This window comes from Stegostoma tigrinum, chromosome 23 (assembly GCF_030684315.1).
Source record: "Stegostoma tigrinum isolate sSteTig4 chromosome 23, sSteTig4.hap1, whole genome shotgun sequence".
NCBI classification, from domain to species: Eukaryota; Metazoa; Chordata; class Chondrichthyes; order Orectolobiformes; family Stegostomatidae; genus Stegostoma; species Stegostoma tigrinum.
This window is the reverse complement of record NC_081376.1, coordinates 24,325,308-24,397,396: the sequence shown is the minus strand read 5'-3', so window position 1 is coordinate 24,397,396 and position 72,089 is coordinate 24,325,308. Positions and strand designations below refer to the sequence as shown.

The following is a 72,089-nucleotide window of genomic DNA, read 5'->3' as shown; positions in this document are numbered from 1 at the left end:
ATACAACATTCACTTTGAAACTCATTTCTCCCGTGTAGGTGAAGAAATCACTTTAAATAAGTTGATGCTGGGAAGTGATACAAACGGCCCTTTTGAGTCTAGGCAGAAGTTCTTGGGAACTTGGAGTTCCCCTGCGTGCAGAACTCTTGTATGCTGAGTGCAGTAAACATGGGATAGATAGATACACATAACGCTCACCATATCTCCAATGTCTAAAAGCTGAATTGTGGGAATGAAAGTTTTGTCACCATTTTATAATTATTTGTATTGCCAACTTTAAAAAATATTTTAAAAGTTTTGAGTTGCGTTGGTAGTTATGGAAAGAGAATTTTCTTTATGAAAGCTATAGTTTGTAGGAGGAATAGAAAATGAGGGAGGTGAGTTGTTGCACAGTTGTGAGGTCACAGGAAAAAATGAGCTAAATAGAGACAGAGTCATGAGTCAGTTCCAACTCAGTGAGGATACAGTGAGGGGAACACGTATAGGTACAAGGGAGGAGACATTTGAAAGGTAGTGACCATATAAATAAAGTAGAAAAAGACAATTGTTGGAGCTGCAACAGTGCCTGAGGAACGGTAGGCTGTATGCAATTGCAGATAGTGACACAAATGTATTTGTGTAATTATTAAACAATGGCTCTGATATAATTGCGCTTTCCACAGTCTAAGTAACGTACTCAGTTGCTGACCGGTTTGTGTTGCAATGCAGCATGCAATTATCAAGCCATGCAAAAGCAGGGGATTTCCATTTGCACCAGGCAAGCAATTTCAAACCCTGGGGACTGTGTCGTTGTTGATAATTAAACCCCAGTTCTGGCTCTGCGTAAAAGAGAACCATTTTTTGGAAGATTCTTGGAACAGGTCAAGGAAAATCCCCATTCAATAGAGGTTGTACCAGCAGAGGAAGTGCTGACCCTATCAAAATGAAGCCAGTTAATTTAAATATCGGTGATGGGTGTGATTTGCTGGAGAAGTGGAGGTTTGGTAAGAAAATGGGAAATATGACATCCCAAAAACTTACCTAAAATCCACCAGAAAGCGCATTTCATGCCCCTTTATCAGTTGACCCTCAAGTTTAAACTCCTCTTAGCTTGCTTTTATATTGAGGAATTTGAAACTGAGCACCAAGGGCTAATTAGTCTGAGGGCTAATTATAGCCCAGGGTCTCCACACCAGCCATCAGAACCCCACTGTTCTTTCTGCTCTCAATGATATTCTCAGAGCCACATGTATAATTTTAAAGAGGACCCTGCTAGCTTAGGGCAAGTAATGGCATAAGTGGTTCCCTGCTCCATTTTAACAAATGGACAAGAAACTCCACCTTAGTTTTAGCCAACTGGGGCGAAGTAAGTTTGAGCATTCTGATGAAATCACTTTGTCTGCATGCATTTATCTTTCAATCTGTGTTGACTGAAGATGGCTCATTCTCTCTCACTCTCTGAATGACTGTTTCTTTGTCCCTGTGTTTCTCCATATGACTTCCTTAATATATTGATTTAGATATGACTGTATGCCTCCAAAATTATTATTCTTTCCATGTCGGTGTGTCTCTGACCCTGATCCATTGGGCTGTATTTGCATTTTGCTGTGAGAGACACTCTAATGGCTGTAGCTGCTATTATACCCAGCTTCTATCCTGTGCTAAGTGACATGGCTCACTGGCTAGGTCAGCATTTATTGCCCATCCCTAATTGCTCCGAGGGCAGTTGCTGTGGGTCTGGAGTCACATGCAGGCTAGACCAAGTAGGGATGGTAGATTTCCTTCCCTAGTGAACCAGATGGGGTTTTATGATGTCAACAATGGTTTAATAGTCATTGTTAGACCTCTAATACCAGATTCTTTATTGAAAACTCTTTACTGAGTTTATAGAATGCACTGAAGCCTCCTCTACATTGTGCTATCAAATACTCTCACCGACAAACCATAGACCTTATAAATCTCTTGCTTCTAATCAGACTGCAATGATTTTAGGGGTGATGCCTGAGGTTATTAAAGATCGTGACTTTGAAGTCAAAGGAAATAAAAATGAGGAGGTGTAAAACAGGCTGCCAACACTCTGCTGCCATTTTTACACTATTGCACAAAGCCAAAACATCTTGATATAAATCCTCAATATCTACTCCTTAATTTGAATCTGAGTGAAACAATTGAAACATAAGTTGCTATTTTGCTTTGCAAGATTGGTAACAAAGTAGAAGAATGATTTGGTGATCTTTGCTTTATTTACCTTACTGGCTGCATGAGAATGAAGTTTTTTTTGGAAATTTGGAGAATTTTAAGTGATGAACAGAAATAGAAGTGATTCCCCCTTGTGGTGGAATGAAAGTCTTTGTCATTGTTTTTAGTCTGCATGTGATCTGTGTTCTACTGTTTTCGCAGTGTGTCACACGGCAGTGTAAAGACAGGTGCAATTTTCATAATATTATGGGGCTCACAGCATTACAGAAAGTTATACCCAAATTTATTAAGTAGTTGATAAGTGTTTTGGATTATAATTTAACAAGCATTTAGCAGCATTTACAAATTTTAAATCTGTTTGCACATGAGCAGGGGAAAGGTCAATTGATCACTCTTCATTGAGTTCCAAAGCCTTTGTACCCACAATAATGTGCACTTCCACAGCAGTCCATCCAATCTTGGGCAAATTATTGAAAAAAATTCTGAGACGTGGTATGATTTGTCATTTAGAGAGGCATGATTTAATCAAGGTGAATCAAGGCAGATTTGTTAAGGGAAGTTTGTATCTGTAGTGACTGGAATGGAGTGGAGCTAGTTGACTATGAGATCCTTGATTGGGGTTGTTAACCTGGGCCATGGCTGACCAATATAAACAGGGGATTTAGCACGTCCTCAGTTCAGGGACTGAGTCCATCGTGGCTGGCCACAGGTAGCATACTGTGCACAAATAAATAAAGGGTGCTTGGTGACAGGATGCCAGCCTCTGTGCAGTTATTTCAGTGTCTGATGAACATTTTTGAAGAAGAAGCAAGGGGAGTCAATGAGGGTTGTATGTTTGATTCTGTTATTGTCCTAGCTGATGTTAGTATTAGTTAAATCATCATAAAATTTGGCTTGTAGATCATATTTTGTTTTGAAAATAAAACAAAGATATGGAGATGCTGGAAATCAGAAATGAAAACAGAAATTGTTGGAAAAACTCAGCAGGTCTAGTAGCATCTCTAGAGAGGAACCAGAGTTAACATTTTGGGTCCAGTGACTGTTCTTCAGAACAATTTTGTATTGATCAGGTTTTAATGAGACAGAACCATCCAATGTTGCAGATATTGTTCAAAAAACAAATTTATTGAGCAAGCAATGAGATAAAATAGAATAAACCAATCTATTCACTAATTACATAAATTCAAAGAACTTTAAATATATGATAAATGTATAAACCTATTAATCACAAAACACTCCTTTAATCAATTGAAAAGATCCCAAAGGTAGCCTTTATACAATACGAGAGTCTATTTCTTTAAAGCTTCAATATATTTAAGGTAACTGTGACTTTAACTCCTAGATTGGAACCTCTGATAGCTTATTCCTAGAGATATCATACAACTGAGTTTGTAAAAACTCAACTTAAGGTCCTCCTCAGTGCCTTTTCCCATGACTCCTGGCCAGGACTATCACTAACTCGTTTCCTTCAAGTAATGTCGTTTTCTATATTCTCATACTCTCAGGAGCACTACTCTGTACAGGCATTTCTAAACAAGGACTTCACAGCACTATCCAAAACAAAGTTAACTTAACCAAAAATTTCTCCTTCCAAGCCAAGTGTGTTTCCCTTAAGTTTATAAAAGCTTAAATTACTTTAAAAAATCTCCTTAAGTCTAGAAATTTCTAACAGACCTCAAAGCACAATGGTTCACACTGCTATGTCACAAAATCCTAAACACAAATCCATTAGATGGCAAATGTAGCCCTTAACAACGTTTTTAAATAAATCACTATGGTGTTGTAAAGACTGACAAGTTAATGACTAACGTCAGACACAGAACATCCCTATGTAGCCAACCAATTATTCAAAACCCATTGTTTGTCATTTATGTAAATAATTTTCATGAGAATAAAGGAGGTAGGGTGAGTAAGGTTGCGGATGGCACCAAAATTAGAGGTACAGTCGACATTGAAGAAAGTTATCTAAGATTACAGAGATCTTGATAAATTGGATCATAGAGTCACACAGCATGGAAACAGACCCTTTGTTCAACCAGTCCGTGCCAACCATAACCCCAAACTAAATTAGTCCCATCTGCCTGCACTCGGCCCATATGCCTCCAAATATTTCGTATTCACGTACTTCTCTAAACGTCTTTTAAATATTATAACTGATCCTGCATCCACCACTTCCTCGGGAAGTTCAGTTCACACACGAACGACTCCGTTTAAAAAAAATTGTCTGTCATGTCTTTTTAAATTTTTTCTCCTCCCACCTTAAAACTATGCCCCCAGTCTTGAAATCCCCACTCTAGAGAAAAGACACCTGCTATTCACCTTATCTATACCCCTCATGATTTTATAAACCTCTGTAAGGTCAGCTCTCAACTCCTACTCTTCAGTGGAAAAAGCCTCGCCTATCCAGCCTCTCCTTATAACTCAAACCCTTCGTTCCCGGCAACATCCTGGTAAATCTCTTCTGATACCTTTCCAGCTTTCAGTGTCTAATGAACTTCCTATAACAGGGAGACCAGAACTGTTCGCAGTACTCCAGAGAGGTCTCACCAATGCCCTGTACAACCTCAATATGATGTCCCAACTCCTATATTCAAAGGTTTGAGCAATGAAGGCAAGCACGTTAAATGCCTTCTTAACCTCTCCGCCTATATATGATGCAAACTTCAAAGCATTATGTACCTGAGCCCCAAAGTCTTTCAATTCTACAACACTACCCATGGCCCTGCTTTTAATTGTATAAGTCTTGCCTTTGTTTTACCAAATTGTAATACCTCACAATCATCCATTGGGCCAATGGACTGAAGAGTGGCAGATGGAGTTTAATTTGGATAAGTACATGAAAAGGAAAGGTTTGGTGAGATATGGGTCAAATGCAGGCAAATGGGATTAGTTCGGTTTGGGAACATGGTCAGCATGGACGAGTTAGACCAAAGGGTCTGTTTCCATATTGTATGACGCTATGATATTAATAGCGTTTATACCACAATACAGTCTACATGGATTTTATTAATAAGTTTGACAAGGTCCCACACAATAGACTGATCAGAAATTCAAAGCTCATGGAGCCGGGAAAAGTGGCAAGTTGGGCCCAAAGTTGACTGACTGGCAGGAAACAAAGGGTGAAGATTGATAGACAGAATGAGGAATCAAAGGGAGAAAAGTATTGGAATGACAGTTGTTTAATTGGATGATTTGGTGGTAATTTTACAAAAAAAGGAGCTGTAGCCTCACTGTGAGGTCTGGATTATTATTCACCCTCCCAATAGCACTTTGATTTAGCTCCCTTCCTTGTTTCCCCACATTAATGACTTCTATTATTGTCATACTGCCACCAGTGGGCAGTGTTTATAATTTGAGTGTTTTTGTTAAGTTGACAGTGGGTTCTTAAAACAAAGAGGAGGACTTTTGTTTGTAACTGTTATTTGTAAATGTGATGGTGGGTTTATTATATAATAGAAAAGAGCTGGGTTCTTCCCCAGTGGAGACCTGGCTTCTGGACAGGGAAAGGATCCAAATTGGAAGGACTGAAGCTGGTGCTTTGTGCTAAACTATAAATTTACAATAAAACACTTGTCATCTCTGAGAGTCTTTTGCTGCCTAATTCAATGTATAAATATATATTAGGATTATGGATAACTCAAGATGGAGATATTTTCAGTGTTGGAGCTGATTTCCTCCAATTTGAGGAACAGTAATTACTGTTTATAAGCTGTTGCATTGTTTTGGAACTTTTGCAGAGAAAAGATCAAAACAATGGCACTTTGAAAAGAAAGAAGATAGACAAAGGGCAGTAACCAGTGGGCAGTAATTCAAGCGGAGAAAGAAACCTATAGGCCTGTGTGACCAGGCTACTGCCCCTGCTGTTGATTTGAAGTACCTCTGGTCATTGGAGTTTGTCTAAAAAAAATTAACAATCAGTGAAATTCATAGCTGACCCTGGAGAAGCCTATGTGGGAGAGCTCACAGACGAGAGCAGCTAAGTGAATTTTTGAAGCGTAACAATACTGATTATTTTGTAAAGCTACAACAGTGGGTAGAGCGGGTTCTTTTTTAATCATATGTTTTATTGAGATCCGTCTGTTGATTAAACTTTAAAAATAAGAAACATGGGTACTAAGTTAGCTTGGACCACTGTTTTTAGAGCAGTGAGAGTATGCTATTTACCAAGTCTGTAGATAATTAAGGTGCAAAAATGGCTTTTGGTGGAATGATGTGCTCTCTTCCTATCAGATGTGGGAGATTAGGGAGCATTTCCATGCCACTGATGAATATATCTGCAGGATTATATCCGATTATATCAATCGCAGGGATCGATTGGAGCAGCAGTTGGAGGCAATGATGGATTTACTAAAGAATTTACTGAAACTAGGGGTTGTGATGGATGGCAACTGTAGGAAGAGAGAAAAACCATAAATACAGTCAGGTAGATGGCTTACCGCGAAGAAAGGTAGGAGAGAGAGGCACATCGTGCAAAGTCTCTTGTGGCTCTCCCCATCTCAAACAAGCATGCTGTTTTAGAAAATGTAGCGGTTGATGGACTCTCAGGGGAATGCAGCACTGACAGCCAGGTTTCTGGTACCAGGACTGGCTCTAATGTAACAAGGGGTATGCCAGGTTCCAAGCAATCAATCATGCAAGGGGACCCTCCAGTCAAAGGCACAGACAGATCTTTCTGCAGATGACAGCGAGACATCAGAATGGTGTGTTGCCTCCCTGGTGCCAGGATCAAGGATATCTCAGAGATGGGGTGCAGAATGTTCTCAAAGGCGAGAGGGACCAGAGGAGGCCATTGTATACATTGGAACTCATAGGAAGAGAAAAGGATGGGATTCTGAGGAAAGAATGTAGAAATTTAGGCAGGAATTTTAGAAGGAGGTCCCTGAGGGCAATAATATCTGATACTCCACTTACCACAACCTAGTGAGGGTAGGAATGCATGGCTGAGGAGCAGGTGCAAGGGAGAAGGATTCATGTTTTTGAATCATTGGAATCTCTTCTGGGGTAGAGGCGACGTGTATAAGGAGGAAAGATTGCACCTGAATTGGAAGGAAACTAATGTACGGCAGGGAGATTTGTGAGAGCTGCTTGGAAGGATTTAAACTAGTAGTGGGGTGGTGGGGGAATGTTGTAGGTGGCAGGATGGGACCCAGGGAGATAGTGAGGAAAGAGATCAGTCTGAAATTGGTACAGTTGGGGATAGGAGATAACCAGTCAGGGCAGGCAGAGACAAAGCGGAGAATGATGTAGGGCTGATAAATTAAACTGCATTTATTTCAATGCAAGATGCCTAACAGGTAGGGCAGATGAACTCAGGGAAAGGTCGGGAACATGCAACTGGAATATCATAGCAATTACTAAGAAATGGCTCAGGGATGGACAAAACTGGCAGCTTAATGTTCCAGGTTTTAGATGCCATAGGAAGGATAGAAAGGGGGTAAGGAGAGGAGAGGGAAATGGCGTTCTTGATTATGGATAACATTATGGCCATGCTTAGTGAGGATATTCCTGGGAATATGTCCAAGAAAGTTTATTTGGGTGGAATGAGAAATAAGAAAGGGATGATCACCTTGTTAGGATTGTACTATAGACCCCCCAACAGTCATTGGGAAACTCAGAAACAAATTTGTACGGAGATCTCAATTATCTGTGAGAATAATAGAATTGTTATTGCAGTGCATTTTAACTTTCCAAACATAGGCTGGGACTGCCATAGAATTAAAGACTTGGAAGGGGAGGAATTTAAGTGTTTACAAGAAAAATTTTCTGATTCAGTATGTGAATATGCAAAACTTGACCTACAGTTGGGAAATAAGGCAGGGCAGGTGACTGAGGTGTCAGTGGGGGAGCACTTTGGGTCCATCGGCCATAATTCTATCAGTTGTAAAATAGTGAAGAAAAAGGATAGGCTGGATCTATAAGTTAAAATTTCTTAACAGGAGGAAGGTCAATTTTGATAGTATTAGGCTAGAACTTCCAAACGTTGATTGGGGTGGATGTTAACAGGTAACGAGGCAGCTGGAAAATGGGAAGCCTTGAAAAATCGGATAGTGAGAGTTCAGAGACAGTATTTTCCTGTTAGGGTGAAGGGCAAGGCTGGTAGGTGTAGGACTGGATGACTAGAGAAACTGAAGTTTTGGTCAAGAATAAGAAGGAAGCATACATCAGGTACAGACAGCAGGGATCGAACAAATCCTTACAGGAGTTCAAAGGCAGCAGAAGTTTATTTAAGAGGGAAATCAGGAGGGTGAAAAGGGGACATGAGATAGTTTCGGCAGATAGGGTTAAGGAAAATCCAAAGGGATTCTACAAATACATTAAGGACAAAAGAGTAACTTGGGAGACAATAGGGCTAGTTAAAGACCAGCACGGCTTCCCATGTGTAGAACTGCAGGAGATGGGAAAGATACTAAATGAGTATTTTGCATCATGCTCACTGGGGAGGAGGATCTGGGAAATACAGAATGTGGTGAAATAAATAGTTACATCTTGATATTACAGAGGTGGAGGTGCTGGAAGTCTTAAAATACACGAGGGCGGATAAATTCCTGGGATCAGGTGTACCCTAGAACTCTGTGGGATGCTAGGGAAGTAATTACTGAGCCCCTTGTGGAGATACTTGTATCATTGATAGCCACAGATGAGGTACGGAAAGACTGAAAGTTGGTTAACATGGTGGCCCTATTTAAGAAGGATGGTAAGAAAAAGCTAGAGAACTACGGACTGGTGAACCTGACATGGATGGTCAGCAAATTGTTGGAGGGAATCCTGAGGGACAGGATTTACATGTATTCAGAAAGGCAAGGACTGTTTAGGGATGGTCAACATGGCTTTGTGCATGGGAAGCTGTGTCTGAGTAACTTGATTGACTTTTTTGAAGAAGTAATGAAAATGATTAATGAGGACATAGCGGTGGACATTATCTATATGGACTTCAGTGAGGCACTTGACAAGGTTCCTCATGGTTGACTAGATGGCAAAGTTAGATCACGTGGAATACAGGGAGAACTAGCCATTTGGATACAGAATTGGCTCAAAGGTACAAGACAGAGAGTGAAGGTGGAGGGTTGCTATTCAGACTGGAGGCTTGTGACCAGAGGTATGTCACAAAGGTGTGTGCCAGGTCCACTGCTTTTCTTCAATTATTTAAATGATTTGGATGCGAACGTAGGAGGCATGGCTAGTAAGTTTTCAGGACACAGTGAAGAAGGTTACCTTAGAGCACAACGGGACCTTGTTCGGATGGGCCAATGGGCCAAAGAGTGGCAGGTGGAGTTTAACTTAGATAAATGTGAGGTGCTGCATTTTGGAAAGACAAGTCAGGGCAGGACTCATACACTTTAATGGTAAGGTTCTGAGGAGTGTTGCTGAACAAAGAGACCTTGGAGTGCAGGTTCATATTTTCTTGAAAGTGGAGTCACAGGTAGATAGGACAGTGAAGAAGGCATTTGGTACGCTTGCCTTTGTTGGTCAGTGCATTGAGTACAGGAGTTGGGAGTCATGTTGCGGCTTTACAGGACATTGGTTACGCCACTTTTAGAATATTATATGCAATCCTGCTCTCCCTGCTATAGGAAGAATGTTGTTAAACTTGAAAGGGTTCAGAAAAGATTTACAAGAATGTTGCCAGGGTTGGAGGGTTTGAGCTATAGGCAGAGACTGAATAGGCTGGGGCTATTTTCCCTGGAGCATCAAAGGCTAAGGAAGGGCACACAGGTTTATAAAGTCATGAGGGGCATGGATAGGGCAAATAGACAAGGTCTTTTCCCCGGGGTGGGGGAGTCCAAAATGAGAGGGCATAGGTTTAAGGTGAGGGGGGTAAGATTTAAAAGGGACCTAAGAGGCAACTTTTTCACAGAGGGTGGTGCCTAAATAGAATGAGCTGGCAGAAGAAGTGGTGGAGGCTGGTACGATTACAACATTTAAAAGGCATCTGGATGGGTATATGAATAGAAAGGTTGAGAGGGATATGGACAAAATGCTGCCAATTGGGACTAGATTGATGTAGGATGTCTGATCAGCATTGTCGAGTTGAATCGATGGGTCTGTTTCCGTGCTATATATCTCTCTGACTCTATGCCTCTATATCAGACAGTTAAACATGGTCATGGAGGTTTAACTATGATCTGTTCAGATGAGAAGAAAGCTGGAGGAAATTCCTGTTTTGACCAGAAGCACAGATCACAGTTGGTTTTTAAAGTGAAGTGGTTGACTCATCCAGCAGGATCACAAATTATGATCACCCACCTGTGTTTTGGAATTGATGACATAGAAACAATGGAAGAACAAGGTAGAGATGTGGACTTGGCTCACTTCTCTAACCAAGAAGAAATAAAGTATAGTTTTAGCTTTACCTTTACCAAGAAAGAGTAAGATTAGAAATAAAGTATTTTGGGACAGGACGTAACAAACCTGGATAACAAAGAGGGATTGAAGATTCTAAAATAAAATAGAGAACTGTGGACGCTGGCGGTCTGAAACAAGAATAGAAATTGCTGTAGAAACTCAGCAAGTCTGGAGCCTCTGTGGAGGGAGAGTAGATTTTACATTTCAGGTCCAGTGACTTCTTCAGAACTGATGGTAGTTCGGAAAATGTAATATAGATGCTGAAGATAAAGGAGTAAGGTGGTGATGGAGCCCACAGGGAGAGAAACACAATTAGGTGGACAAAGGAAAGGATAATGGTAAGCCAGGGAGAAAGATGAGCTGATAATAGTGACCATTATTAAGTCAACATGGATTGATGTGCTGTAAGCAGCCCATGTGATGACAAGCCTGTGGTGTGAAGTTAGTAAAGGATGTGGAAGAAGGTGTTCAGCTCTAAAATTATTGAATTCGATATGGAACCCGAAAGGCCGCAAGATCCCCAAGCAGAAGTTGAGATGCTGTTCCAGCTTATGCTGAGTTTCAATGGAGCACTCCAGCAGGCCCAAGAGAGCAATGGTAACCAGGGCACACGGTGGTGTGTTGAAGTGGTAGGCAACTGGAAACTTGGGGTTATTTTTACAGATAGAACAAGGGAGTTCTGCAAAGTGGTTTCCAGTCTGCGTTTTGTCTCCCCAGTGTAGATGAGTCCACATTGTGAGCAGTAAATACAGTAATCTAGCTTGAGTGAATTGCAGGTAAATTGCTGCTTTTACTTCACCTGGAAGGTGTGTCTGGGCCCTTGAATAGTGAGAAAGGAGGAGTTACACAGGCAGATGTGGCACCTTTTACAATTGCAGGCAGAGGCCTGAACCAGGGTGTCCTGAAGGGAAAGATCCCCCTAAAATGCTGACAGAGAAAGGGCAGGGAATATATGTGTGGTGGTGGCATTCCATTGTAGGTGGTGGAAGTGGCAGTTTATGATCCTATAAATGCAGATGCTGGTGGAGTGGAAAGTGAGGACAAAAGGGACACTTTCAGTGTTGTGGGCAGGAAGGAAAGGTGTGAAAATGCATTTAGATATGGAGAATGATACACATTTATACTCTGTAAAGTGATAAACTTGCAATTTGCAGGATATTATTGTATTCTGTTGAGGGATGTGGGACTTTCTCATCAAGAGGTCCAAGAAGTATTATTGACCCTTGCAGGTAGGAGTCTGATTAAAAAGAAAATTAAATAGAAATTGCTGAACACCTGTGTAAAAACTTAAAGCTACTTTTAAAGTTTGCTGGTGTCATGGATAAAGAATATGAACCCCTTGTCATTGCATCATAGAGTTCTACAGCATGCAAACAGGTCCTTTCGCCCAATTTGTACGTGCTGTCCAGTTTTCACAATCAATCCAGTCCCATTTGCCTGCATTTGGTACATACCCCTCCATACCTACCCCATCTATGTACCTGTCTAAATGTTTCCTTAAAAAAATTGTAATTGCTTCCACCACTACCTCTGGCAGCCTATTCCAGACACCACCCTTTGTGTGAGAAAATTGTCTCTCCAGATCCTTTTATATTTCTCCCTTCTCACCTTAAACCTATGCTCTGTAGTTTTAGACTCCCCTACCATGGGTAAAAGCTGTTGTCTATCTACCTTATCAATGCCCCTCGTGATTTTACAAACCTCTATAAGGTCACCCCTCAGTCTTCCACATTCCAAGGAGAAAAGTCCCAGCCCACCCAGCCTCTTCCTATAACTCAAACCTAGAAGAGATCACATCAAAATATGATGTGTATGTGAAACATTGTAAGGCACCGCCATGCCCAGTTGTAAGTGTTCCTTTAGCTCAGGAATTTAACAAAGTAGTAATCATGAATCTGAAGATATGGAAGAAATTGGAATACCTACCTACTCCATTTTGTAGATATGGTAACCAGGTTTAGCAGATTCAGGCCAATAAATGATAAGGAAAGACAGACTATAGTATCCCAAGCCACGTAAAAGTGGGTCTGCACAGGGCTTGGATTGCCAGCAAAATTGTTAACTGATAGTAAAAGTGAATTTGCAAACAACTAAGTTCAGGACATAATCCATTCAGCAATGGTTCTGTGAAAGAAACCTTGCAATAATTCATCAGATGTTGCACAAAACATTAGCAGATCAGCCAAACTGTAAGTTATAATGGGCACCAGCATGGGTAGTACATGCTAAAAGTTTATCAATGTTTAGGGAAATGAACTGTACCATTTAGCACACAGTCAGAACCCAAAATTGCTTTTGATCCTGCATGATGGTCCTCCTGCATTAGAAGGAGCAATGATCAGTTTGGATTTCTGCATGCGTCAAAATGCCTTACATGCCAGTAGAAAAATGCCCATTAAAGTTGAAGATTTTAAAAAAAATTACGAGCATTGAGAAATGAAATTTGACCATATGAGGCAAAGTTCAAAGCTGGGGTGAGACAAAAATGACACAGAGAACAGAAGGGATTAGAAAATGTTATCTTTTGGAAACAGAGGGATGGAATTTAAGATCTCAGGAAATACACACCAAAACACAGACTGATCATGAAAAGCACACACACAGGAAAGTAGTAGATGGTGAGGAGGATATCTTTAGATTGATGATCAGTGGCAAATGGAATTTAATCCAGCTGAGTGCAAGGTAATGCACTTGGTCACTACAAACAAGGTGAGGAAATATATGACGGACCGAGGACGTTAGTGTACATGCACGCTTGTTCTCAAGGTGGCAGGATGGGTATTTATAGTGGTTAAGAGAGCATATGGGATACTTGCTTTTATTAACTGAAGAAGGGCAAGGAGGTTATGCTTAAATTGTATCAAAAGTTGGTCACTTAGAGTGCTGTGAGCAGTTCTGGAATCCGCATTATAGGAGGGATGTGAATCCATGGAGAGATTCCAGTGTAGATTTACCAGAATGTTGACTAGGCTAGAGGGTTTTAGTTATGAAGAGAGATTGAATAGACTGAAGTTGTTTTCTTTGGAGCAGAGGAGACTTGAAGGAGGAGCATGATTGAGATGTTTAAAAACATGAAGGGCAAAGACAGAGTTAACAGGAAAGAATGTTTCCCCTTGATGGTGGGAATCACTGTTTCAAAGTAAAGGGTAGAGGATGTGAGGAAACAATGTTCACTCAAAGTGTGGTGGAAATCTTGAACTCAATGCCTGTAAGATGCAGAAACCCTCATAACATTTAAAACAATTTAGATGTGCACTTGTGATATCAGGGCATAGAAAGCGTTGAACCAAGTGCTGGAAAATGGGATTAGAATAGTTAGGTGGTTGATTTTGACAGGCAGGGACTCAATAAGGCAAAGCCTTTTTTGTGTTATAGACTATTATGACCCTATGACCCGATGTAAATTTTGATGTGCGTTTAAGAGTCAGCCACACTGCCGTGGGTCTGGAGTTATACGTAGGCCAGACCAGGTAAGGATGGGAATTTCTTTCCCCAAAGGACATTAGTGAACCAATTAGGTTTATCTGAAAATTGACTCATGGTCATCATTAGACTCTTACTCCAGATTTTTAAATTGAATTCAAATTACACCATTACTGGGGCGGAATTTGAACTCGGGTCCCCAGAACGTTACCTGGGTCCCTGGATTATCAATCCAGCAATAAGACCTCTAGGCCATTGCCTACATTTAAATAAACTTGACAGTTAATTGTCAGTCACTATCTGACAAATGTATTCTGCATGGCATGCCTGTACTAATCAGAGTCCACTTGGCCAGTGTGAGTGAACATTATCATGACATACTGTATAATGTATAATTGTAGATCCCCTTTGTTCTTGTGAATGACGTGATGAGTACAAGATGAAATGCTTTGACAAAATGTATCATTTTTCAGTGACATGAAAGAGACCAATTTCAGGTGGCCACTTCACAAAGTGTTTGTGAGCATGCCTGATGCTGGAATGTAGGCAGTTTTATTTGGTATCAAATATTTGTCACTTTCTCAAAGAACAAGAAACATTGGCATCAGCTGTGGAATTTCTTTCTGTAAGAGGTGGTAAATTTGTTACCAACCACTTCTAAAATTTCCTATCACAACCTATCAGATGGTGGAGAGTGATGGACTGCCAATTAAAATATGCTGCTTAAAGGTACACACCCATCACAACATTCTGTTGGAGGTGGCAGCCTAACCTTATTGGTCACAGGTGCAACACTGCTACTTGTCTTTCTTGACTGGCCTCCCTATATTTCAAACATTAGTAATCTTACCAACTATACCTTTCCACTGGCCCATTTGACATCTGAAAGTATGGGGACAATGCAATGTGGTTCACAGTCCACTTTGCATGTCTTGGAAGAGTGTTTTGCTGTACTGTGGACTGTTATCTGACGTGATCTCTATGCAACCAAAAAGACTGAAGATTACCCTTACCATTTTTCAAGTTCATTTACGGACGTGGGCATTGCTGGCTAGGTCAGCATTTATTGCCATCCTTAATGGCCCAGAGGGCAGTTACGAGTCAACTACATTTCTGTGGATCTGGAGTCACATACAAACCACAGCAGGTAAGGGATGGCAGTTTTCACGCCTAAAAGGCATTAGTGAACCAGATGGTTTTTTCCTCCTGACAATCAACAATGATTTTATGGTCATCATTAGACTCTTAATTCCGGGGTTTTTTAAAAATTGGTTTCAAATTCCACCATCTGTCATGGGAGGACTTGTGCCAGAGTAACCAGAACATTAGCTGGGTGTCTAGATTGATAGTCCAAGAATAATATCGCTAGGCTATTGCTTCCTGTTTATACCATCGTTGCAATTTATGTATCCCTTAGTTGTAGTGTTGTAGATGCAGGCAGCATGGAAAGAGGCCCTTTGACCCACCATGTCCCTGCTGACCAGGTTTCCTAAACTGAACTAGCCCCATTTTCCTGCATTTGGCTCATGTCCTTCTGAACCATTCCTATCCATGTAACAGTCCAAATGTCTTTTAAATGTGTTGTGTGAGTGATAGGAAATTTTGGAAGTAGGCAGTAAAATGTCTCTTATGATCATAAGAAATCGCATATTTATTCTTGACCACACATAGTAACAAAACATCATGAGCATGGAAAGGCTTTTTGTGTTGACTCAGCTGAGCTTCATTATGGATCCCTGGGCAGTACTGTCTTTCATGTAAGTTGCCTTGTTCTTTCAATCCCCATGTTACCTCATTGTAACTGGGAAGGATATTTTGACAAAGTCCCATGATTCTGTAGATGGAACACAACAGTTGCCTTACAGGTGTCATGTCTGATATGGATTTTGATCCAGCAGGGTATTTTACCTGAAATGGTAATGCTTATATTAGCTCCTGTAACAAAAGAAACATTCGTGGATATTGTAGTATTGAAGAATCCAACAGATGTTTATTTAAGCTAGCCAATATATAAAGAAATATTACATATTCAAGGAACATCAGTTCCTGGGCTAATACTAAACTATTAAATTGCAGGTGAGGAAAATGTTCCTAGTAGTGTGTCATGTTTCAAGTGATCGAAGTTAAGTGGGGAGTCTGAGATCTTTATACCCTCAAGTCACATGCTCTGATGCAGGAATGATGTGATGAGTATAATTCTTAAAGGCATACTGACATTCCAACCAGAAGACAGAACACAACAGTGACCACCAAGCCTGTCCATCACATGGATGGTATGTCAGTAGATTGCTTGTGAAACTCTCTGTGTAATTTGTATGATTTAAGTTAAAATAAAGCAGAAGCACAGCTTTCATTTAAAGTTTAAAGATAAGCTTATTAAAATAAGTTATGACTGAAAGTTCCTTGTGGATAAAGAAATAAAGGAATTGAAGATAAACTGCAGATACTAAGGTTGAAACAGACAAGCTCCATTAAGACTCATTGCTTGAATTCTTTATTGCTGAACTGAAGAGGTTAACATTATAAATTAGAATGTGGAGACCCGTTGGCTTCAATAATTCAATTGGTGGTACTTTTTCAAACAAGTCGGTTTCTCATAATAGCAGATTTTGGTTGGGGGAGAGAAGACAAGAGAAGTTTCCTCATTCTTCACCAACTTGTGGTTTTGACACTTTCTGGTTTACTTCCCTTCCCTGACTTGGATTTCTGTAAATCCTTTAGCTTTGTTCTCTCTTTTTGGTCAGAGCTGCCTCCTCTGGTGGTGTTTCCCTCAGAGCCTTCTTCTTGAAGTTCCAAACCGTAAGAAAGCTACGCAGGTCTCATTCAAACTGATGAATGAGTGTAAAGAGTAGATATGTCCACAGCTTAGGACTGAACTCATACATTGCCTGTTGGCAGAGGCAAGCAGCTTTGCAAATGATGTAGTTATTGATTTAAATGGTTTCCATTTTGATGTCAGTTTGTGCTGGTATCGCAGTTTTGCATTTTAGAAAGTAAAATGTTACCGTGAGCTAGATGCATTGTCTCCCTTTTGTGATTTCAGAATAGCTCAGTAGGCTTTGAAATATTGCAGTCTGACAGATACGACTGCTGTAGCCTTTCACCTTGAAAAATCTTTTAAACTTAATTTCCAATGTACAAATCTTTTGAAACTGATATGTCCTTTTAACGTGTTTTTCTTAGATGGCAGGTCTGTAACGCAGGTCAGATGTGTCATCACAGCCTTCCATTGACCATTAAATGTGTACACTATGTTATTATTTGTTGAATGATCAACAAGTGTGTGTGATTAACAGAAGTGCGCAACATGGTAGCAAAGTAACTGAGATATGTGAAGGCTTAACAGATATGTACAAGCCTCAAATATTTTCAAAGGCAACAGTGGATTGACGCAAAGGCTAAACATCTGTTTGGGGGGGAGGTGGTGACATAATGGTAATGTTACTGGACAAGCAATTCAGAAGCCCAGTCTAAAGTTTGAGGGACACCGGTTTGGACGTTAAAATTTGAATTCAATAAAAGCTAATCTAATTGCAGCAATGTTGATTGTTCTAAAAATTGATGTGGTTTAATAAAGCCTTTTACAGAAGGAAATCTGCCTGGTCCGGCATACACCTGACTCCATTCCCATCAGGTCCTGGTTAGATTGTTGAAAACTGGGAAAATTTGACTATTTAAATCTATCTGTCACTAAGACTTGTGCAGGAGCACCTACCCATATAGCCATACCTGAAGAGTGGACAGTAGTGGCAGAGCTCCCCAAGCAGGAGAATCCATTGCTGCTGCAGGCTTTCCCTTCACTTGGTTGGATGAGGACGATAAGCACTTTGGACTAGGCTAAAAAGAAAGATTCCATCCAGTGGCAGCTCCCAAATGGTCCTAACAGTTTGTAGAAGACTGTAGAACCTCAAATTATTCAAATAATTTCTTAACAATTTGTATAACAGCATAGAAAGTCAAATATCCAAATTTACTGATAACAGTTGGAAGGCATTGTAGTTGATAGCATAAAATTACAGAGAGGTGTGGATAGAGTAGACAAATGAGCAATACTGTGGCAGATAGATTTCAATGTAAACAAGTATGAGTTCACCCACTGGAACATATAGGATTTTTAAGGGGTTTGACCAGCTGAATGCTGAGAGGATGTTTCCCCTCATGGGAACATCTATGTCCAGAGGGCACAGTCTCAGAATAAAGGGTGGGGGGAGGGTGCTAATTTAAAACTGAGATGAGGAAGAATTTCTTCTCTCGGGGGTTGAGAGTCTTTGGAGCTTGTGCCACAGAGAGTTGAGGAGTCAGAATTTTTGTGTATATTTAAGGCTGAGAATAGACAGATTCTTGCTAAGTAGGGAAATCAAGGAATTACAGGGAAAAGACAGGAAAGTGGATGTGAGCAATGTCAGATTAGCCATAATCCTATTGAATGGTGGAGCAGGCCTGAGGGCTGAACGGTCTACTCCTGTTTCTATTTCTTATGGTCTTATCCATCTCCATAAAAGCGTTTCAAAGAGACATTTTGGACCATCCAAAAGTTTACAGCATAGAACAAGCCTAGGGTTATAAAATAATTTAGGGCCTATTTCTACATTAAAAAAGAATGGTTTGCAACATATTCATACATATTTGCATCTATAAAAAGAAAAGAATAAGGAAAGGAGAGAAATTACAAAATTCAAGTTGCTTAAAATTAAATACATTGTAATTAGTTCATGTGAATTAGAGTTCAGTAAGTCAATGTCCACTCGAGTTTTCTTCAATAGGTTCTGCACAGAAGTCCGTTTTGCAGGAGAGCAGATGAGATCAAGTTGCTCCTGAAGGTACAGTTGTAAGTTACGAATTGGTTTACTTTGCAGCTGAAATATAGATTTCTTTCCATTAGTCAGACTTTTGAGAGGAATTGAATTCAGAGGTAGGCGTTAGCTAAGCTCGGCTAGAAACAAAAAACCTCAGATGCTGGAATCCAAGGTAGAAAACAGGAGACTGGAAGAACACAGCGAGCCAGGTAGCATCTGGAGGAAAGGAGCAGTCAACGTTTTAGGTATTACTCTTCTTCAGGGCTAGATGTGGGGCAGGGGGAGCTGCAGATGAGGGGGGTGGGATGGGGAGAACAGTAGCAGAATGGTGGTGATAGGTGGATACTGGTAATAGGGATGACCTGGTTGGTCGAGGGAGGGATGAATCAGGTTGGCAGCTGGAACAGAAGGGTGGTAGGGAGCTGGTAGATGGAAAGGGAGCCAGTGAATGGGTAGGAAGGTTATTTGAAATTAGAGAACTCAACATTAAGTCCCCTGGGCGGTAGCGTACCTAGGCTGAAGATAAGGTCTTGTTCCTCAAACTTGTGATCTAATTCACTGCGACACTGGAGGAGGCTGAGGATGGTCATGTCAGAGGAGCAGTGGGGCGAGGGAATTGAAATGGGCAGAGACCAGGAGGTTAGGCTGGCCATTTTGGCTCAGGTGAAGATACTTGGTGAAACGTCACATAGTCTACATTTGGTCTCAACAAAGTAGAGAAGACCACATTGGGAGCACCAGATGCAGTAGACTAGGTTGGAGGAGATGCAGGTGAAACTCTGTCTCACTTGGAAGAACCGTTTAGGGCCTTGGATGGAGGTGAGGGAGGTGATGCGTGGGTCGGTGTCGCATCTTTTACGGTTACAGGGGAAGGTACCGGATGAGTTGGAGTGTGGCGCAAACTAAGGAGTGGTGAAGGGAATGGTCCTTGCAGAAGAAGGCAGAGAGGGATGGGGAGTGGAAGATGTTCTGGGTGGTGGGGTCTAATTACAGAAGTGTTTGAGGATGATACATTGGATGCGGAGGCTGGTGGGGTGGAAAGTGAGGACAAGGGGGAACTCTATCTATATGTTTGGGGGTGGAGTTTACAGCTGAGGAGCGAGGAATAGAGGAGGCATGGTGGAGGGCTGTCTGGATGACAGAGGAGAGGAAGGACGTTGTTTGAAATAGGAGGACATCTGGGATTCCTGGGAGTGGAACATTGTTTCGTCAGAGCAGATGAAATGGAGTTGCAGGAATTGGGGAAATGGGATAGAGGTTTGCAGGATACTGGGTGGGAGGAGGTGTGGTCCAGTTAGCAGGAGTCTGTGGGTTTATAGTAGATGTCGGTCCATAAACTGTCACTGGATATGGAAATGGAGAGGTCAAGAAAGGGGAGGGTGCTGTTTGAGGTAGACCAAGTGAATTTGAGGGTGGGGTGCAAATTGTTAATGAAGTCGATGAACTGCTCCAGTTCAGCTTGAGAGAGGAGCAGCACTCAGAAAGCTTGTGATTTCAAATAAACCTGTTGGTCTATAATCTAGTGTCATGTGACTTCAGACTTTGTTCACACCAGTCCAACACCGGCACCTCTGTGTCATGGCTACCATAACAGAATGACCCTAGGTGTCAACTGTAAGCATTGGACTGAATACACCTGTAGAACCACTTCAAATGCACGTTCAAGTTCTAAGAGTGAAGTTAAGGAAGATGCCACACATAACACTCAAATGAAGATCGTTGCTAACCTGTACCCATGAATTAAGATAAAAGTCTTTTTTCCTCTTAGGTCTCTCATGGGATGTGGGCATTACTGGCAATGCCATCCTTTGTTGCTCATTCTAATCACCCAAAGAGCAGTTAACAGTCAACCACATCACTGTGGGTCTGCAATACATGTAAGCCAGATTGGGTAAGGATGACATATTTTCTTTCATTAAGGGCACCAGTGAACTAGATAGATTTTGACAACAATTAGCGACAGTTTCATGATTTCCCAGATCAAGTCAAATCAGCAGAGTAATTGTTAATGCATACTGTTATACATACACTGAACATACTGTTCAAATTATTCAAATTATATATATACCTTATAATTTGTGGCTTTTCTATTTACAGAAAAGAAGATGTGATATTGTATTTAGAACATATATTTCAATATACTGACAAACGTACCATTCAAAATGTAAATTGTTTGATACACCTTATTATATTAAATGGAAGAAGGTAATATAATACAATGATCACAGCCATGGTGATCAGTAAAAATGTGTATGAAGAGATCTCCTGGAATCTTATTACTCCTTGATAGACAACCCTTTGTTGGATTACCAATCATTATTATAATGTTCAGATGTTTGTATTAAGAGCAAATAACACAACAATATTCAGCACTTCTTCCTTTCTCTTTGGGCTAGACATACACTACTAACCAAGAAGTTTTCCTGCACATATTTGAGCAATTCTTCACATCACCTTGCCCTTAGCTCTATTTCCCACCCTTCTAGTTTTTATTAGTGTATTTTCTGCAAAGTCTGTATGGACCTGTGTTGTATTTGTCTTTTGTTTAATTTAGAGATAATTGATGAATAAAGTATAATTTTGAAATAAAAAGAATTGAAGCATGCTACTATTACTGACATACTTTGTCCATAGATGTATGTCTTTATCTTTCTCAAGACATGGAAGTGCTCAGTAAACAGCTATTCATCCTATTCACCCTCAAGTATATTGTCCCTTTGTATAACTGTGACATTATCATTAAGATATACGTGTTTGGTTAGGGGATGAATTGGCTCTGCTAACTGAATTTTATCTGTTGCTTGCACATTAAGTAAGGACAGTTTCATATAGGGTGTCAGCTCACCCAGGCCCAGCTCAGTGTCCTCTGGGACCACAATGTATTTCATCTGGGTCTTTTTCTCTGTATTTCCTGGGGTGTCTGACTCTACTTGACCCTCATTCCCCTGGTCCATTGCACCCAAGGCTGGCTTCTGTTTCAGGCAGCAATCCTGTGAGGTCATGAGATGTGGGGTGAAGTCGGATTCTGTTGTGCCAGACATCTCATGAATTGAGACTGGGTGCCACCACTGTGTCTGTGCATTCAAAGGCAAGGCTGAAGATTGAAGGCTTTCAGGAAACATCAGGAAGGGGTCTACTGGGAAGTGAATCCCAGCATCCACAGTGAAGTCACACGATGTGTTATGTATTTTATCCCCTTCCCAATCTGGCATCATGTTGTTGCTTGACTTGAATGTAAGTTTATCAGAAGACATATAATCGGATGACTCAATTTCACCAGACTCCGGTTGTGGCTGAAACACCTCTGAGATCTGTTGCTCTCCTGGGTTCCACACGGTTTGTGCTGATTTGGTCCAGGGTTCAGAGACACAGTTGCTGAAAGATTTATAACCAGTTTGATCAGAAGATCCAGTTGCTGTACTGTCAGCATCTGGGCAAAGTGAGTAGGTGCTTAGTTTGAGCGGAGAGTCTCTATCTTCATTTACGGTGAATGGGTGGTACTTGTCTTCCTGTTGGTCCTTTACGACACTTTTGAACAAGGAGTAATCATGATCTTCAGAGGTGGAAAAAGGCAAATCCTCAAAGGGCAAAGAGAAAGGAGACAAAGAGTTTTTCAGGACTGGGAAATTGAAACCTGGAAATAGAGGGAAGGGGAATTTGTCATTGGAATTGGAGACTTCCATCAAGGGTTGAAAGACTGGGATGTTCACTGTGCAAAGCCTGTCATCAATATTCTCGATCCTGTTCTTCCCTCTGAGACGAAATCAAGAAAAAAAATGTAAACATGTAAAATTTTTGATGCAAAACTGTATTTGAACATTCAACTATTTGATTAATTTCCTACACTATGAAATACAGGCTTGCCCCTTACCTGGCAGGTATGGGAATGATTGTATAACTGTGAGCTCTCCTAACCTCTAGGACTAGGCATAGGAACTGAACTGCTCACTGATCCAGCAGCTCACTGAATCAGTGTCTGTACTTTGCCCAGTTTCACAGATCATTTTGTCAAAGTTATTGTTGAAGCCTTTTTTAAAATTCTTTCACGGGATGTGAATGTTACTGGCAAGACTAACAGTTATTGTACATTTCTAACTTCCCCCAAGAAAGTGATGAGCTATGTTCTTGATTCACAGAACTCCATCCGGTATGGGTATTCCACAGTGATACGAGCAAGAATTCCAGGAAGTTGAGTAAGTACAAGTGAAGTGATAACACTGTGTTTTCAAGTTGGGATGACACATGACTTGCAAGGGAAATTGCAGCGTGTGATTGTTCCTATGTGTCAGCTACTTCTACATGGTGCAGATCATGGATTTGGAAGGTGCTGTTGATGAAAACGTGGTGAGTAGCTACAGAACATTTGTATATAGAATCTTACTGGTGTTGCTGCGCATCAGTGGTGGAGAGAATGAATTTTTAGGGAAGTGGAAGGTTTGTCAATCTAGCAAACTGCTTTATCCTGGATGCTATCAAGCATCTGAGTGTTATATTGAAACAGCACTCTTCCAGGTAAAAGGAGAAACTTCCATCACACTCCTGACTTGTGCATTGCAGACAGTGCACAGGCTTTGGGGAGACAGGAAATGAGTTACTCACTGCAGGTTTCCTAGCCTTTCACCTAACCTTTGTTGTAGCCGCAGTATTTATATCTGGTCAATGGTAATCCCCAGCATGTTGATAAATAAGGAACATGGTTATAGCCCTGACTGTCAAGGGGAAATGGTTACATTTATTGTTGTTGGAGAAGACCATTGCTTGTTCCACGAATAAGACTTGCTCCTTATCAGCCTACGTTTGAGTTTAATACAGGTCTTGCAGCACATGGACCCACACAGCTTCAGTATCCAATCAGCTGCAAATGTATTTATTTTTATTCATTAATGAGATTTGGGTATCACTTGCTAGGCCAACATTTATTGCCCTTCCCTTGTTTCCCTTGAAAAGATGGAGATGAGCTGCTTTCTTGAACTGCTGCAAGTCATCTGCTATAAGTAGACCCATAATGCCATTAGGGAGTTCCAGCATTTTGATCCAAGGACACTGAAGGAATGGTGATATATTTCCAGGGTAGCATGGTGAGTGGCTTGGAGGGGAACTGCAGGGGGTGGTGTTCCCATGTATCTGCTGCCCTTGTCCTTCTAAATGTTTGTGTTCATGGGTTTGGATGGTTCTGAACTTTATTCTGAACTTGGCAAACTTCTGACCTTATGATACAAGAAAGGTATTGTAAAGTAGATGAAGATGGTTGGGAGTAGGACACTTCTGTGAGAAATTCTTGCATTGATGTTGTGGGACTGAGATGAGTAGTCTTTAACAACTACAACCATCTTTACTCGTGCTTGATATGACTCTAACTAGTGGAGAATGTTTGCCCAGTGGGAGTAAAGACCTCTCCCAGGCTGCATTGGTAAGGAATTCCAAATAAAGATTGATTTATGCTGCTGATCAAGGGACTCAGATTCCTCTTTCAAATCCCTCTTCAACAGCCTGATTCACATTGACTTCAATTTTACCAAGACTGCTTGATATGAACAAGAAATGAGTAGGCCATTCAGCCCTTTGGGCCTGCTCTGCCATTGTATAAGATCATGGCTGACCTGATTATAACTGCAACTCTACATTCCTACATATTACCAAGAATCATTGCTCCCCTTGGTAATCAAGAATCTGTATACCTCTATATATTGATTGTAATTAAGTCAGCCAGGTGGACCTCATAGAATATTGAGTTCCCTGATTTTTCATTTATTAGGAGCCTAACATACCCTGAGGCACTAGATACTAAAACTTAACACATATACCAACAGGCTCAAGAGCAGCTTCTTCCCTGCTGTTATTAGATGTCTGAATAGAACTCTCAAATTTCAAATCTAACGTTGATCTTGCTTTTCTCTTTACAGCCTTGTATTCCTTGCTCTGTTCTATCACCCTGTAATCTTTGTATGGTATGATATACCTGTACTACAAGCAAAATAAAACTTTTCATCGTACCTAGATACATGTGACAATAATAAATCAAATCAAATCAAATCTAGAAACCTTTCAAGGGTTGATAGATTTAATTAAGGAATATTATGACCTCGAGCCCCTCTAATTCTGAAATGCTATCAGTTTTACTCGGCAATCCAAGAACTACAGGGATCTGTTTTGGGATTTTTGACTAGGTTAAGACAACTGGCAGAGGCAGGTGACTTTGGTTTGATTCTTAATGAGATGCTGAGAGACCATTTGGCATGTGGGATTAATGATGTAATCATGCAAAACTGTCTATTAAACTTGAAAGGGCGCAGAAAAAATTTACAAGAATGTTTCCCAGGCTAGAGGATTTGAACTGTAGGGAGAGGATGAATAGTCTGAGGCTATTTTCACTGGAGTGTCAGAGGAATTACCTTACAAAGGTTTATAAAATCATGAGGGGCATGGATAGGATGAATAGCTAAGATCCTTTCCTCAATGTAGGGGCAGTCCAAAACTGGAGGGCATAAGTTTAAGATGAGATGGTAAAGATTTAAAAGGGACTTAAGGGGCAACTCTTTTATGCAGAAGGTGGTGAGTGTATGGAATGAGCTTCCAGAAGAAGTGGTGGGGCTGGCACAATTACAAAATTAATATGCATCTGGATGGGTACATTAATAGGAAAGGTTTAGAAAGCTATGGGCCAAATGCTGGCAAATGGGACTAGATTAATTTAGGATATCTGGTCAGCATGGACGAGTTGGACCGAAGGGTACAACTCGATGATTCTATGATAATATGCACGACTGTTGAAGCCACACCCATTCCTACTGCACGATGACGTCAAGGGCTGTTATTTTCATTTCACTCTCACGTTCAGTTCTTTTGTGAATGTTGGACCAAGAACGTAATGAGATTAGGAGAAAGCAATCCTTGCAGAATACAAACCCAGCATCAATGAACAGATTATTGCAGTGTAAGTGCAACTTGATACCGCTGTCAATGAATCTTTCCATCACTTTACTGATAATTGACAGAAGACTGATGGGGAAATAATTGACCGGATTGGATTTATTGTGTTATTTTCTGTGGAAAGGACACAACATTGCAATTTCCACATTGTTTGGTAGATGTCAGTGTTGTAGCTGTAAAAACAACTTGGCTGGGGTGCGTGTGAGTGATAATGGGAACTGCAGATGCTGGAGAATCCGAGATAATAAAATGTGAGGCTGGATGAACACAGCAGGCCCAGCAGCATCTCAGGAGCACAAAAGCTGATGTTTTGGGCCTAGACCCTTCATCAGAGAGGGGGATGGGGTGTGGGTTCTGGAATAAATAGGGAGAGAGGGGGAGGCGGACCGAAGATGGAGAGAAAAGGAGATAGGTGGAGAGGAGAGTATAGGTGCGGAGGTAGGAGGGGATAGGTCAGTTCAGGGAAGACGGACAGGTCAAGGAGCTGGGGTGTGGCCAGTTCTAGAGCACAGGTCTTCAGTATTAATACTGGAACATTGTCAATACCTACAACATTTGCATTGCTAGTGCTTTTAGACATTTCTTGATAGCGGGAAAAATCAAACAAATTGGCTGTTATGCTGGGGATCTCAGGAATAGGCTAAAGTAGATCATTACCAGCACTTCTGGCTGAAGATGATTGCAATTGTTTCAGCTTTGACTCTTGCACAAGTATGCCAGGTACCTTCATTATTGAGGATGCGAATGCTTGTGGAGCCTTCCCTTGTGCTGATTGTTTCATTTTTCCACATTCATTCACAGAATATGGAGTGAGACTTCACAGCTTTAATCTAACCCTCTGGCTGTGGAATTACTTTGTTCAATAGATTGCAATTTGTTGCCATCATTTGGCAAACAAGTAATCCTGTTCTACAGCTTCAGTAGGTCGACACTTTGTTTTTAAGTATTCTTAGTGCCATGCCCGGCACACTCTCCCACACTCTTCATTGAACCAGTGCTTAATCATAATGATAAAGTGAGGGATATTCTGGGGCATGAGGTTATAAATTATAGCTGGTTACACGTACTGAGTGTTTGCACCTAACATGATTTGTTTCAATTAGAGTACTTTAGTCTAGAAAGGAAGGAATTCTTCAACTTTGCTTGATTGAATCTCAAAGGTGAAAGGACAAAAGAGAGAAACAACTGGACCAATCTGCAATTAAACCTGAAGATCCAAGCTTTTTATTGTTTGGTCTCTTTTCCCGACTGATAGCTTCATATCTACGGAAACTGCCAAATCCAGGACCTCCACCACCCAGAGACAGAAGTGCAGAATGGGTATTGGGAAGACCACCACCTGCAGGTTCCCCTGCATGTCACACTCCACCTTGACTTGGAACTCTATCGCCTTGCCTTGATTAACTATCATGGGTCAAAATACTGGAATTTCTTCCCTCACAGCGCTGTATGTGTACCTACAGTACATGGATTGCAGCAGTTCAAGAAGGCAGCTCATTACCTTATTACCACCCTCTGAAGGGCAACCAGGAATGGGTAATAAATGCTGACCTTGCTGGGGCATACCACATTCTAGGAATGAAGGTTAAAGAATAACACACGAGAGATCTAAAGCTCTAACCTTTAGCTCTGTTCTTCCCCCACAGCTCCTGAACAAACAAGGCTTTTGCAGAAAATATTTGCATGCAGTCAATGTTCCTGTATTTTTTGAATAACTGGTATGCAAATCTTAAGATGCTTGTGTACACTCAGTGTTATATTCAAATAACATCCACAAGATTATGTCACAGTTCTTTCCAAAAATAAATGCACCCCACAGACTGAAGTCCAATGAAATGGAAATGATACCTCAGCTTCTAATCATTAATTTTTCACCAACTGAGGACATCTTAAAATGCTTTATCTCTGGTAAAATATTTCTGAAAATGTTGTCATTGTTTTAATGTGTGAAGTACAGTAGTTGTTGGCAAGATCCCACAAACAGGTTAAGTCACCGTAGACAGAGAGAATTGGTGATGGTTTAACCTGAAAGTCAGCACACCTCAGTCAAGGGGAGATGTCAGTTGAATCATAGAACCCCTATTGTGGAGATAGAGGCCATTCAGCACATCAAGTCTGCATCAACCCATTGAAGAGCATCCCATCCAGACATCATCCTATCCTTATATTTACCATGACAAATCCACCCAGCCTGCACACGTCTTTGGACTGTGGGAGGAAACCAGAACACCCAAAAGAAACCCACACAGGCACAGGGAGAAACTCCATACAGGCAGTCACCCAAGGCTGGAATCAAACCTGGGTCCCTGGCACTGTGAGGCAGCAGTGCTAAGCACTGTGCCACCCCCAAGAGCATTCCTTCATGGTGACCTCAGCCAGTGCAGGAATTGAATCCATGATGTTGCCTCACTTTGCATTGCAAACTAGCCATCCAGCCAACTGAGCTAACTGTCCAGCCGTTTTACGCTGGCCAGGTTAACTGTTTTAGTGATATTGCTCAAGGGATAAACATTTGACTAAGACCCTAGAAGAACTCTTGTATAGCTTTTATACAGGAACATAGGTTCCTTTACATTCCATATGAAAGGGCAGACATGTCCTCTGTTCGACAGCTCTGCAAAAAAAATCTCCAACAGTGCAGTACTCCCTAAATATAATCTGTATTTATAATACAGTGCTGTACGCTCAAATCTACAACATGGATGTTTAATAGATAGCCTTCTAATTCAGGGCTAAATGTTACCACTGAAAGGTAGCTGACGCCAGTGGCAAAGCAAAAATAAGTTTGCGACGAGTATAAGGGAAGTCTAACGAAACAAGTGATCTTGAAGAGGCTATGGATTGACCTTTGGAGAAATGATTGAAGGAGGAGAAAGATTTGTGATTCTGAGATCCTAAATAAAATTGACTTAGAGTAGATAATGTGATGAATCTTGATTTTAACTCAGAGTAAAGGGATAATGTGTCAGACAGAAGAACTTTGATCCAAAAGAAAGCATGAAGGAGAAATTCAGAAGGGCGATGCCAATAGCAAGATCAATGAGAATGATAAGTGACAGCAAGTGTGAAGTTAGAGGTGCAAGACAGATCACTAACTAGACAACAAGCCTTGGGATAGTTTCATGCAGACTAATGCATCTCAAAGGCATTTTGATGAGTTAAGTGATGTAAATCAGATACCGTACCATAAGAATCGTCATGTGTTTCTATTGATGTAATATGAATAGATTGCAAATTCAACAGCATTTTGATGAATCAATTATAAAGCTAACTCTACTCACTGTGGAAGTTGATTGGTGCACAAAACTTGTTCCACTTTGCAGTCATCAAGCATGTCATCATTGAAAATATGTCCATTCTTCTGTTTAAGAAAACAAAATCTGTTTAATCTCAAAGGTTGGAATAATTGGAGAAGATACAAATTCAAACCACACTGCACACACTGCATTTGTCTCCTATCTTTTTACAGCAAATGCATACTTCTTACTATTTCATGACTAGTTTATGGCCTAGAACACAGAGAATGTTCCTCTCATTGCTCCTAAGCTCTAAATATATTATCTGGCTCACTGTGTTCTTTAATTCTTCCTCACTAATGCATTCAATGTAATGAATGGTGTATGTGCAGAGTGATTGTGTGTCTATTGAGAAGACCTGGCATTTGACAGTAAGTAAAAATAAACATGTAGTTGTAATACCTGCAATTTGTCAAAGTTTTCCTTAGATAGATCTTTTGGTTGAGGCCTGGGAATATCCTCCCACCAATTCTTCTTCACACTGTGGAGAACAGTAAAGACATTTATCAGGAAATATCAAGGCAATAGTCATGAGCTCAGACTTCCTTGCACAGAGCGTGGTCTGTCTCAGCCAGTACCACAGGCAGAACCAAATGTCATGCTGATGTCCAACATGAAAGGGCAAGGAGAATGAGGATGAACCAAGGACATCTTGTTTTTTAGTACTTTGTAGTACCCATTTCTGAAGTACCATTCATGGAAACCAATTTGCGTAACAGTGAACTGAAATCAAACAATTTACAAACTAAACCCTTTAACATTTCCACACAAATAAAGCGATTTCCATCAGGGACAGTGAGCACGGGATTGGGAGGCAAGATTGATTTGTTCATGCTTGCCGAGCACTCCACCAGGACCAGTGACAATTTCCCTTGACTTAGATCAGCTAACGGTGTGCATAGAATCTGCTAGACTCAGTGGACATTGTGAGGGACTAATCCACTATATGTCCACCATGCAATGGCTGTAATGACAGTATGGAGGTTTACTCTGTATCTAACCTTTGAAGTATCTGCTGCAGGAGTGTTTAATGGGGGCAGTGTAGAGCAAGATTTACTCTGAATGTAAGCCCATCATGTATTTGACCTGGCAGTGTTTCATGGGACAATATGGAGAGAATTTTATTTTGTATCTAAGCCATTCCGTTGGACCCCTGGGAGGGTTTGATGGGACAGTGTAGAGAGAATATTATTTTGTATATATAGTTTGAAAAAGGTGAACTTACAACTTGAAACCAAAGAAGCAGATAGCCACAGGTACAGGGATGATGATACACACGAAGACAATTAATGCAGTTGAAACAAAGTCAGAGGAACCTGAATGGTAAAGAAAATAACCAAAATGTACTCAAAAAAATTCACTGTGAAGGATCTGGTTCTGAAAAATTCTGAGAAACTGAAAACAGAACTGACTTGTACCCTGGCTTTCTCATACCACCTAACTCCACTGCTGCACAAAAGAGAGTCTTGTTCATTCTTACTTGCCATGCCAAGTAAGTAGCCAGGAAATTCATTACCTCAACTGTTTTGAAGGAATTGAAAGCAGTTGTTGGAAATTGTTTAACAGTTTTCTCTGTGAATCACACCCTGCATTCCCAAAAACATTTAGGCAGGTCCGAAGATTTCTCAGATTACAGCCAAAAACTATTTCTTGATAGTGCCCTGCTGTGAATGTTGTTGTGTACCCATAGTAGACTGCAGTAGGATGTTGTGTTGCTGAGACGTGCCAGTACCTCACCATCCCTTTCACAACTATGTGTTCAACTTGTTCTGAAATGTCAAAACAGGCCCTGGAAATGCTGTATTTTTCATTAGCAGGTGGATCTGTGATCCTCTCAAAACCTCAGTGACTCCCCCTTGAAGGAAAATTTTGCAATTTGTCAGGAAATGAATAACTTGGCAAGTTTAATCTTGTTCGGGGCTGAAGCCTGCACAAATATCTCAAACTGATATACTACCCCCAACAAGTCAGCAGTTGAAGTGCTAAGCAGTTTCCTGCACCATGAGACAGGGAGGGGAAAAATTAGACATGATACCTGCTCCTGAGTCTAAATCAGTGAATGGAACCTTTTGCAAAATACTATATCTCAAAAGATGAAGATTGGGTTTCTGTGTAGCCACAGAGGTGGAATATATGAAGATTAATCTATATTCCTTTCAGCAGAGACAGAGGATGGGCACAATTGCACAGAAAATGAAATCTGTATTTCTTTTTACATTTACCACTTACCGTAAAACCACAAACACTCAGAGCTCCAGTCACTCCATGCCCCATGATATTCTGGTAGTGGTTTGGAGCGAACCTTCATATGATAGATGTATCCAGGATCCAACACCGATTGAAGGGCCAGCATTTTCTGGTTTGTTGTGTTAATTGTCTACATCAAACCCAAGAACAGCAGAAAATAAGTAAAACACAAACCAGCGACAAGGCTCAAAATAAGTTCTATTTTATTCGCAGCTTCAGCATGTCAATTCAATTACACTAACTACCTTTCTTCCCCTTGCATGTCCTAACTTTCCAAGGATATTAACTTATTGAGGTTCTTCACTCCCCTCAATCTCTCTTACCTTCTACAATCCAAATTATAACATTGCAATCCAATTTATAACATCCAATTTGGAGCTCCAAACCACCATTCATAAATTTACCTTTGGACAGTGATTTCCCAGTCATCACTCAAACTCAAAACCCAGTTTCCATGTTAATCTCATCAAAATACATAAACACGTAACAGGAGTCCTGAGAAAATTTACTGTGCATCTTTTGTTTAAAGGTGATGCCAGGATTCACTTATGATAATCTACTGCTGCTCCTATTTTGTATGGTCATACCCTACTGCTGGCCCAGAACAGAGAAAAATAGTACACAGATATGCTTTAGAGTTATAGAGATATACAGCATGGAAACAGACTCTTCGCTCCAATTCATCCATGCAGATCAGATATCTTAAATTAATTTGGTCCCATTTGCCAGCATTTGGCCTAAAACCCTCTAAACCCTTTCTATTCATATACCCATCCAGATGCCTTTTAAATGTTGTAATCGAACCAGCCTCCAGCACTTCCTCCAGTAGCTCATTCCATACATACACCACCCTCTGCATGAAATAGTTGCCCTTTGGATCCCTTTTAAATCTTTCCCCTCTTGCCTTAAACCTATGCCTTCTAGTTTTGGACTTCCCAACCCTAGGAAAAACCTTGGTTATTTAACCTATCCATGCCGCTCATGATTTTACAAACCTCTATAAAGACACCCCTCAGCCTTCGATGCTCCAGGGAAAATAGCCCCAGCCTATTCAGCCTCTTCCTATAGTTCAAACCCTCCAATCCTGGCAACATCCTTGCAATCTTTTCTGAATGCTTTCAAGTTTAACAACATTCTTCCTATAGCAGGGAGACCAAAATTACATGCAGTATTCCAATAGTAGCCTAACCAATGTCCTGTACAGCCAGAACATGACCTCCCAACTCCTACACTCGATGCACTGACCAATAAAGGTAAGCATACCAAATGCCTTCTTCATTATCCTATCTACCTGCAACTCCCCATTCAAGAAACTATGAACCTGCACTCCAAGGTCTCTTTGTTCAGCAACATTCTCCAGGACCTTACCATTACGTGTATAAGTCCTGTCCTGATTTACCTTTCCAAAATGCAGCTCCTCACATTTACCTAAATTAAACTCCATCTGTCACTCCTCGGCATATTGGCCCATTGGATCAAGATCCCGTTGTACTCTTAGGTAACCTTCTTCACTGTCCACTACACTTCCAATTTTGATGTTATCTGAAAACTTACTAACCATACCTCCTGTGTTCACATCCAAATCATTACGTAAATGACAAAAAGCAGTGGACACAACACCGATCCTCGTGGCACACCACTGGTCACAGGCCTCCAGTCTGAAAAGCAACCCTCCACCACTACCCTCAGTCTTCTACCTTCTACCATGAGGAACCTTGTTGAATGCCTCAATCGAGGGCAAATGATGCCCTCATCAATTCCCCTTTGTTATTTCTTTGAAAAAACTCAATCAAGTTTGTGAGACATGATTTCCCACACACAAAGCCATATTGACCATCCCTAATCAGTCCTTGCCTTTCCAAATACATGTAATTCCTGTCCCTCGGGATTCCATCCAAGAACTTGCCCATCACTGAAGTCAGGCTCGCCGGTCTATAATTCCATGGCTTTTCCTTACTACCTTTCTTGAGTAGCAGCATCATGTTAGCCAACCTCCAGTCTTCCGGCCCCTCACCTGTGGCTATTGATAATACAAGTATCTCAGCAAGGGGCTCAACAATCACTCCCCTAGTTTTCGACAAGAGTTTGAGGGTACATCTGATCAGGTCCTGGGGATTTACCCATCTTTATGCATTTTAAAATGTTCAGCACCACCTCCTCTTTAATATGGACATTTTTCAAGATGTCATTATTTATTTCCCCACGTTCTCAATTTTCCATTTCCTTCTCCACTGTAAATGCTGATGCAAAATACTCATTCAGAATCTCTCCCATCTCCTACAGTTCCACACATAGGCAGCCTTGCTGATCTTTAAGGTGCCCTATTCTCTCCCTTGTTACCCTTTTGTCCTTAATGTATTTGTAGAATCCCTTTGGATTCTCCTTAACCCACTTTCCCATTTTTGCCCTCCTGATTTCCTTCTTAATTATATTCTTACTGCCTTTATACCCTTCCAGGGAATCCCCCGATTTCTGCTATCTATACCTAACATATGCTTCCTTCTTATTCTGACCAAAACCTCAGTTTCTCTAGTCATCCAGCATTCCCTACACCTACCAGCCTTGCCCTTCACCCTAACAGGAACATACTGTCTCTAAACTCTCAATATCTCATTTTTGATGGCTTCCCATTTTCCAGCTGTCCCTTTATCTGCAAACATTCATACCTAATAAATTTTTGAAAGTTCTTGCCTAATACCATCAAAATTTGCCTTTCTCCAATTTAGAATTTAACTTTTCGGTCTGCTGTGACCTTATCTATCAATATTTTAAAGCCAATATAATTATGGACATTGGCTCTAAAGTGCTCCCCCACTGACACCTCAGTCACCTGCCCCACCTTATTTCCCAAGACTAGGTCAATTTAGATGACTTCTACTCTATATATTCCAGATTAGGAACCTTCTGTTATGAAACAGTGAGACCTGTTCAGGGATCCTTACAGCCTGCAGGAGGAAGGATCATCATTGAATTCATGATCCCTTAGCAACAATAGCACTGTGCTCCTCAATTTAAATGCCCAGATGCATAGCCAGACTCTCTGACAGCTACTATGAAAGTGTAAATATAAAAGATAAGTGTGGGACTAGAGTGATCGATGGGTGGGGCAAGTGGTAGTTGACCAGGTGGGTGAGTGGAAAGGGTGAGAAGTGGGTCAGGAGTTTGGGGAAGGATGTCAAGTTGGGTTCAGGTTGCTGCTAAAATTACTATCTAGCCATCGGAATGTCTGGACCATTTTCTATCACAGCAGTGTAACTTGCACATTGTTGCTATCATGCAATAAATGACATCTTATTGAAGAAAAGGGCCTCTTCTCATTAAATTACTAAGTGATTTACTTTTACCATGCTAGGTCAAGTAGGCAATATACCTGTTAGTTCCTGCATGGAAAGAGGATGGTGGCAGCAAATCTACCAGAAAGTCCAATGTCATGATGAACAGTGGTTAGGATTCATCTTACAACAGGGCTTGTTAAAAAAAATCATCATGGGGAGTGGGCATCACTGGTTGGGCCAGCATTTATTGACCATCCCTCATTGCCCTGAGAACGTGGTGGTGAGCTGTCTTTTAGAACCACTGCAATCCATTTGATGTAGGTAAATGCTTAGTGCCATTAGGGGTGGTGTTACAGGATTTAGACCCAGTGAAACCAAGGAATTACAATGTATTTCACGGCCAGGATGGTGAGTGGCTTGGAGGGCAACTTGCAGATGCTCATGTTCCCTTGTGTATGCTGCGCTTACCCTTCTAAACTGTAATAATTATGGGCTTGGGTCTAAAAGCTCTTAGAGAATTACATTTTGTAGATGTTACATATTGCTGCTATTGAGCATCATTGATGGGGGAGGTTTATGGCGGAGTGCCAATCAAGTTGGCTGCTTTGTCTTGGATTGTATCGAATTTCTTGAGTGCTGTTGGAGCTGCACATAATCATCACAAGTGGGGAATATTCCATCACATTCCTGACTTGTGCCTCGTAGATCATGGTTAGGCTTTGGAGAGTCAGATGGTGAGTTACTCAGAGCAAAATTCTTAGCCTTTGTAGCCACAGCCTTTACCTGCTAATCCTGTTCAGTTTCTGGTCAATGGTAACCACCAGGATGTTGATAGTGTGGCATTCATTGTCAAGAGATGATGGTTAGATTCTCTTTTGTTAGAAATGGTCATTACCTGGCATTTGTGTGGCATGAATGTTGCTTGCCATTTTTCAGCTCAAACCCAGATATTACCCACGCTTGTTGCATTTGAACACGGACTGCTTCAGTATCTGAGGAGTCATGAATGGTGCTGAACATGTGCAATCAGTGAACTTCTCCACTTCTGGCCTTCATTGATGAAGCAGCTAAAGATAGTTAGGGCTAGGCTACTCCCCTGAGAAACCCTGCACAGATGTCCTGCAACTGAGATGACTGACCTCCAATAGCCATAACCATCTTTGTTTGTGCCAGGCTTGACCCTATTCAGTGCAGAATTTTCCCCAATTCCCAATGATTCCAGTTTTGCTAGGGCTTCTTGATCTCATTTTGGATCAAATGTAGCCTCGATGTCAACGGAAGTCACTTTTATCTTATCGCTAGTCAATGTGATCACCAGGATACATTCAACCAATGATTGCATGTTACATATCAGATAGTGTTCAGAATGCATACCCTCCTCCCTGGATCACAGAATTACTCCTTTAACCTTTCTAACTTTTCTGGTAAACCAAATGTTGGATTCTTATTCTTGATTTGAGTTTTGAAATATCAAAAAGTAGCAGGGAAGACGTCCATCCCTTGGTATGTTTTATGGGTTCATAATTTTCCTTACCTATATCAACAATTTGAGAGAGCCCACAAACTGAACAACAATTCCCTCCTGCATCCCATTTACTCCAGGCTGGTTATATCACACTGATATCCATTGATATCCTACAACATTGGAGATCTTAATCCTTCAAGATAACCATGGGCTGACGGTGGAAAATAGGGTCAACTTTGATTGAACGGAATCTCTGCAATAGTGAATGAGAGGATCTCCATGAAAATAAACCTCAAACACTCGAGGCTTTCAAAGGATTTACTAACTACCAATGCAGCCTTAATTACTAAAAATAAGACATTATCCACACAAAACTGGAGCAGACGCAAAGAGTAGAATATAAATCTTACAAGGTAGATTGGCTGTGTTATCTACATCTCACTGACTGCTAAAGGTGGACTACCTACTGGGACAAGCCTGGCTAAAATATTGTTTCTAAATGACATACACCATGCATATGCCTGAAACTTAAATTTAGCTGCTAATTAAACGTGATGCATGAAGCTTTCAATTGAGCAAGGGCTTAAAGCAAGCAAATTGTCTGTTGATTTCTATTTGTTCTCATGAAAGTTTTGCAAATTGTTCACAGGAGAGGTAATATCTTAATACTGAGTTCAAAGCTCTTCAGTTACATGAAGCATTTAGAAAGGGTTAAATTGTAAACATTTAAGAAATTTGATTATAAGGATCAGTGAACAAACGTAAAATAGTTCAAGAGGAGTGAAGTCTAAATTTGGGGTGCAAACCTTCCAGTTTCCTCCTGTCTTCATGTAAGCGATTTGATACTCCAGATACTTTTCGATGAATGTGTTGTTGTAATCATCATCCCAGACTAGGAAATGCTGTTTGTCTGCTGAAATGTTTACCATGAGGTTGTGTGGAGCCAAAGGTTTTACTGAAAGAAATGATTCTGTTGTTTAGGAAATGTCAACTTTACGCAAGAAAAGCTTGGAAAGAGAAAATTTTATGCAACAACCCATCTACAACAAACATTGATTCTGCCCACGGACTCTGAAGGACTTTGTTTTTAAGTAATTCATGGGTTTGTGGCTGGACCAACATTTATTGCCCATCCCTAATGGCCCAGAGGACAGTTAGGAGTCACCCACATGCTGTGAGTCTGGAGTCACGTGTAGGCCAGACCACGTAAGGACAGTAATTTCCTTCACTAAAAGATATTAGTGAACCAGACGGGTTTTTCTCCTGACAGTGGTTTCATGATCATCATTACACTCGTAATTCCAGATTTTTGTTGACTTCAAATTTCACCATCTGCAGGATTTGAACCCTGGAGTCTGGATTCATAGTCTAGTGATAATACCAAGGCCATTACCTCACCTCATTTTAATAGTAAAGTCACCACAGACTCACCAGACCATAGGGCTGCTCTCTCATTGGAGACAGGCAGCTGGTGGTGGTTTAGCCTGAGCATTCCCACACTTCAGGCAAAGGGAAAGGTTGAGAAGGAGAGTTCTACATGATAACCTTAGCTGGCATGGGAATTTAAACTAAGGACTTTATTTAATATCCCAGTATTCTCATATAATTTTCTTTAATAACCTAATCTGAGCAGTGTAGTCCACCCACACAATCGTAGAGATGCCAAACTCTGATATCTCAGGTGGTCTTAGTCCCCTGGATTTGGAAAGGAAGGTCAGCTAATGTGGTGTATTTGTTTAACTCTCATTGACCGCTTAATGGCAGTTTAAATTATATTTGATCATCAAGTGAAGATAGCAGTTCTGAAGCATCTCGTCATACTAAATTTTTGAGGTGACACCAGCATAGTGACTTATTGGAAGATGTCTAGAACTACACCCTAACAAGGAATTGAATCCCACTAAAGGAGGTAATGCCCCGAGCAGAACAAATATGGAAGGAGATGGAAATGGGGAGAAACAAATAGGGTAACAAATCTCACTAACAGAATAGATACTAGCGAGTTTTGAGGAGATTTGTAGCTCAGGTTGAGGTTCTGGATGTGAGTTTGCTCGCTGAGCTGGAAGGTTTGTTTTCAGACGTTTCCTCACCATTCCAGGTAACATCATCAGTGAGCCTCCAGTGAAGCGCTGGTGTTATGTCCCGCTTTCTATTTATCTGGTTAGGTTTCCTTGGGTTGGTGATGTCATTTCCTGTTCTTTTTCTCAGACCCACCAACACACTAAAACAGCAGCTAATGAACTTAAAAGACCCTATACACACAACAAGCAAAATGAACATCATTTACAAAATATCTTGCAAGAACTGTGACAAACACTACATTGGACAAACTGGCAGAAAGCTAGCCACCAGGATACATGAACATCAACTAGCCACAAAACGACATGACCCACTATCACTCGTATCCTTACATACAGATGAGGAAGGACACCACTTTGATTGGGACAACACATCCATCCTAGGACAAGCCAAACAGAGACACACACGAGAATTCCTAGAAGCATGGCATTCCAACCGGAACTCCATCAACAAACACATTGATTTGGAGCCCATCTATCACTCTCTGAGAAAAAGGACAGGAAATGACATCACCAACCCAAGGAAACCTGAACAGATAAATAGAAAGCGGGACATAACACCAGCGCTTCACCGGAGGCTCACTGATGATGTTACCTAGAATGGTGACGAAACGTCTGAAAACGAACCTTCCAGCTCAGCGAGCAAACTCACATCCAGAATAGATACTTACACATCAAACATTTATTTAAAGCTATTGCCAAGAAACAGTGGCCCAGGAATCTACTTACTGGTTTGTGATGGTCTAATGAGTTTGGAAAGAACCACTGTTCCTTTGAAAAGGACCATAATTTCATAATCGGCAGAAAATACCAAAGTTGGTTTTGTGATCCTGCATTGGCAGGTTGATTTGGGAAGAGTTTTAATATCCATTACGCTGAAAAATATAAAGAAAGAGGCATTGATTTGAATTCTTCAACCAGTTTTGATTCCAGATGTTACCGTTGCTAGTCTCATAGAATTAGCCCTACTTCCAATCACATGTAGTCAGGCTAACGTTTAGTGGCTTGAACATGCTTTTGGTGATTGATTTGTGAGAGAGGCTAATGGGATGTGGATATTATATTCAATGCGCTAGGCTTTACATATTACTCGGTAACATGCACTCCATAAGTTGTTATCAAAGCTTTAGCATCTAAACTATTCTCTCATATATCAGGGGTACTATCCTTCCATATTGGATTCCTTTCATCTTATTTTTGCTTGTCAAGTCTTGTTCCTCTGCTTTCTTTCATTTTCACTGGAATAACATTGTTCAGTGCCAAGCAGATAAAAATACTATTACTTACTTGCATATTTCATCAAAATCGATCATCAACTTGCACTTCAGACTGTAATCAGTGGAACAGTTTGCGTTGGGGCCTACATTCCAGGTGCAGATAATTTCCTTGAGATAGTCACTGTAACACTCAAGAAGCTTCGGCTGATCATCATTGCTGGCTATAAATTAGTAACCATGTGTCAGTCACATATTATCATCATTTGATTTCAGAAGTTAAAAATCAACCAGAATGCTAACTTATGTCAAATGACATGACAGGGGTCAGTGTGGAACAAAGGGAAACACTAACTGGACAGTCACATTTTGTCAACAAGTGGAAGCACAGCAGGAGTACGGTTTGATTTCCAGATTTTCTTGTTATGATTCTTATTTAGTAGGTACACTGTTCAATTCATTCAGCAAGGCCCCTCTCAGGGCAAATGTTCAGGCCGTTGTTTTTAAGTTTACTTTGATATAAAATCAAGTGAGCAGAGTGAGGGTAAAGGGAGTGAGCCAGAGAATGGAAACAGACAGGTGGGACCTTGAAGGGAGTGTGAATGAGCAGGAGATTTGGCTCATACAGAGGATAACATCGCTATGAACTTGATGGGCTGAAAGATCTATTTCTGTGCTGGATCATGCCACAAATGAGTGATTCTTAGTCACTATCCCAATATGCCTATTAGAAAATACTTGCAGGGGTGGTTGTGTGAGGAAAGGATCAGGCTTGCTTGTGTTGCCTCCTTTGGCACAATAACCCGATAACACTCATCATCATTGGGTATTTGACTGAGGTACCCAAACAACAATGTACACTGTTCAATTGTTCACTGTTCACTGGCAAAGAAGCAACAAATTTAGCAGGAAGCAGCAGGAAGCTGCAACCTCCACTTCCCAACCAGAAAACAGAGGAAATTGGGAAGTTCAGGAGATCTATCACTGTGGGAGTAAAGGAGTCAAAGGGAATAAAATCAAAGATAATGTGCTGAGTCTTGATAGCAAAGCAGTGAGGATACAGGAAATTAGAAAACTGCAGGTGGGAATTCTCCGTTGGAAGGAACCTTACATGGGATATCGAAAGCACAAAATAGTTCTTTTGCTTTTTGACCCAGGCTAAGACATCTTTAGCCCCATGTTATGGTTTATTGTTATCTGTCAGGCCCTTTTTCCTACTGGGATGGGGGAATGCCCCAATATGTGTGAGCTGTGTACTTTGTAGAAAATTAGAATTTTGATCTTACCATAGTTTGCTAAATAGGGAACAATTTGGGAGTTATGCTGCCTGCCCTGTCTACATCCAACTTAGCTTCACAAGATGAACTGGAAAGGAGATTTTGGCTCTAGTGAGCACTGCTACATCTGCTCAGCTGGGATTTGGTGGTGGGTGGTTGGGCATAGAATGGGCAGGACTATGCATGAAATGTTTAAGTCTTATTGGTATACTGTGGCCCTGACAAGGATACTTTATTCATGAAAAGTGTTTCACAAACTGTTTTGGGGGCAGGGAAAAGTAATGATTCACTTCATTATGGTGATGTCTGTTGTATTTGCAACTAAACTGGCCTGCACCTCACCACTGTGATGAAAAATGTGTAATGTATCAATATTATTTTTGGAATTTGGATTGCTTTAAAAAGAAAGGCAAGTGGAGTTTGATTACTGCTGTGAAGACTTTTTAACAGGTCAGCAATTCGTTATTGAACAGTGACTTAAATCTAATATTGCTTAGAAAGCATGCAACTGCAAATCCCTGTGATGTTAATGGAAAGATGTTTATACTTTTGAGTTTATGACAGACAGGATTAACTCATTAAGGCCATTAGTTTTGTTTTCAATTCAGTTCAGAAGAATCAGGAATTGAGTTCAGAAACAAACTTTTGACTTTAGTTGATTCAACACTTGAGTTGAATTCAGAAACAAGCTGTAGTTTCTCTCCTAGGAGTAGTTTTCAATTCAGCTCAAGCAAAGCCAGTCACTCCAACAGAGAATCTATTTCAGGAAGCTTCCAGGAGAGGTTGGATAGACAGCTGCAAGTTATTTAAACTGGGAAAGATGAGGCTCTTGGGTTTGTGAAGTGTTCATGTCAGCAGACTTGGAAAGAACTTACCAAGATTTCTCCACAGACCTTGGAGAAGAGCTGAAAGAGTCAGATACTAAAGAGTTGAGATAGTGATATAATTTCTCTGGACTTTAGTCTCTGTGATGGATAATGTTAGGAAACAGGTTGAAACTTTGTTGTTTGTGTTAAGATCATATTCAACCTTTATGAACATGTTTTTGTGACTAATCGCTACATTAAATAACAAAAGAAAATAAACAGACGATCTATCAGGCCAGGTTTCATTCTGGGACTGATTTTACCAGTAGTACTATCAGCTGGGACCATAACACCATGTGACAGGCCATCATCCTCTTCATGTGAAGGGCTCTACACAGCCTACTTGATATAGTGTGGTAGAGGAAGACCAGTTAGTGTTCTAAGTCGAAGATGTCTTATAATGAATAAGAAGCAGTTTAGTGCACATTAGCCACTAGGCATGGATTACATTAATATAACTGACATTGCTACATAGGCTTTAGAACCAGAGTTTGGTCTCACTCCTTTGTACTGCCTCTAAGTCCACAGACATCATCACTGAGTGTTCAGCTTATGGCACTCCTTCAAGATTCAGATACAACAGGGTCCAATACAGAAAACATATCAACATGTTTATTTAATATGCTGACCAATCATTAAAAGCTTAGTCTAACACTGTTATTCTCAAGTTATGCAGGTACTTTGATAACACATAGTAAAAAAATGTTACTAATCATATGATATGCAAATACAGTCACTCACCTAGACAGAGCTGAAAGCCAAATATAAAAAGGCACCATATTGCTGAGACAAGGTTCATTCTGCAATCACTCCTTACCTCCCAATTTAATTTGGAATGAAAATGACTCAGGCAATTTTCAGGTAACTGATCATTCTGTAAAGAAAAGTACACTATGTAAATGACATACCACTAACATGGTAACACAGGCAACACCCGTCTATAAGTTATACTACCATGGAATTCATCACAATATGTTCTGAGGGTGTGGGTTCAAATTATGGATGGTGGATTCTGAATCCAATTAAAAATTAGCATTAAATATCTACTGATGACAATGAAACTATGATTGATTTTCATAAAAATCCATCTGATTCTCTAAGGTCCTTTCGCGTAGGAAACTGATGTAGTTATATGGTATGAACTACATGTGACTCCAGAGCCAGAGCAATGTGGTTGACTGTTAGCTGCCCTGTGAAATTGCTTAACAAGCCATTTCGTTGAATCAACTGTTAGAATAGAAAAGTGGAGACAGACCAGACAGACCATATGGCAACAATTAAGGCACCAAAAACAATAATAGTACATGCATCCTTGCTGACCCTGCAATATCATCCTCACATTTGAGGATCAGTGCCAAAATTGGGAGAGCCTATTCAAACAATAACCTGACATAGTCATGCCTTCAGAATTAGGCCTTACATTCAGAGTCCTAGATAACACCATCACAGTCCCTGGGTAAGTCCTGTCCAACAGCAGAGCAGATGCAGCAAAGTTGGCAGCAGAGTGGTATACAGTCAAGTGGGAGCCGCCCTAGCAGTACTCAATATTGCATGTTGGCGCAGGAAGGTGGTGGGCGCAGAAAGGGTGTGGATTCAGGGTGTGGGTGGAGGGAGGGGCAGAATTGAGGGTGTGGGTACAGGATGGGTGTGGATTCAGGGTGTGCAGGCAGGAAGGCTGTGGATTGAGGGTGTGGGTGGATTGAGGATGTGGGTGGAGGATGGTGTGGATTGAGGGTATGGGTGGAGGATGGTGTGGATTGAGGGTGTGGGTGGATAGAGGGTGTGGGTGGAGGATGGTGTGGATTGAGGGTGTGGGTGGATTGAGGGTGTGGGTGGATTGAGGGTGTGGGTGGATTGAGGGTGTGGGTGGATTGAGGATGTGGGTGGAGGATGGTGTGGATTGAGGGTATGGGTGGAGGATGGTGTGGATTGAGGGTGTGCGTGCAGGAAGGCTGTGGATTGAGGGTGTGGGTGGATTGAGGATGGTGTGGATTGAGGGTATGGGTGGAGGATGGTGTGGATTGAGGGTGTGCGTGCAGGAAGGCTGTGGATTGAGGGTGTGGGTGGATTGAGGATGTGGGTGGAAGATGGTGTGGATTGAGGGTGTGGGTGGAGGATGGTGTGGATTGAGGGTGTGGGTGGATAGAGGGTGTGGGTGGAGGATGGTGTGGATTGAGGGTGTGGGTGGATTGAGGGTGTGGGTGGAGGATGGTGTGGATTGAGGGTGTGGGTGGATTGAGGGTGTGGGTGGAGGATGGTGTGGATTGAGGGTGTGGGTGGTTTGAGGGTGTGGGTGGAGGAATGGTGTGGATTGACGGGGTGGGGATTGAGGGGTTTGGGTGGGTGGAGGGTGATGTCAGATAGGTTTATTGATCTATAAACCTGGCCCTGCCCCCAACCTCCTGGGTATTTACAGAGGCACTCCCCCAATTCCAGTCGCACCACATGTCAGCCACTTGGGGGCTTCCGCATGCTCAGATTAGAACTCGCAGCTGTTAGCCACTATTTGCCTTGTCAGAACTACAACTCCCATCAGGCCCCGTGGACTGATCCCTCTCCGATGCCTAGGTGCCAGCCCTGCAGCGCAAACGTGGGACTTGAAAGGCAGCATGTGTAATGTTGTCTACCTAGTGGGTACTGGAGGAAGTGAGCAGATCAGAAAAGTTCCTATCTTCTATGTTTCTATAACTGTGGACTGCATGGTATCAGATTAGGCATGGTCAGGGAAACCTCCTGCTGATTCCGATATAACATGCGCACTTCTCAATCTCCGGCTGATGAATCAGTACTCCTGCAGGTTGAATACAACTTTGAGAAAGCACTGAGGGTGGCAAGGGCACAGAATGCATTCAGGATAGAGGGCTTCACCAAGATTGGCTCAGCAGCACCATGACTGACTGAGCATGTTGGGTTTGAAAGGATTTTGCTGCAAGCCTGGGTCTGTGGCAGGTAGTAAAAGATCCAAAAAGAGGGATTATCACACTTGACCTCATCCTCACCAACATGCCTGCCTCCTTGTGGAGACAAGGTCCCAATTTTGCATTGGGAATATCCTCCAAAATGTTGTATGGCACTATCACCATTATAAATGAGATACACTTTGAACAAATCTAGATATTCAAGATTGGGCATCCATGCAAGCCATCAGTAGCACCAAAATTGTACTCCAATATAACTGTAACCTCACGGCCTAGTGTATCCTCAACTCTACCACTACCATCAAGTCAGGGGATCAATCCTGGCTCAATGAAGAATGCAGAAGGATATGCCAGGAACAGCATCAGGCAGACCTAGAAATAAGTTCTCAATCTGGTGAAGGTACAAAACAGGAGTTCTTCCATGTCGAGCAACGTAAGCAGCAAGTGATAGACATACCTAAGCAATTTCACAACCAGTGAATCCGATGAATGCTCTGTAGCCCAGTAACATGGTGGTGGAAAATTAAACATCAAGGAGCCGGAGCAAGATTGGAGTTAATCTGAATCAGGAGAAAAACTCTCCCTGAAACCATATCTGACACAAAGGAAGATAGTTGAAGTTGTTGAAGGTCAGTCATCTCAGCTCCAGGACATCTCTGCAGGAGTTCCTCAGAATAGTGTCCTAGGCCCAACCATCCTCAGTTGTTTCATCCATGACCTTCCTCCATCATAAGATCAGAGGTGGGGATGTTGACTCATGTTTGTACAATGCTCAGCACCATCCACAACTCTGATACTGAAGCAGTCCATGTCCAAATGCAGCAAGACCTGAACAATATCAGGTAACATTCATGCCACACAAGTGTCAGGCAAAGACCATCTCCAACAAGTGAGAATCTAACCATCGGCCCTTGATATTCAGTGGATTAGCCATCAACGAATCATCCATTATCAGCATCTTGGAGGCTAGCATTGACTAGAAATTAAACTGGACTCGTCATATAAATACTACGGCTATGGAGGCAGGTCAAAGGCTAGTAATCTTCCTTACTCCAATAAACCTGCTGCAAGGCACAAGTCAGCAGTGTGATGGCATACTCCCTAAATTGACTAGACAGGTACATTTCCACTGAAACTTAGAAGCTTGATACAATCCAAGTCAAAGCAGCCTGCATGACTGCCACTGGATTCACAAATTTTTACTCCCTCCAGAACAGATGCTCAGTAGCAGCAGTGCAAACCTCACCAAGGCTTCACATGTAGCACCTTATAAACCAGGACTACTGCTTTCTAGACGGACAAAGGCAACATACAGAATTAGATAGTAGAGAAGAGGCCCTTCAGCTCATCAAACCTATACAACGAAAAACTATGCTACATCTAAACTAGCCCCACTTTCAGGTAATTAGCCCATAATCTTGAATGTAGTTCCATTTCAAGGGCTTGTCCAACTACTTTTTGATGTTTGTGAGCTTATGTGCCTCAGCTCCCTTCCAAAAAGGGCATTCCACATCTCCATCACCTTCTGGTGAAATAAAGTTTCTTCAATTCCCCTCTAAACCTCTTGCCTTTCACTTCAAAAGTGTGCCTCTTGCTATTGACCCTTCAACAAAGGAGAACAGCTGCTTTCTATCCAGCCTGTCCTTATCCTCCATAACCTTATACACCTCAGTCAGGTCTCTCCTCAACCTTTTCTGCTCCAAAGAAAACAACACAAGTTTATCCATAGATAACACAGTATGGAGCTGGACGAACACAGCAAGTCGGGCAGCATCAGAGCAGCAGGAAGCTAACGTTTCGGGTCGGGACCCTTCTTCAGAAATGAAGAAGTTTATCCAGCCTCATTTCATAGCCAAACTGCTTCACACAACAGGTAACATTTTGGTGAATCTTCTCTGCACCTCCTCCAGTGCAATCACATTCCGGTTCAATTCCATCTGTCACTGATTTGTCCATCTGACCAATCCATTTATATCCTCCCATAACCTAAGGACCTTCCTAACTGTTAACTATCCAGTCAATCTTCATGTCATCTGCAAACTTACTTATCATCCTCCACACATTTTCATCTATATCATTTCTATATATCACAAACAATCAGGGACCCAACATTTTACCCTATGGTACACCACTGGATACTGGCCTGCAGGACACAAACAGCGGGTAGATTAGCTGCGTTGACTGGATGACTTATTTGTGATGCTTACAGTGTGAGTTCAATCCCTGCACCGACTAAGGTTACCACGAAGGATTCTCCTTCTCAAGCTCACCCCTTGCTTGAGGGATAGTGACCCTCATGTTAAACCACTACTAGGTTGTCCCTCTGTCAAATGAGAGAGAAACTATGGTCTGGTAAGGCCTTTCATTTACCACCATCTTGTCCTGCCACTAAGTCAATCTTGGATCCATGTGATTTTACCTTCTTTATCAGGAGGACCTTGTTAAAGACCTTGCTGATATTCTTATAAACATCAACTGCACTACCCTCACCTACAGGCTTGCTCATCTCCTTTAAAAATTCAACCAGATCTGTTAGGTCTGACCTTCCTCTGACAAAGTTATCCTTGCCTCTCTAAATGAAGATTGATTCTACCTTTTAGAATTTTCACCAATAGCTTTCCTACCACTATGTGAAACTCATGGCCTGTAATTCCCTAGTTTATTTTTACAAATCTTCTTGAAAAATGGAACCACATTAGCAGTCCTCCAGTCCTTTGGTGTGTCCCCTGTGGCCAGAGAGGGACTAAAAATTTGTTTCAGGGCTTCTGTGATATCCTGCCCTCATCTCTCACAGCAACCCGGAATACAACTCATCAGTCCTGGGAATTTACCCTGTCAAAAACCTCCAATTATTCCTCCTCCTCAATCAGCTCAAGAGCCTCACAGTCTTTCTTCTTGAATGCTGCACCTACATCCTCTTTCTTCCAAGTGAAGAGAGATGTGAAATACTTGTTTAACATTCCACCAATATATAAAAACAGTGCCACATGCATGTTCCCTTTCAAGCCACTTGGCATCCTGACTTGTAAATATTTCACCATTTGTTCAGTGTCACTGAGTCAAAATCCTAAAACTCCCTCTCCAATGGTAGTGTGGATGTACCTACACTAAATAAATTGGAGCAGTTCAAGAAGGCAACTCATCATCACACTCAAGGGTAACTAAGGATGGGCAATAAATGCTGACCCAAATAGTGATATCCACATCCCATGAACAAATCTTAAAAACGCACCTGGATACAGACCAGAGATTCCATCTCGGGTGCTTGATACCCACCAGTTTTTAACACAAGGTACAGGGGCTGGAATTAAGCTATATGGCCCTTCAGGGGCTCTGTTATTCAATAGGATAACAGCTGATTTCTATCATAATTCTACTTTCCTGCCCTAGTCCTATTTTGCTGATTCCCTTGAAATGTGAAGAATAGAAAATGCATTCGCCAATTCATCAGGTGGAGCTAATAAATTGAATGATTGTCTCTGATAAATGTATATAAGGACCAAGGGAAGATCCTTCAATACCCTCTTCATAGCCACCGAGGACTGGTGGAGATGAGTGGTCCGTGAAAAAGAGCAGTACTAAGATTCAGAACTCTGCATCAATTCTGGTTGGCATTGATCACACTGGGTGAATCTAACAAATTCCCCATTGTGCCACTAGGAGGAAACCAAGACTTTTGAAAATTATGAGCTGGAACATCTACTTCAATGTGGATCTTAAATTGGTAATTAATTCACAGGGTTAATCGATGATTTATTTTCGCTTTCATTCTCACATTTTATGTTCTGGAAGTAGGCATCTATTGCCGATCCATAATGTTATTGAGAGGGTGATATTGGACTAACTTTCGAAAGTGCAGCAGTCCATGGGAGCAAGGTGAACCCACAGTGCTGTTCAGTTTGAAGCACCAGTGACAATGAAGTGAATCTAACATATTACCTAGTCAGATAGTCTGGGACTTGGAAATCTATAAATCAGAACATCACCTATTATGCACTCTGCCCCAACTTGTGAAATTCCTGAAACAAAAACAGAAATTGCTGGAAAAAACTGGTCTGCCAGCATCAGTGGAGAGAGAAACAGACTTAATGTTTTCAGCCTAGACGCCCTTCTTCAGAACACTCTTCCCAGCAATTTGTGTTTTTGTTTCAGATTTTCAGCATCCACGGTCCCTTTTTTTTTCAAATTCCTGATATGGCTGGCTATAGTTTGTAGCTTCATCAAGTGGTGATGCTTTCAGTATGAATGTCACCTGATTTTCCAACCTTGGCAGGTTTCATAGTCCACCCATTAATTTTCCATCCCACAGAATGGCCATCTCCTGGCAGGAGCACAGCAGGCATGCTAGGCCTCCAGAGTCCAGTTATTACTCACTGATAATAAGAGTACATATTAACTTGCATACAAAGAACAGAGCACACTCTCCATCATGTGTGGAGAACAGGGAACAATCTCTAATGACCAGAGTACAGGGAACAGTTTATAATGGTTTGAGTGCAGGAAACAGCCCAACTTGACCAGAGCACAAGGAATAATCTGTAGACCGGAGAACAGGGAACAGTCCATAATGACCAGAATATAGGCAACAGTCCACGATGACCCAATTAAAGGGAACAGTTTCTAATGACTGGATTACAGGGATCAGTCCCTTATGACCGTAAAGGCCAGTGCACTGGGTCCTGTACCTAATAGCCAGAGAACAGGGAACTATCTATAATGGCTGGTGTACAGGAAACAATCCCTAATGACCAGAGTACAGGGAACAGTCATAGAGTCATACAGCACAGAAACAGACCCTTCGGTCCAACCAGTCCGTGCCGATCATAGTCCCAAACTAAACTAATCCCATTTGCCTGCACTTGGGGCATATCTTTCCAAACCTTTCTTATTCATGTACTTATCCAAATGTCATTTAAATATTGTAAGTGTACCTGCACTCACCACTTCCTCTGGACGTTCATTCCACACATGAACCACTCTCTGTGTAAAAAATTGCTCCTTGTATCCTTTTTAAATCTTTCTCCTCTCACCTTAAAAATATGTCCCCTGGTCTTGAAATCGCCCACCAGAGGGTAAAGTCACCCTCCATTCACCTTATCTATAGCCCTCATGATATTAGAAACCTCTGTCAGGTCATCCCTCAACCTCCAGGGCTCTAGTGAAAATAGTCCAGCCTATTCAACTTCTCCTTGTAACTCAAACCTTACATTCTTAGTAACATCCAGGTAAATCATTTCTGAACTCCCATCCAAGTTGATAATACCCTTCCTATAACAGGGCAACTAGAACTTCCTCCAGAAGAGGCCTCACTATCCATAATGACTAAAGTGCAGGGAACAGACCATAATGACCAGATTATGGGAAACAGTCTGTAATAATTACAGGGAACACATCCTAATGATTGGATTACTGGGAACCGTCTCTAATGACCAGAGTATAGGGTACACTCTCTAATGACTAGAGTACAGGGATCAGTCCCTAATGACCAGAATACAGGGAACAGGCCCTAATGATCATAGTACAGGGAACAGTCCCTAATGATCACAGTACAGGGCTCAGTCCCTAATGACCAGAATACAGGGAACAGGCCCTAATGACCAGAATACAGGGAACAGTCTCTAATGACCATAATACAATGAACAGTCTCTAATGACCACAGTACAGGGCTCAGTCCCTAATGACCAGAAAAAAGGGAACAGGCCTAATGATCATTGTACAGGGAACAGTCCCTAATGTCACAGTACAGGGAACAGTTTCTAATGACCAGAGTGCAGGGAACAGTCCTTAAAAACCAGAATACAAGGAACAATGTATATTGACTGTGTACAGGGAACAGTCCCTAATACCTAAATACAGGGAACAGCCCATAATTACCAGAATACAGGAAACAGTCTGTGATGACCCAATTACAAGGAATACATCCTAATGGACTGCTTACAGAGAGCAATCCCTAATAACCACAGTACAGAGAACAGTCTTTAATGACTAGAGTACAGGGAACAATCCCTAATAACCCAAATACAGGGAACACATCCTAATGACAATAGTACAGCGAACAGTCTCTAATGATCACTGTACATTGAACAGTCCCTAATGATCACAGTACAGGGAACAGCCCATTATGACCAGTGTACAGGGAACAATCTGAAGTGACCAAAATCCAGGGATCAGTCCACAGTGACCCAATTACAGGGAACAGGCCGTAATGACCAAAATACAGGGAATGGTCCTAAATGAGCCAAGTACCAGGGAACAGTCCCTAGTGACCAGAGTAGAGGTATCAGTCTAAAATAACAATTAGATGGAATATCCCTAGTGACTGGAGTGCAGAGAACAGTCATAATGACCTAAGGACAGGGGACACTCCATAGCAACCACATAAAAACTGAAAGAACTGCAGCTGCTGTAAATCAGGAACAAAATCAAAGTTGCTGGAAAGGCTCAGCATCTGTGAGGGAAAGAAACAGAGTTAACATTTCAGGTCTGGTGACCCTTCCTCAGAACCGAAGGAGGGTCACCAGTCCTGAAACGTTAACTCTGTTTTTTTCCTGACTGGAATACACATAACAGTCCATGAAAACCAGAGTTCTGGAAACAGCCTATAAATGAACAGTTCATAAAAAAAAAACTAGGCTTCAAGGAACAGCCCTTAATAACCAAAGTTCTGGGAACAGCTCATAAACAGCCTATAAATGAACAGTTCACAAAAAAAAACTAGGCTTCAAGGAACAGCCCTTAATAACCAAAGTTCTGGGAACAGCTCATAAACAGAGTTCTAGGAACAGCCTACAAGAACTATAGTACAGGGAACAGCCCACTATAATCAGAGTAGAGGGAACAGCCCATAACAACCAGAGTATCAGAAATGGAACATATTAACTCAAATATTGGGAATAATCAATAATAATCAGAGTACCAGTGAAAACCCTATATGAGTACATGGAACAGCCTTTAATGACTGGAATACTGGAAAGTCTTTAATTACTAGTGTACCTGGAAAATAGCCTATATAGGACCCAGAGGGTAATGGACGTAATAAGCAGAATTTGAGCGACTATCTTTAATGATCAGTGTACAGGGAACTGTTCATAGTGACAAGAGTACGGAGAACAGTCCAAAATGATCAGAGTTGCAGCCAAAGCCCCTCAAGACTGAAATCCACTGAACAGCCAATTGCGCACACAGCAAAACAATGGAAGAATACAAACTACCCCTACAATGTGGATAAAAGCTGAGAATCCACAACTGTTCTGTTGGTTTTGGGCTACAACTGGTGTGTGACAATGACCCTGGAATTCTCTGTAATCAGAGTAGAAGTCACTAAGATTGTTTGTGGACAGAGATAATGGGAACTGCAGATGCTGGAGAATCCAAGATAACAAAGTGTGGAGCTGGATGAACACAGCAGGCCAAGCAGCATCTCAGGAGCACAAAAGCTGACGTTTCGGGCCTGGACCCTTCATCAGAGAGGGGGATGGTGTGAGGGAACTGGAATAAATAGGGAGAGAGGGGGAGGCGGACGGAAGATGGATTGAGGAGAAGATAGGTGGAGAGGAGAGTGTAGGTGGGGAGGGGATGGTCGAGTTGGACAGCAATAAAACCTACTTCAAGTTTCTTTAGTCTAGCAAAGGAATGTCACCAAATTGCTATTCCCGCACCACCCACCCCGAGTATTAGGACATCTTCAACATCCATGCAAACAGCTTTGCTTTAATTTCCATTTGTGAGACAGCTTCAGTACCGCTTCCCTCAGTGACCCTCTGACACTGCAGCCCTCCCTCAATATTGACCCTCAGGCAGTGTAGCCCTGTCCCAATACTGTTTGCTCAATAATACACGCTTTCTCACCATCCTCCAACAACAGTCCGCAAGTAGAGCCTCTCTGAATGCAGCATTTCTTGACTACAGTCCCTCCCATAGTGTCGCATATCCTCAGTAACATTCTTCCAGCAGTTCAGGGTTTCCTCTCTGCGTGTTGTACTGGAAAACTCATTCTTTTTGTATCAATTTCAAGTCGCTGGGGTGGGGCTTGAGGCCACGATCTTCTGATAACAGAGGTGGCATTCATACGACTGAGCCAGACCGGGTTAAATTCCAGAATATTGTAGACTAGGTTTGGGAGAAAACGGACTTCACAAAGGTATCGAGAGACTGAAATGTTCAAATCTGATATCCAGCTAGAAAATGGACAGGACCCTCCTGAATGAAGAACAAGAGGGTAACATTTTTAGGTCTAACTTGTTGCGCATTACCGCAGAACTAATAAATCTTTTGCGACTCTAACATTACAGCGCATTGGTTAGGTTGTTTCCCATCTGTTTAAAAGTTTAGAATACGTGAAGGGTAAAAGTGAATCAAACACTGTTTCCTTAAAAAACTTACAGCAAACCCCTCCCATAACACTCATAATTACACTTTGAGACCAGAGGTACGGTACCTGAAAGAACTTTGGAACCTTTTATCTCCAGGTGTGGCTGTACGGAGTCTGTTCTAGTTTGAGGAAGTTTAAACATTATAAAAAAAAGTTCCAGTTGAACATGCGAGATTTGCATACTGACTTCCCCCAACAGTTTTATCCTGTTCCAAACTCGTCCTTACTACTGACTCATAATACTGCGTGCCTGCCAAGTAATTTAATACTCTGAATTGTTCTTCTTTGTGAAACTGCCTGACAGTCTGCGACTTTTGGGACACTTCAGTTTGAGCTAGGAGGGGACCAGTCCACCGACAAGAAGTGGGGGTAGTTCCCCAGAGCCTGTGGGTGGGTTTCGAAATTGACTCCTGTTCTGACAGTTCAGTGACTAATTTTCTGACTGCGTAAATATAGCGAACATTGACAGGAATCTGGAGTTACATGCTATACCTAATTGTTACCATAAGGCAGCTGATTCACTGCACAGCAAGATTTTCTGGTTTAACTGAATTGTTACATAATAGTTTAAAAGAATCATTCCCATGATGGTCCTGGGTTTCCTTGGCAAATCTGAGGGGTTTTTTTGTTATGGCTGTAGGAATAGGAAACAAGATGGGCGGATGAACTTAACGGAGAACTGTTTCCCAATAGCCAGTTGAAAGCAAGGAATTACGTTTTGGGAAATAAAAACAGCGAATGCCAAAGAAACTTAGCAGACCTAATAGCGTCCGTGGCGAGAGAAACAGAGTTAACGTGCTGAATTCAATTATTCTTCTTCAAAATTGAAAAGGCTGGAATCGAATCATTTTTGTATGGTTGACAAAGGTGGAGGCAGGGTAAGTTCAACAGATCGTGAGAGTGCCCAGAGCAATCGATAAGGAGAATGCTAATGGTGGCCCCTCCAAACACGTCTTCCCCTTCTCATCTAATGTCAGCATTCAGTAGGCGACACCCTGATCTACTTCTCCTTCACCTCGAACACTTCCTCAACAGTAGCACCCCTACATGCAGTCATAGAAGGTGTAATACTTCCCCTTCAATTTCCTTCCACCTTACTGTCCCAGGTCCCAAAAACACCTTACAGGTGAAGTAGAGTCATAGAGCTCTATACAGCACAGAAGCAGACCCTTTGGTCTAACTCATCCATGTGGGCCAGATATCCTGTGTAAATCTAGTCCCATTTGACCGTTTGGCCCATATCCCTAAAAACCCTTCCTATTCATATACCCCCTCTCTTTCACTCTAGTCTACGGCACTTTCTACTCATAATGCAGTCTCTTTTTTACCGGTGTGATCAAATGCAGACAGGGTGATGACTTTGTTGAATACCTCTCCCTGTCCATAGGAATGACTCCATCTTTTCAGTTACTTGGCAACTCAGTGAACCATCTTGCTCCCATGCTCACGAGTCCATCTTAGGCCCATTGCAGTGTTTCAGTGGAGCCTAATGCAGGCTCAGGGAACAGCATCTCAATACCTGTTTAGGCACTTAATAACTTCACAAGTTGACACGGCATTCAACAACTTCGGAATCTGAACACTGTTTTTAATTTTGATAACACCCCTCAACAACCTGCTTTCCCTTGTCTTGTTTAAAATGAGACAACACAGCGTGAAGCTGGAGGAACACAGCAGGCCAGGCAGATATCAGGGGAGCAGGAAAGTTGATGTTTTGGGTCAGGACGGTACCTGATGCTGCCTGGCCTGCTGTGTTCTTCCAGCTCCACACTGTGTTGTCTCTGGCTCCGGCATAGGCAAGTCTTGCTATCTTTTGTTTATATATTGTGGGTTTTTCACCCAGCAGAGCTGATGAATTTTTATTTTCTCCTATGCAAAGCTATCACTAACATGGATTTTGCATCTCATTTGCTCTGCTACCATCATTAGCACTCGTTTTGTCAATCGCTCTAGGCACTCTCAAGATCTATTCCACTCACTGGTTGTCCTCCTTTAACAACAGCAGTAAAACTCCCGCACATCCCACATGCCCTCCTATTTCAAGGACCACAATTTCACCATCTGGTGATCAAAGATGCTCTCAACTGCATCTCTTGTGTTTCCTGCACCTCTGCCCTCACATTCCGTCCCCCCAACAAAAATAAAGAAAGAATCCCCCTTGTCCTCACATATCACGTACCAACCTCTGCATCCAACATATCATTCTCCGCCACTTCTGCCATCTACAATCTGACCCCACAACCAAAGGAATTTTTCCCTTCCCATGCCATGTGTCTTTCATAGGGACCACTCACTCTATGACTCCCTTGTCCACTCAACACTCTCCACTAACCCCACTGCCCATGGCAGCTTTCCCTGCAACCGCATAAGTGCTACACCTGTTCCTACACCTCCCCCATCACCTCCATCCAAGGCACAAAACATACCTTCCACATTAGACAGGGGTTCACCTGTACATCCATCAATGTGGTCTACTGCATCTGCTGCTCCCGATGTAGCCTCCTCTACATTGATGAGACCAAGCAAAAGCTCGGAGACCATTTTGTAGAGCATGTGCGCTCCCTTCGTGACAAACAACAAACAAGTCTTGAACCATTTTAACTCCCCTTCCCACTCCCTGGGTGACATGTCCATCCTGGGCCTCCTCTATTGTCACAATGATGCCACCCACAAACTGGAAGAGCAGTACCTCATATTCCACCTTGGGAGCTTACAGCCCAATGTCCAAAATATGGATTTTACCAGTTTCAAAATCTTCCAACCCCTTGCCTCATCCCATGACCAGCCCTCCCTTTCATCCCTGTCTCCTTGACCTGACACAACCTGTCCATCTTCTTTCCCACCTATGTGTCCCTCCCACCTAACTGACCAATCCTCTCCACTGTCTACCTGCACTCCCTATCACCATCCACCTATCTTCCCAGCCTCATTCCTCCTCTCTGTTTATTTCTAACATCCCTTTCCCCTCCCCATTTCTGAAGAAGGGTGCTGACCCGAAATGCCAACTTTCCTGCTTCTCTGATGCTGCCTGGCCAGCTGTGTTCCTTCAGCTCCACAGTGTTATCTCTGACTCCAGCATCTGCAGTTCTTACTATCATTGATTTTCCAGCTTCTCTCAGTTCCAAAGAAGAATATTATTGGACTTGAAATGTGAACTCTGTTTCTGTCTCCACAGATGCATCGAGACCTGCAGAAATTGTCTATCATTTTCTGTCTTTTATTTCAGATTCATAGCATGCTTTATTCTTTGAAACGTTTACAGCTGGTTGATCTTCGTAATGGTAAATACTACAAAGTCCTTTTGTGTACTTTTGTGGGTCACGCATACTCAGTAAAAGGCATTCTCGCCAGTATATGGTTCCCCTTTGCAATTAAATTTCTGCAATTGAATGACATATAAATTTAAAACAGATCAAGTGGAGATGGTTGCATGTGGCAAGGAAGGTGCTAAGGAAGGGATAGAGTCCAAGGCAGGGTCCTGGTGGCCTAGGGCAAGTAAAGAAAGGCATCTCAGCCAGAGATAAAATGGAGGCTCTGGAATGGGTGGGGAAGGGGTTTTAGAGGCAGGGATGGTGCATAAGAGATTATCTCAAAAGGCAGGCTGGGTACTGTCAATGTTAGAAACCTGGGGTTGAATTAATCATCCTGGAGAGCAGAGATAACAGTGATAGAATAGGGAGCAAGATGCGGTAACGTGGCAGGACATCCAGGGTTGTGTTCAGATAGCAGATAGTCTCTTGGGGAAGTGGCATGTTTGAAATAGAGAAAACAAGTGGCAAAGATCATGGGAGGTGTCAGTGTTAGGATGGGCATAGGGATGGTGTTGACTATGGTTTCTGAAGGGAAAGGGAGGATTTGATTATAAGATCAAGAGTAAAGGGTTTGGTGGTGTTTGGCAACCAAGGGTAATAGAGAGGAGAGGAGTGCTTTCATTCAGTGTCTCAAGGGTAATATTAGGAGGTTTATGGGTTACGTGGGTAGGTAGAACATTGAGAGAAGGCAATATGTATTATTGTTGTACTTTCCATGAAGGCAGTGTGAAAATGCAAACTCCTGAAGTAGGAATTGCTCATTTTTGGGTGGTAGAGTTAAAGGTGAGCACAGTTAGCCAACCAAATGGTCACCCTAATAATAAGACGTTAGCTGAATGGTCAGGTGTGTTGTCCACTCAATGGTTGCCCTCCAACACATAGCAGCATTATTCAAGTTTTGATTCTAGATACCCTGATGAAGGGTCACTAGACTCAAAACATTAACTCTGTTTTCTTTCTACAGATGCCACCAGACATGCTGTGTTTCCTCCAACACTCTGTTTTTGTTTCAGATTTCCAGTATCTGGAGTACTTTGTGTTTATATTACAACAGCATTGTTGTCTGACCCATGGGTCTCCTTCCAGCGAGATCCTAGTAATTTTGGGTGTAGGAGGAGATTGTACACTGAAATGAAGCTTCTGCTAACTAAGGCATGAAGGGAGGGAGGGAATGAGTTTGCATCATGAATGATCAAGGTGGTTGAAGGGTGTCAAAGTGTGGACATCTTGATGTTGGATTTCTGCATGTCTGAAATGACTGTGGGAGGCAGAAGTGACATATATTTGAGGAAGTTTGATACTTCCATTGCTCTCACGTTCAGTAGTTGTAGTAAATTTAATGGTTTCATGGTAACATTGATTCATTTATATGAATCAATCTCCGGCCCTATGAAGATTACTTGTGAGGTCCAATGTTGCATCTATACAGGTTTGCTTATGCCAAGTGTCTGCAGCATTGAGTGATGGGAATAGATAACATTATTAAGTTACTCTTCCAATCCTGCTGGTTCTTAGGCCACAGCATTGTTTTTATCAACAGTTTGTGTGAGTTTCATCTCAGATTGATTCATACAAAGAAATCAGTATGACCATGAAACCATTAAATTTACTACCACCACCAGAACATTACAGCAATGAAAGGATCAACACTTCCTCAAACCGTTTAGTTTAGTTCCAAACTTATTGCATCCCCATTGCAATGTCACTCTGTCCATGTAGGCACAGTCCCATTCCTCTCTGGCACCCAGCCCCTTCTGTTATGTGGAGCAGAAAATGCAAAGAATATTGAACCTTTGAGAGAAAAATTGCCTTCTCAACTACATCTTAATGGGAGTTCTGTAAATGAGGGGAACCGTTCCCTCAGTATCTTCTGTACTGTAACAATTATTTGATTTATATTGTCAAGCTCCCTCAGAATCTTATGTCTATTATTATCCCCTCTCATTCTTCTAAATTCCATGAGTACAGATCCAACCAAGTAAAGGGATCTGAAGAAGGACCTAGACCCGAAATGTCAGCTTTCCTGCTACTCTGATGCTGCTTGGCCTGCTGTGTTCATCCAGCTCAACATCTTGTTACCTTAGAACCGTACGCAAATGTAGTTTCAGCAATGCTCTGCACAGTTGTGGGAGATTTCCGTATTTAATATTGTTCTTGCAATAAACAACTTACATGTGCCTTTCCATTTTCTTGCTATGTCTGCATGCTAACTTTTGTGATACGTTTACAAGGCCACCCAGATTGATCTGCCTTGCAGCATGCTACAGTCTCTCTTTATTTAAATGATTTTCTGCATTACTTCTCGCCAATGTGGACAATCACACATTTCCCTTATTCCACTCCATGTGCCAATTTTTTGCTGATTCATTTAACCTGCTGCAAAATTATATCAGACAGTGGGAGATTGTTAAAAGCAGTGATTGTTGGGTCACTTGTGAGCGTTACACCTTCCGATTCAGCTAATTTGACTAACCAAATTAGTGATACATCCAGAAAACATCATAATGACAAAGGAGAAAATAAGTTAATTGCCCTAAAGAGAAAATTGCCCTAAATATTAGTCTGTGATCAAAATTCAAATTGACTGATTCATGTACCCTTTTCTATTACATTTGGGTTACAGGAATTTTGTTTACATTTTGATGTTATGTTCCACAATTCGTTTGTCTGTTAAAACTGAAACCCAATAGCTTTCCACACGACATATAAAAACAAATATTTGCATAGGAGTACAGTGGGGCATGAAGATACAATAGTGAACAGCAAGCGTACCTAGTAAACCAGCAGCTTTGTCAGGGTTGAGGTGGGGAGGGGGATAGTGAAATTATTGAAAAGTATGTTATTTTCAGAGGTGGTTTTATACACTTTGAGAAGGAAATGAGCTTTGAAGAGTAGCATTTAAGTTTTGGGTGTTTGGATGCAAACCTTACTGGCAATTTTAACTAACATTTTTTGTGCATTTCCGGCTTTTGTAAATGTCCTGTGAATTTTCTTCTACCAAGTTGTTTAAAAAGAAGTTCATATACTAAATGGTTTAATTATTAAAAAAGGTAATAGAATGAAGGCATTGTTATACAACACAGTGTATGACAGCAATGCAAACCTCACCTCCTTAAATAGTTAAAATCTTCAACAGCATGGTGCAATAGCAGCTGTATTTTATAAGTACAATTTACAGCCTGAATTTGGCTGGTGAGGAACAAGTGAAATTTTACACATTTCAGTGTTATTTAGTTTTTGTTCTGTTTAAAAATGAAATATAAATCAAGTGTCAGAGATGGCAGTTAGGACAGTGGTACGCTCCTCCTGCCAGATGTGGGAGATCAGGGAACAGCCTAGTGTCCCTGCCGAAGTTTGCAGGAAGTGTGACTGACTACAACTCCTCACAAATTGTGTGGTTCGGTTGGCGGAACAATTGGACACACTGAGGAGCATACAGCGTGTGATAGGCACCCAGTTATAGTGATGTGGTCATACCACAGGTTCTGTCAGGCAGATGGGTGACCGCCAGGAGAGGCAGGCAGGTACAGCAGGGGCCTCCTGTGGCTATTCCCTTCTCAAACAGGTATACCGTTTTGGATACTGTTGGGGGGAATAGCCTCTCAGGGGAATACTACAGCAGTGGCCAGGCCTGTGGCAACATGACTGGCTCTGTTGTGGACCAGGGTCAGGCAAAGTCCAAGCAAGCATTAGTAGTAGGGGACTTGCTAGTCAGGGGCAAAGACAGGTATTTCTGTGGCCACCATCAAAATTACAGGATGCCAGGGTCAAGGATGTCTCTGAGTGGTTGCATGAAATTCTTGGGGGGGAGGGTGAGCAGCCAGATAGTTGTATACATTAGTACCAATGGCTTACAGGTACTTCTTCTATCATGCATGTTTCTTTAACACAAATTGACTGTAACACAATTGATGAATAGTGAATGCTGTTGGATAATGCAAACTTTCTCTGTACAGTATAGTGATTTTCTATAGTGATTTCCTCATCATATAATTTTCTATTATGCAGGTCACACAAGAACATGACTATCATGTTACAGGTGAAATACCTACAAGGAGGAAAAGGGATGAGGTCCTGAAGACTGATTATAGGGAGTTAGGCAGAAGGTTAAAATGCAGGACTTCAGGGGTAGTTATTTCTGGACTACTTCAAGTGCCATGTGTTAGCGTGAGTAGGAATAGAAAGATTTTGCAGGTGAATGCATGGCTTGAGGACTGATGTAGGGAGCAAAGATTCAGATTCCTGGATCATTGGGATCTCTTCTTGGGTGAAGATGACCTGTACAAGGGAGACAGGCAACACTTGAAATGGAGAGGGATCAATATCCTGTCGGGAGATTTGCTAGAGCCATTCAGGGGATTTAAATTAGTGTGGCAGGGGTATGGGATTCAAAACAGCAGGGAGACAAATGAGAAGGTTGAGGACAGTACAGAAGTTAATGAGAGCAAGTTAAATAGTAAAGGCTGTGTTAGTAATCTCAATACTTGATACAACAGACAAGTGGATGGCAGGAAGCAAGGGAAGTCTAAGTTAAACTTCACTTAATTCAATGCAAGAGGTCTAACAGGTAAAGCAAATAAATTTTGCCTATGAGATAGTAGGAACTACAGATGCTGGAGAAACTGAAATACCAAGGTGTGGAGCTGGATGAACACAGCAAGCCAAGCAGCATCAGAGGAGCAGGAAGGCTGACATTTCTTGAAGGGTCTAGGCCTGAAACGTCAGCTTTCCTGCTCCTCTGATGCTGCTTGGCCAGCTGTGTTCATCCAGCTCTACACCTTGGTATCTCAAACTTTGTTCATGGGTAGGTACATGGGGCTGGGATATTATAGACTTTACAGAAACATGGTCGAGAGAGGGATAGGACTGGCAGCTCAATGTGCTGGGGTACAGATGCTATAGAAAGGGGAGGCAAGACAGGAGGGTGAGTTGCATGTTTGATGAGGGAGAACATCACGACATTACTGAGAGAAGACATTCTTGAGGATTTGTCCACTGAGTCTATATGGGCAGAAGAAGGGGAAAAAGTAAAAGGGGAAACTAACTATGATAGCATTGTATTATAGGTCCCCCAATAGTCATAGAATCCATACAATGTGGAAACAGACCATTTGGCCCAACAAGTCCATACCAACACTCCAAACAGGATCCCACCCAGACCCATCCCCCTACCCCTGTAACCCTGCATTTCCCAAGGCTAATGCACCTAACCTGCACTTCCCTGAATACTGTGGGTAATTTAGCATGGTCAGTCCATCTAGTCTGCACATGTTTGGACTGTGGAAGGAAACCAGAGCACCTGGTGGAAACCCACATAGACCCAGGGAGAATGTGCAAACTCCACCTAAGGGCGGAATCGAACCCAAATCCCTGGTGCTGTGAGGTAGCAGTGCTAACTACTGAGCTACCATGCCAGCAAATTGAGCAGCAAATACATAAGCAGATTGCAGATACTTGCAAGAATAATAGAGTTGTAATAGTAGGGGATTTTAACTTTCCTAACATATTCCTTACCAGCTTTTTTATCTTGTCTTGCAGGCTGAATTTCAAGAACTCTTCTTGGCAAATAATTAATTAGTTAGAGCTTGTTTTGTGGGGGTTTTCACATGCATCTTATTCATTTGGTTTTTGCTGGAATTTTCAGCTAGTTTCTCTCTCTGATGTCACCTGACTCATTCCGTATTGGGCGGCCTTTATCACCAGGCCCAAATGGTGCAGCAGCAGTAGGAAGGAAACACTAGAAGTTTGGTTCTGCACCAGCATCAGGAGCCATTAAAGCCTGCTAAGAAAGACCAAACCACTCAGTGAGATCTCAAACTCAGTGCCTGAGTGAATGTTTGGATGGTGATTGCCAGACAACAGAAAGAGGCCTAACTACTGTCATCTACTTTTTTTAAAGAAACCCTACAGTGTGGAAACAGGCAATTTGGCCCAACAAGTCAACATCAACCCTCTGAAGATCAGCCCACCTAGACCCATTCCCCTATCCTTTCCCTGTAACCCTGAATTTCCCATGGTTAACGTACATACCCTGAAAACTATGTGCAATTTAGCATGGAAAATCCACCTAACTTGTACATCTTTGGGCTGTGGGAGGAAACCCTTGCAGGCACAGGAGAATATGCAAACTCCACACAGTTGCCCGAGGGTAGAATTGAACCTGGGTTCCTGGCACTGTGAGGCAGCAGTGCTAACCACTGAACCACCCCTTCAAGGTGATACACACTAAGAAAGGCATCTGAGACATATAAAGCTGTCTTTATGCTCTTTTAAGATCTGTTCAGCATTAAATGACTTCGTTCTTCTGAAATACTATAAATCTCGTCACATTTAGCTTTACCAGTCCAGGGTTTCAACTTGCATCAGCTGAGACAAGTGGGTTTTATTTAACATGTACAATCTGGAACTCCAGATCTTTGATTTCCCTGTTGCATCGGGCTTTCAATTTTATGTGTCCTCTTGGCATGAAAATCATTCCATTATACTGTATTGCCTCTACTTTACTTTCAAAGACATCATTTTTGGATCACCATCTTAAGCCACTTTGCACAGATCTGTGAGGTTCATGATGCTGCATAATGTGCAGGTGTTGACTGTTCATGTTCCCTTGATACCTTGCTTTGCAGTCATTATTCTACCAACCTTGTTATGGAGTGATTCAATAGAATCATTGGCTGATATCACTCCAGCAGCCATCTTTAAATGCTTGCTCTGATGATTTCTAGATAAATACTTGCATGCAAATGATTCAGCTTCACGCAGTTACAACACTGCATTCCCACACTGGACATGCTTCTTCATCTTTTATGTGATGTCCCTCATATTCATATCCTGCCTTCTAGTCTTTATCTTTCTGATCGCTCTTCTGTAAAAGTTTCTTCCTTTTTCCAATGTATTGTTTTCATTTGGCCTGGAATGTCTCTCAGTATAATGCTAAGATTTGTGTCTTCTCCCATTACTACGTCTTTGCTCATGATTGACTACTTTACAGCTTCTGTTTTTTTCAAGAGCAATTTTATCCTCTCCTGGCAAATGTGCTATCGCTGCAGGATCTCTCATGCCTGAGGCTATCCTGTCTCTGATGAGATCATCGATATCAGAGATAATGGGAACTGCAGATGCTGGAGAATCCAAGATAACCAAGTGTGAAGCCGGATGAACACAGCAGGCTGAGCAGCATCGGTCTAGGCCCGAAACGTCATCTTTTGTGCTCCTGAGATGCTGCTTGGCCTGCTGTGTTCATCCAGCTTCACACTTGGTTATCTCTGATGAGATCATCTTTCAGTTGTCCTAACTGGATTTAGTTAAACATATCAGTGCAGTTACATACTGATTAATAATCTCCCTCTCTCTTCGAGCTCTGATGCTGAACACATGCCATTCACTATTAATAATATGATAGGTTCAAAGGGTACACTCAAAGCCTTTAAAATCTTACAATCTAGCTTTTTTGCACCTCAGCGAATTCAGCTTGTAGCTGTCTTTCCCCAGAAAAGTAGGGTTACTACTCTTATTTACTCAGTTTGTAAAACTAATTCTGTAACTATTTCATAGACTTTCCACTAAGAGTGGAAAATAATCCAATTCTACCTATCTGCATTCCCACAGCAGTGTGGAACAGAAATTGCACTGTCATTTTGACACCCAGAAATTCAAAGTTACAGACAATTGCAGTTTTTACTTCTCTCTTGATGTATCTTTCAGTAGCTGACTGTCTCACCATTCTGAAAATCCACACATTTTCAGCTATCACATTCCTAACTCCATGTTTCAAGTGATTTGTGCCAAAGACATTTACAGTACATGATAATGGCAAGCAAGCCAGTGCAGTGAAAGTACAACTGCATTTCTCTAGCCACACAAAACTGTTTGTGGTAGAGAATACAAAAGCAATCCTCTGAAGAGATTCCACATTGTCTCAGTCCTACACTATCAACCCTTATCATGAAACTGTGATGTCTTGTTTAGATTCCCCAATCATAGGAAACAATACTTTAGTATCAACTCTATCGAGCAACCTCATAATTTTGAAAGTTTTAACGAATTCACCTCTCATTCCTCCAAACACCAGGGACTATAAATGTAATTTACTGAGTCTCTCATCATAAGACAACCTTCTCTTGACAGGCAATACAGTGTGGAGCTGGAGAAACAGAGCAGGTCAGGCAGCGTCAGAGGAGCAGTAAAGTCGATGTTGGAACCCTTCATCAGGACTTCTCTTCAAGGGACAACCTTATCATCCTTGGGACTCATTTAGTGAAACTTTGCTGTACTGCCTCCAATGCAAATATATTTTTCTTACAGGAGAAATTACTTCTCTCAAAGGATTGTGAATTTGTGGAATTCACTACTCTAGAGTGTGGTGGACACTGGGACACGAAACAAATTTAAAGCAGACATAGACAGATTTTTAATTAGTAAAGTATTGAAGGGTTATGGAGAATGCATAGGAAAATGAAGTTGAGAATGAGATGAGATCACGCATCGTTGGAATAAATGACAGAGTAGCCTCAAAGGGCTGAATTGCTTTGTCTTTCTCCCAGTTCTTATGGTCTTAAATATGGACTCCAAATTGCACACAGTGTAATCAGACTAGGTGTGGTCTCACCAAAACCTTGTAGCAAGTCTTCTTTAATCTAGTATTCAAATCCCTTTACAACAAAAGGTATTTTTTAAAATTCCTTGCCATTCCTGCTGATAACATGTTGTGTTCCTTCTATAACTAAGTCAACACTTACACATTTCAGCCTTCAAAAAAAACCTGCTTCTCTATTCTTACAACCAACCTGAATAATCTCACCACTAGATTATATTCCATCTGCCACCTTGTTGCCCATTCACTTGTCTTTGTGTCCTCACCATAGATTGCTTTCTCATTAGGTTTTGTAACATGACAAACTTTAACACATTATTCACTGTCTCTTAATTTAAATCATTAATATGGATTATAAATAGCATAAATTCCTGGTCATCCTTGTGGCACTCCCAATAGTCACAGCTTGCAAATTGAAAATGCTCCATTTATCCCTTCTGTTTTCCCTCTCCATTAACCAATCTTCTAACCATGCTAATGTATCAACACCAACTCCATGGATTCTTACTTTTGCATTAGACTTTTGTTTGGCACCTTACTAAATGTCTTTTGGAAATCTAAGAATACTGCTTTTACTGGTTTCCTGTATCCCCAAAAACTCTATCAAAGTTGTTGAACAGAACTTCCCTTTGGTAAAGCCGTGATGACTTGTTTGAATTATACTATGCTTTTCTGAGGATATAAGACTTAGTGATGATGATTTTTTAGAACTTTCCCTGTGACTGATGTCAGATTAACATAAAAAATGATGTAGTCATTAACACGTTGTTGCTTGTGACTTCTTGGCAAATGCAAATTTGCTGCCACATTTCCTGCATTATAACGACTACACTTAAAAAAATCTCTTGGCTCAAAAGCCTTTGGTTGTAAAGGGTCTATATAAATGCAAATCTTATCTTAGTGATGTGGACATTTCTGTTCCAGTGCTTCAGTTTAAATCTGAGAGTAAAGATTCCACTCTCTTTATCAAAATCAATTAATTTAAAATATACTGGATTGTATAAAGGTCAGATTATCTGCCAGATTGCTAGCCAGGCTTTGAAAATGAACCTTTTTCTCAATGTTCCTTCCAAAGCTAATGGTGTATTGCACACCCAACATTATAAACATTGAAAGATGAGAAGCTGACCACTGCTCATTGTAAACTGGTACACAGACACAGCCATAACCCTGGTCAGAGTCAAATCAGTCCTCTCACCCCAGCATCAAGCATGACCCCATCCCACCACCTGTATCAAAGCCAAGGCTTTGCATTAAAAATTTAGCCATTACTGAACAGGCTGTCACTCAAAATTACAGCTACTCACCTTTTCTAGGCTTCATTTCCTCCTAATGGCCTCCTCATCTGCGTATTGTTTGTGTGTGTGTTGTGCACGCATATGTGTTTAAACGGGATGAACGTTAGGAGGAAGTGGAACCTGACTGCGGCAGGTAATTATTTACTCTTGACAACAGGCTGAATAATACTACAGATAAAGCTTTATGTTGAAAGTGCAGAAACAAGTAACAAAAACAAGTGCAAATATAAGATCTTAAAGGAACTATGCCTTTCTGAGAAACTTTGATAATAGTTTATATTTATGTTGTGCCTTTAATGTTATCAAAACCAAATACGCCATTATAAAACAAAACAAATATTATTATAAATATTATAAACAAAATATAACACTAAGCCATAAAGGAATTTTGGGTAGATGAATAAAACTTAGGGGCCAAAGAGATAGACTTAAGACATGTCTTAAAGGAGGAAACAGCGGTAAAGATATCTGTTGTTTAATTGTTCTATTTTTAATTATGTAACTTTGGTAACTGATATGTTACCTGTGTTTAATTGCTTAAGCCTTGGTGTTGACTCAGAGCTAGAGCAAACAAATGAAGAGCTAGAAGCAAGAACTGGGTTAAGCATCGGTGCTGATACAAGTGTGATGTAGAATGTGGTAAACAAGCTAGGAGTCCTTTGGAATAGTGATGTTTGGGGGTAATGAATGTATGACTGAGATTTTAAGCAGAGAAGAATTCAGGCAAGGTGAGAAAAAATATGTGCTATAGAAAGTGAAATTATGTGGTCTTGATGATAGTGCCCATTCATGGTTGAAGGCTTACTCTGGGGTCAAATAGGTTGCAAACAACTCGATTTGCCCTCTTTTCATAAAGCTTATTTGTAAAAATATTTATTGGGTGGGGGTGGCAAAGAGAAAAAAAAAGCTAGAACCTGGAAATTATTTCCAAAGGAGTCTCTCTTAAAAGTGTGATCAGAGATAATGGGAACTGCAGATGCTGGAGAATCCGAGATAACAAAGTGTGGAGCTGGATGAACACAGCAGGCCAAGCAGCATCTTAGGAGCACAAAAGGTGACGTTTCGGACCTAGAAGGGTCTAGAATTGGGAGCTAAAGCAAGGATATTTTTGGGATTTTGACTAATGCTGGGATATGTTAGTCTCACATTCTTCTAACTGAAATCCTGAAGGAGATACAGTATTAGGTTGTAAATGTCATCAAGCAAACATTCTTGCAAAAGTGCCACACGGATACAATAATTAAAATTCAAATCATTAACAAAAAGAAATCTTAAATCGCCATGTTATTTTGTCTGGTCTATTTCTTCCCAGTCATATGCCTTTTCCAATCAGTGAACTGGAACTAGTGAATCACCCTCACAAACTAATTGGCATGGGGTACAACTGATTTTGAAAGATGTTAATTCATTTGTTTGGCTTCTGTGTTTCCCTGTATATGCTATTATGATCTCAGCTGATGACAATATTGGACAAAATCAGGTTATAGAATGAAACTCAGGTCCGTAAATAATTTATTTCGAATTTTCCAATATCCTTTTAACAATTCGATTTTGATTATGATGGATATACAATTTTTTCAGTCGAGTCCTCTAGTATGGAATCACATGGGAATGTTCCCTTTTTAACATGTTGACTTTATGATAAACAATGCAGTCTTTGTTACTCAATTAGTTTCAACACTATTAGGACAGGTGGGCTCCAGCTACTACAACTTAGTTCAATAATATATAATTTCATCTTGTGCTCAACCATGTCCCTCACTTGAGCTAACCCTTTGGGTTGAGTCTGTAAGAATATTATTTTATGGGTAACACACACCCTACATTAATAGCATGCATAGCAATAGATTCTCATGGCCTATTGAATGATTTATGTGTTTGTCACAGCTTCCTAAGTCACTTTGATAGTTTTCTGGGAATTAGCAATAATATTCCATCCACGTTTTAAGTAATCCATACTATCCAATCTGATTTTTGGGGGATCAACTTTTGAAGTTCCAATTTCATTCTCCGATTGTTCAGATATTTTATTTTCATTCCCTATGTTTATCACCATTGTAAATATACTTTCTCTTGACTATCCTGTCTGTCATTAAAAAAATGTCCTTATATTAACATGATATGCATGCTGAGTTTTCTCCTGTCTGGAATATTGACAACTTAATTCACGTCTTTGAGTTTCTTTTTTATTTGTTACGATCCAGTGACCTAAGCTTTTAATGGTTTCCAGAGACGGATATCAGACCTTAGATCTGGCAATAAATCTTCAAACTTTTTAGCTGTTCTAATTTTGTTGAAAGACTTAATACTTTTTTAGTCTAGCTTAGTTTTTCTCTGAAACTTAAAACATAGGCATTAAGCATAGGGCAGAATCTTTTGGGGTCTGGATGTCATATTAGACAAGGAGTGGATATAAGTCCGGTGAGATCCATCTTGACATCAGAAGTGTCACGTTCCATCTTTTATGCTTTTATCAAATGGCATGGAGTTTCTCACTAGGTGGTGAGTTACCGATTGAGAAGGATACAACTTGTCTCATTAATGTTCAGCTGTATTACCAAAGACATCTTAGTGAAGAAGGCATTTGGTACACTTGCCTTTATTAGTAAGTGCATTGAGTATAGGAATTGGGATGTCATGATGCAGCTGTACAGGACATTGGTTAGGCCATATTTGGAATACTGCGTCCAATTCTATTCTCCCTGCTATAACAAAAGATGTTGGGTATATGAACAGAAGGTATTCAGAGTGATATGCGCCAAATGGGACTTGATTAATTTAGGAAATCATACAGCTGTATAATTCTACCAGTGGTCTGGAGAGGTGCCATTGTGGTTGTGAGGGTTTGACAAATGCTGAACGCCAATGTTTGTGGACAAGGGCTGAGTGCAGCTAGTGCACAAAAACGCAGTTTGGTTGTATGTAACATGGATTTCCTTCAGATCAAGCAAATTCGTAGCTGCTCTGGTTTCCAATCTGTGTTTTCTCAATGACTAGCTTGTTATAGTCAGAGTTTACAGACCCTTTGGTCCAACTCATCCATGCCGAGGAGATAGCCTAAACTAATCAAGACCTATTTGCCAGCAATTGACACATATCTCTCTGAACACCTCTACTCATCCAGATGCCTTTTAAATGTTATAGTTGTACCAGCCTCCACCACTTCCTCATTTCACACACACACCACCTTTTGCATAAAAAAGTTGCCCCTTGGGTCCCTTTTAAATCTTTCACTCTCATCATAAACTTATGCCTTCTAGTTTAGGACCCCCTTTTCCTGGGAAAAGACCTTGGTTATTCACGCTCTCCATGCCCCTCATGCTTTTACAAACCTGTATCAGGTCACCCCTCACCCTCTGAAGCTCCGGGGAAATAGCCCCAGCCTAGTCAGCCTCTCCCTATAGCTCAAACCCTCCAACCCCTGCAATATTGAAATCATTTCTGAACCCTTTCAACTTTCACAACACCTGTCCTACAGCATGGAGGCCAGAACTGAAGGCAGTATACCAGAAGTGGCCTAATATGTTCTTTTCCTGAGGGCTTAACCCCCTTTTATATAAGCAGCATAAAAACAGGATAATGAAAACTGGTGGGAAAAGGTGGTATTTATGACAACGATGGAAGTGGGGTAGGGTAGCAGGCATAAACTGGGTTGACAGACATGGGTGCCAAGTCAAAAAAGAGCAAAGGGGCTGCTAGTTTTAAACAGAGCAGAAGTTATGCTGAACGAGTGCCAGCAGCAAGTGTAAATAGTCTAAAATGGGTTGACTGTTCTGGATGCATACACAATAGGACCTGAGGTTGGACAAGAGACTTGGAAGAAGGTTTACATTCTCTGATTCAGTGTTGAATTCTGACAATTGTAAATTGTCTTATTCCTCCAGCTTGCTTTGAGCATCCTTTAAGAACTGAAGCAGCCTGAGACACTAATATTGACGTGAGAAAACAGTAGTGTGTCCAAGCGGCAGGCAACTAGAAACTCGGGTCACTTTTACAGACGTACCATTCCTCCCCTCCCCCTAATCTCAGCCACCATAAGCTAAAATACAACTATTTTTCACTGGCTTTCAATTCTGACAAAAGGTGGCTGGACTCCCAAGCGGCGACCTGTTTCTCGTTCCATTGCCAGACCTGCCGAGTTTCTCCGAAACACTTTGTGTTCGTTTCCAATCCCCACAATCCGCGGCCCTTACTTTTACTTTACAAAGGAAAACAAGTGAAATCTGTTTTGAGATCTGGGGGGAAAAAAATCACTTCGTGTTTCTAACCAACCTCGGATATTTCCAAAGAACTCACATTCTGGTGACCAACTGTTCTAACCATCCCGACTGAACATTTTATTTCACTTTTCGGAAAGGGTTTGGAGAAAACTTGCCCCGAAAGAGTTTGCGTTTGGCATCAAACACTGAATTTTTTTTTGAAACCATGAAGTTTCTAACAGAGATTTTAAGAGAAACGAGCAGCTTTAAGGTATCAGGAAAATGAAGAAGATCCTTTAGCAAAACAAACTACAAAGACGCCAACATCGAACTCCGCACCGAACAAAACTCTCAACTGTCGCCAGGGTACAGAAAGTTCTGGAACCCAAACCCATAATGCACCGCGGAGTCACTGCTGATGGGGATTGTGGGAAATTGTGACTGCGGCCCCGGTGAGTGGTGCTGCGGGGTGGGCCGAGTGATTCAGAGATGGAATGGAATATAGTCTGGGATCGGGGTGGGGGAGTGTTGCGAGTGTTTAAGGAGGGATGGGGTAAGCGAAAACGATGAGGGGTTTAGAAGGGAGGGAGAGAGAAAAAAAAAGCGGGCGGGGGTGGAGGGAAGAAGGGGGAGTGGAGTGAGAGTGGGGAGGGGGGGTCGGAGAGATGGGGGGGCAGTTGGGTGTACGAGAGAGAAGTGAAAGGGTTGATTAAGGAGAATTAGGTGAGAGATAGGGGAAGGGGCTAGGTGATGTGGAACACAGGGAGAGAGACGTGTGAGAGGAATGGTCAAGGTAGTCAGAGGGGATGGGCAAGGAGTATTGGGTGGCAGGGAATGGCAAAGATATTGGGGGATGGGGTAATGGAGTGGGGTGAGGAGAGGTGTTGGAGTTGGGAAAGGGGTGGCAAGGGACATGGGTGGTTGGACAGATTTAGAGGCCTGTGGACTGGTAACTGGAGGATGGTGGGATGAGACTGGAGGGGGTAGATGGCAAAAAGGTTGGCAAAGATAGAAGCTTGAATGGATTGGGTTTTGATAAGGGTGGCAATGGTTGCTGGCAGAGAATAGGGTAAGGCAGGCATGGAAAAGAGGACAGAGAAGAGGATTAGAGATGAAATGGGATGGATGATGCTTAATGGTGTGGGGAGTGGGAGAAGCGTTGGAGGCATGGTGAGTGAATTAGTGTTGGGCAAATGGAGGAAAGCAGGAGTGTAGAGTGAGGTAACCCTTTGTGCAGCCTTGGGGAATGGATCCAACTCATCTGAGGAGGGTAGTGGAAGTACATAACACAGTGAAATGCCCCATGGCAGCAGTTAAATAATGACCAAATTGTTTGATTTCTGCGTGATGCCAAGGTTCTCAGTTTAGTCTGTTTTTATTTCTCCAGGAGAGTGTAGTGTTGTAATGGCAGCAGTGCTAAATGAGAGCCACCGACGATTCCTGCAGACTATGATGTCTCAAGGAATTCTAGAAGGATCGATGATGAGGAAATTGCACAAACATTGTTGTGAAACACACCAAGGTCAGCTGACTGTTAATGTGCATTTACTTCTTGTGGTCTTTCTCAGAAGAAAGATCATCTTGAAATTTAATGTTGCTCAAGTTTGTGGGCAGTTTTATGCAAGAGAACTATGGGCTTTCAATATTTAGTGTCTTGTCATAGGTCAACATTTGAACATCACTTCGAGTGAGTTACTTACAAGTACAGTGATTTGTTATGCACAGCACTTAATCCCAATAACAACAGTCTCAATGCTGTTAATAGGCTTTTGGTGGGACAAGTAGATCTTCCATGTCTTGTTTGTGATTAGCCTGGTACATGAAGCAGAGTTGTTTAATTGCAGAAACTAAGCATCATGGAGCAAAATAGTGTTAACATTTTGTGTCCAAAACAAATCATCTTCAGACCTGAATGTTTCACTGTCACAGTGTTTCCCCAATCTTCCTGCCTTATAGCATCCTCCATCCCATTTCACTTCTCATCCCTCAGTTCTGGAGAAGAGTTATACAG

General features: G+C 41.5%; 2 protein-coding genes across 9 annotated transcripts in view; one reads left to right on the top strand and one right to left on the bottom strand.

Annotated features, from left to right (window-relative positions):
* Positions 1 to 15,610: 15,610 nt before the first annotated feature.
* Positions 15,611 to 65,951, bottom strand: LOC125462346 (uncharacterized). Of its 5 annotated transcripts, none has more exons than XM_048552302.2 (11): positions 52,744 to 53,023; positions 52,155 to 52,505; positions 42,130 to 42,262; positions 39,319 to 39,469; positions 38,761 to 38,906; positions 36,760 to 36,908; positions 31,196 to 31,343; positions 30,192 to 30,282; positions 29,369 to 29,447; positions 28,952 to 29,031; positions 15,611 to 22,493 (listed from the first exon to the last, which is right to left on the bottom strand). In XM_048552302.2, the coding sequence occupies exons 2-11, from the start codon at positions 52,155 to 52,157 to the stop codon at positions 21,431 to 21,433; spliced, it is 2,043 nt and encodes a 680-aa protein (XP_048408259.1). In that variant the 5' UTR covers positions 52,158 to 52,505; positions 52,744 to 53,023; the 3' UTR covers positions 15,611 to 21,430. The 5 variants fall into 5 exon arrangements, with proteins under 5 accessions (XP_048408259.1, XP_048408263.1, XP_048408262.1 ...); XM_048552306.2 differs by having other exon boundaries at positions 42,206 to 42,262; XM_048552305.2 differs by lacking the exons at positions 52,155 to 52,505; positions 52,744 to 53,023 and adding an exon at positions 65,889 to 65,951.
* A 4,450-nt stretch (positions 65,952 to 70,401) lies between these two features.
* The window catches only part of nsmce1 (NSE1 homolog, SMC5-SMC6 complex component), a 23,137-nt gene continuing 21,449 nt past the window's right edge, over positions 70,402 to 72,089 (top strand). For 2 of the 4 annotated variants that reach the window (XM_048552322.1, XM_048552319.1), the window contains exons 1-2: positions 70,528 to 70,631; positions 71,466 to 71,600. In XM_048552322.1, coding sequence (XP_048408279.1) covers positions 70,568 to 70,631; positions 71,466 to 71,600 — 199 coding nt within the window. In that variant the 5' untranslated portion in view covers positions 70,528 to 70,567. Of the gene's footprint in view, positions 70,632 to 71,465; positions 71,601 to 72,089 lie in introns of all 4 variants that reach the window. The other 2 variants (XM_048552321.2, XM_048552323.2) reach the window with 2 other exon arrangements.

Coding starts and splice junctions, on each gene's coding strand:
- LOC125462346 (XM_048552302.2), bottom strand. Junction 38,907..39,318: donor GATTTTGATGAAATATGCAA/GTAAGTAATAGT, acceptor TATATTTTTCAG/CGTAATGGATATTAAAACTC. Junction 31,344..36,759: donor AGACAGGAGGAAACTGGAAG/GTTTGCACCCCA, acceptor GGTTTGATGTAG/ACAATTAACACAACAAACCA.